This window comes from Clinocottus analis, unplaced genomic scaffold, assembly GCF_023055335.1.
Source record: "Clinocottus analis isolate CAN_PGR_092001 unplaced genomic scaffold, fCliAna1.0.p SCAF_14, whole genome shotgun sequence".
NCBI classification, from domain to species: Eukaryota; Metazoa; Chordata; class Actinopteri; order Perciformes; family Cottidae; genus Clinocottus; species Clinocottus analis.
In genome coordinates, this window is record NW_027175865.1 from 4,170,126 (window position 1) to 4,242,034 (window position 71,909).

The following is a 71,909-nucleotide window of genomic DNA, read 5'->3' on the forward strand; positions in this document are numbered from 1 at the left end:
CGGCAAAGTACATCAACCGAAGACGAGCAATCCGAGAGATATTCGCACGAATGCTTTGTGTCTCGACCCAGTATGGGCAATTTTGTTATCGCAGGTCGGCTTTGTGCGTTTGTTCACGCCGCGATTCAGCTTCCCGCACAGAGCGACCAACTTTTTGTAGCCCGCTGCTGTCATGCGGGATCGTGCGACTCATTCAGTATAACATGTGTGCACAACGGCGCTCTGAGGAGTGGGAGGCCGTGCACACTCGAGCACATGCACCGTCACACAGATTTGGATGTTTTGGACTCGAGAGGAATGTTGAAGTCCGGCCAGATTTTAAGACAGCTGTGTCTCCCCGAATCAGAGGTTTTCATGGACTGTCCATAACAAGGACTTGACCTTTGACCCAGAGCCTTTCAGCGCTGTGTTCCCTCTCTCTGCTCCTTCGTCTGGCCAAAACGATGAGGACGCATTCCTTCTTCGACTGCTCATTCTTGGAGTTCACGTTTGTTTTCTTGAGCAGAGGGTCGGGTGGGATCGCGACATGCTGTAGCCGATGTGAAGCCAACGATGGTAGGGGCGGTGAGTGTGACGGAGATACAGCGGTGGGTGAAAGCCCTCCAGGAGGGGAAATCTGAGCGGAGCTTTTTCGACGTCTTTGCAGAATCCCACGTCCTTTTTTCCTAAAATACTGAAGTTTAAAGCCTCAGAATGAGAAATGCATCTCATTCACCGATGTCTGTTGAGTCAGCGTCGGGTGAGGCTGAAGACCACAAAGTTTGAAATTGAGCTCTTTATCTCTGCTCGAGGCCACATTAGCCGCTAATAGCATTAAACACTCAAATCTCCAGTTGCATTGTGGGTATTGTGTGGGCATTGGGTTTTGGCAAGGAAAGAGAATGTATGTGATAAAAAATTTGAATACCTTCTTTTTTTTAAACTGTCCCTTTTGCCTCCAACAATGGTATAGGAGTAAACGCTTAATAAGTAGAGACTCTTTTCTCAGTTCTGGTTGACCTGGCGACACCTTTGGTTACCGGTGGTAATGCAAAGAAGTCCCACAGTTGCCGACGACACATTTAATCAATTCTTGGGAAAAGAAGTGTACCTTACTTTTATGGCCGTTATGGAAAGCTGCTGCCTTTTTGGAAATCACGAATGCGCCCAAATTGTATTTGTGCTTCCTCTGACACAAATACCACCTGAATACTGCGCCATTACGCCACTGACATGGCAAAACTGCCACAAAGAGAAGTATAACGATTGCAAGTGCAGCACATGGCTAAGACAGAACGAAGATCTCACTTGCCATGACGATGGTTTCCTGTTCCCACAAGAGACACAATAGCAGTTGAGAATTAGACCATAAAAACACCCAGAAACGTCCCTCCTCCGTGTCAACTTGTGATGTAGCACCTGCCATAGTACAGTATAGAGGGGAGTGAAGTTGTTTCTCAAGTTTTTTGTGTGTGTCAACACACAGGCAAAAAAAAAAAAAGCCAGGTCAACCACATGAGCCAGCAGTCAGCAGCGCCTGTAAACCGATCCTCAGAGTCTAAGCACATCCTCTGTGCTGGGGTCCCTTTTCTGCCAGGCTCTGACACACAAACACACACTCGTCCGTGCACACACACTCGCATTCCTCTGCAGGCTCTGCGAGGGGCAGGCGCAGAGTGTGTTGAAAAGCTTGGAGCTTGTTCTTCGAAGTGAGCGTCTCTCTCTCTCTCGCTCTCTCTCTCTCACTCTCGCCCAGTCGTTAAGTCAGAGCGCAGAGGAGGACTCCAATGCAGAGAGACCAGGGGAGGTCTGACGCCACCATCCCAGCGCTGCACCAATTCTAGATGCACAGATCGATAAATGCGCGCACCCAATCCGGCTTTTCCATCCGCTGCGGGAGCGTACGGATTTGTAACCAAGCTGTCACACTGCCAGACATGTGTACAACTTTTCCCCGCTGAGGCAAGAACTTAAAAAGGGGGCTCTGCAGATGCAGCATGGTCCACTGTAAGGATGGATGACACAGGCTAACAATGCACCTCGCCACTTTTCTGACCCAGCTCTAAAAAAAGGGAACAAATAGCCAAACGAAGAAGGACCTGCAGAAGAGACAAGAACCCGATTCGCCTGCAGCTTTGACCCCCAGGCTCCTACCATGCGGTGGTACAACTTCAGCCGCCACTTGTTCTCCCTGGCAGCACTTCTGGTGATTGTGAGCTGCGGAGGAGGGGAGCAGCGCAGAGGGACGGATAGCAGCAGCAGCAGCAGCAGCAGCACAGGTGGCAGCAGCAGCAGCAGTAGCAGCAGCAGCAGTTCTGGAGGAAGTAGTAACCGGCGCCTTCACAAGATCCAGCATGGCCAGTGCACCTATACGTTCATCCTGCCCGAGGGCGATGGAGCCAGAGGGGGCTCGTGCAGGGAGGCGAAAGCCGGCGGCCCGCAGCACAGCGGCAACTCGCTCCAGAGAGACGCGCCGCCGCCGGAGCCCGAGTTCCCCAGCCAGAAGATCCAGCAGCTCGAGCACATTATGGAGAATTATACCCAGTGGCTACAGAAGGTAAGGTGGTGTGGGGCGGGGGGCAAACAAAAGCGACCGACAATCGTCAAAAAGGAAACGAAAATTCAACTGCTTTATCGTCACATCTTCGTAATGACGGATCTAAACAGGAATGCGGTTTCAGTTTTTGTTAAGCATGTTTGTAACAACCCGACAATAGACCGGAGCCGGGCTCTTCAGAAGTGGTCGCGCCGGCATATGTTTGTTGAGATATTTGTGTTCCCGTGGGCGTGTGTGGTCTCCGCAGAGTGTCAGTTTGTGGCTTCACAAGAAAACTTGTTTTGGTTTCTGGGACGAGGCTCTCAGACTAAAAACGGGGGCCGCGTTGGTGTTTTCTCCTCGCTGACACGTTGTTTGTCAGAAGGAAAGTTTTACGCGCTTTAGAGGTTGAGTTTTTTTCTTTCTCTTGTCTGGATGATGCTCTGTCCTTGATCTCATAAAAACCTGTCAGAGGCTGTATTTCTTTATTCCTGATCATATGTCATAACACAGCTTCAGTCAAACAACAAAATGGTATCTCGAAGACAGAGGTTCATTTGAACCCTGCTGTTATGTAACTGTGTACATTATCTGGGACAAACTTTTTGTTCTGGATGTCTCACAGCTGTCTGATTTATTTATTTATTTTGGAGGGGAGTTTTTTTTTGCCTCCACAGACCGTCTGGTACCGCCGCATCTCCTCTCGTCTGTCGCTCCGTATCCGTTATGTTCTCCTTTCCATCGCTCTATTTTTTATTTGATTCTTTTCCCGAGTAAAATACCCTTTGAGTAAATTTCACAGATGTCCGTTGGAGTTGCGCAGAGCGCCGGCCACAGAGCAGAGGTAGTTATGTGTCAGTCACCCCATGCTCTCCAGTGGGCTGTCTCTTTAATGGCAGGAAGTCAGAGGGAGTCCCTGGAGACGCTTAGAGGAAAAGACAGAGAAAGAGAACGCTCACTCTATTTATTCAAGTCAAGGACATGTGAGTGTAACTTGAAAATCCAGACTCCCATATAATAAAAAAAGAAATAAAAAAAAAACAACCTCAAACCCGTTTCATTTTTCTATTCCTTTTTTTTTTTTGTTGCTGTCATAAAGTAACTCCCGTTTAATGACTCTCGAACGACCGAATCGCAACGTATTTATAGATGCGGAGGTGTTTGCTTTGTTCAAATAAGGCTTCGTTGTAATGTTAATGAGCTGCGAATCATCGCGAGGCCGTCACTGATATGGCTTGGCAGGCACTCTGCTTTTCTAAGCTTTGAGACTTTGTGTCTCCAACGAGAGCGAGACTATCTCGCTGAAATGAATACATGAATCAAATAAACAAACTTCCCAGATTGGGCGAGGAACCGGCTCCTCCACGTCCAACAATGTTGTTCTCGAGGAAGATTAGCAGGTTCAATCTGATTAATTGCTGAAAGCTGATGGTTTATTTATTTTTTGTCCATTGTAGCAAACGCATGCGCAGATAACACGCGGGTGGATTTGATGGATTGCGGTGGGACCGGGGAATAAATCAACTTGACCTTCATCAATACCTCGAGTCTATAAGTTAGCAATCGGCGCACCCTCCCAAACGCGCCTGCTTTTCATTTGCCCTCGGTAAACCTTTCTCTCCTCAGGTCGGAGGAAATGGTCGTTCCTCATGCAATTACGAAGGCGTTGGTCACCGCGTGTTACAGCGAGATGGTGATTGAGTTTGTAATTTAGGGGCTACGGTGTTGGGAGACATTCAGATTACCTCTTTAAACCACAAAGCAGATAGAAACCCAAAAGACATTGCATGAGAGGTTTTTTTTGGAGTTTGCAGGGCAGAAGCAGAAAATATCTGCTGATAACAATATGTGTAATATCATGTTATCATTGGATTGTACATAATATAACAAACTTTATCTCATTGAGGGGAGGAACTCACTGCATATGCTGTATGGCGAGGTTATGGCTGAAGGAAGCTGCAAAAATATGCCCTTTTTCCCTTTTCAAAATGCTTTTTTATTGATGACTGTCAGCGCCAGTTCAATATTTGAAGTCTGTAAACCTGTGTGTGTTTCCGCATGGCTCCCAAAAGCGATCAATGTGTCAAGAAAGGCCAGGGGTGAAATAACACCGGCTTTATCTTTGCTCACTGGACCTCATCCGTCTGTGATAGTACAAGTGATACTATGAAAACACAACGGCGGCGTTGGTAGACTGAAGGTCTGACTAATGAGACCTCTCGAGTAACTCTCTCCTCAGACGTCTGCCATCGCCACCAGCCATGCCTCTTTCCTTGACGCTGTGGAGGCTTGCTGGACCGCAGACATTTTTCACTTGCAAAAAGGAAAATGATTTCATTTCCAATGTTGAATGCCTTCACAGAGCATGCGATATAGCAATAGTTAGAGGGTTGTATGGATAAAAAAATAGATATACCCTCCACGGGTCTGAAAATTAAGGTCACACATTGCCCAATTTTGAAAAATCCCCAAAAAGTGAGCAAGGGGCTGAAGGATAAAACCACGGCCACTTCCATAAGACGAAGGCCTCGATGAGGTGTCGGCGTCTGCAGTTGCTTGGAAAAGAGTGGTGTGCTGTGGGGCTCTGGATTTGGTGGATTTACTGATTATCAGACAACAAATTAGGCAAGAATTACGCAGGCAGTCCCTCCGCCCCTTCCTCCCAACGTTTAGGGACTACTTTACCGGGAGGAGAGTGTGCAGCAGCTTCAGAGACGGGCCGTCATGGCTGTTAGCAACTTGAATTCAGCCTGCACGAACCCACCCGCCCTGCATGTCCAAGAGTGTGTGAGCAAGGACCCAGCCCTCCTTCCCGCTCATTTTCTGTGACCAGAGTATGAAAACATGGTGGAATTTGGAGAGCTACTGTGAGCTAGCTATCTAGCGCTGAATTAGAAAAATTAAAGACCTTAATGCTTCATTTGCACACTCTTGCCCCAGTGTAGGACAGCAGAAAAGATCTTTCACTTCATGATGTACATTAGTCCCAAACAGTCTATCTCACGGTGGGCTGTGCAGGATTTTTTTTTTGAGCCATTTTGAACCATGAAATACTTTTGTTCTGTTTGTTGTATCATTAAATTTCCATCTTTAAAAAAAAAAAAAACACACGTTTAAGTGTGCAGTTACTCTTCAAATTCCCTGGATGCATGTTTTGTTTTGTTTTTCAAAAAATATTGGACGTACGTAATGAGTAGAAGATTAGCACAAGAAAATAATTGGCGTAGACAGTTCAGAGGAGACACTTAAACACACAGTGGTAATTCAGCCTAATTGCACTGCATGGGGGAATGGAGGGGGGGGCGGGGGGGTCGACATCAGGATGCAGTTAACATTTTTCATTGGACAGAAGATTAAGTGTCCTGGCCAGTCCTATCTTAATCTATCTTAATCACACCAGCGTTTTTTTGCTTCTTCTTTTTTTTCTTCCCGCTTGTTGCTCCAGCTTCTGATGAAAGACACTGGACGGAGGAGAGCGTTCCAGAAAGCACTACCGTGCCTCGGTGCTCAGTCCAGTGCGGGGGGTAGACATAGAGAGAGTGATGCAGCTAACAGCTGTTGGGGAAGCGTTTCAAGTCTGAGATCTTTCCTTCCTTAACCCGAGGTAGAGTATATGGGCCCTGATAACATTCCTGACCAGTCAAAGGTTACTTGTGTTTGTCCAAGAATTACCTCCCTGTCCGCCTGCAGGGCGAGGAGGCTTCACTGTCAGCGAGGAGATGCAGCGGCAAGACAAGCTACTTCACCACATGAAACAATACCAATTAAGCTTTAGACGTGGAGGATCTTTCTCGACCGCACACGGCGCTTTGGAAGATGAAGGCTTGAAATGACAGCAGAAAAAGAATCCATCAATACAGTGCGACTTTGGGCTGTTCCAGGAAAACGTTGGCAATCGTTGGCGAAATCAATCAAAAACAGTGTTCTTAGATTTGGCGAACAAAGATTACAACCCACATTTATGCACTAAGTCAGGTCAATTTTATTTATGGCAAATTTGCCTCAAGGGGCCTCAATCTCATTTAACAAATTGCGTTTTAAGTTGCCCAGTTTTTCTTGGCCACAATTGACTCACAATCACTTCCCTCCTTTTCTTTTTCTTTTTCATTCACCACGTGAAACCATCCAAACTACACATTGTACGTCACAGATCGCAAACGCAGCTCTGTTAGACCCAGATCGCACAGTGTTACAATCAATGAACGTAATATTTGTTCCCAGCCTAAAGACGCCTTTAGGCTGCTGGATTTAAAGTCTACATGCCCTCATTGCTCTCCTTTGGTCTTTTTGACTTTTGGAACAAACTGAAGTTGCAGCTCACGAATCGATGGCAGCAGTCAGCAAAGGGAAAGTAGTTTAATTGTGTTCCTGTTGAGAGGTAAATGATGAAATCAATGAACTTTGAAATATGTCTGTTTGAGATGAAAGAAGCCAGGAAACTTTTAGCTTCACAGGAGGAACTATACCTCCTGAAATTTACTGACCCAGGGCCAGCAAGAAGTCTGGCATATAACCCCAAGTACAGCTGTACCTTGTCATTTCTAACCTTGGTCATGGATTACATAAATGAGATCTATATAGTTGCTCCTGCATTGATGAGCTTAAGAGGTGTTACATGTGTTACCGTTAGAGCTAACTGTGTCCCCCAGGTCTTTCTACATCTTTCATTTTCAACGGTAGTCCCGATTCCGTACCTGATATTTAATATCGATAGCTATTTAAATGCCTTTTTCTCTCTACCGCGAGCAATATAAAGATTTCATACAAAACCCCTATTTTAATAAAAGCCAAACTTCTTAAATATCAAGTTTTCTTAGGATTTCTAGCTACTAGAGCTTTCCCGTAATATTGCTAAGTCTGTAATGTGCTAAATTGTCGAAATTAAACCTGAGCAATTAGGAATCGAACACCATGCAGCTTTCGGTAGTTTTTAGACACTTTCCATCACGACCAAAAGTAGTGTTGAGTTTTGAAACAAAGCTGAAGCCACAGGTAGTGAGTTTACTAATTGGTGTGGTGCGCTATTATTTTTAGCGCCTGTTACAAGGCTGCTGGGTTTCTGTTGAGCTGAAGGACAATGGGGATCACTCTCCAAGCGGGGAATGGATGGGTTACTCAAGATGAAAAGGAAAAGGTTGCATGGCTTCAGACGAAGCACATTTCGAGAATACCCTTTTTACTCCTCCAATACGTCAAGGCTGATGACCATTTGGCCAAGATAGCAGTTTAGCAAGCCAAATTGTGTTTCTGCTGCGGGGAGTGAAAGTAATAGATCATGTCATTTCCCTCCTGGTGGAGACAGTAGAAAGTGGTTGAGAGCAGTGTTTCTGGAGGAGGACGGCCTCAGCCAAACTAAGCTGTTGAACCAAGGGAGGGGTGTCTCATCCCTGTGAAATTCCCATCATTCTGCCTCTCGACGAACATCAACTGTGCTGCAATAACAGTGGTTTGAAAGGATAGAGCGACATGTGGGCAGCAGCTTGTTTCCCTTCCATACAGGGAGTTCATAAGCGAAAGGGTGAATATGTTTCTCTACTTAGTGCTATCAGAGGGCCACACAGCATGCCTGGGGATCCAAAGAGAAAGCTATCTATTTTAGGGGTGACTGCCTCTATGAGTGTTTATTTTCACCGATAAGTTGGGCCAAAACTAACATTCGGATGATGCTGAAAGGCTAAGAAATGCTCGGAGGAATAAAGAGCTCTTCCTTCCTGACCCCAAAAACTTGTAAAAAGGAAACTATGGAAATTGCTGAAGGACACTACAATAACAGCTTCCACAAAAAAAAAAGGTTGTCTCGGCCGTATATACTTGGCTAAAAGCGAAAAGGAAACGGAGCCCTCTGCGTAGGACGTCATGGGAATAGGAAAAGACATTACGGCCGTGACACAGTATTTCCACATGGACGTGAAAACGGAGCCCAACATTGTTAATGTGCCTGATTTTGAAGAAACGGGGTAATTAGTAGTTTTGTCACGCTCAATATGGCGAGCCACTTTGTTTTGAGGCCCCTCTTTTTTTTCCAGAAACCATATTTCAGTGCAGCCGGTGGCCCTAAACATGCTGGAAGTTTTGATATTGGGCAGGCAGGTTTTGTACACCTATATGTCTCTTTAAAGCTCAATAAACGAAGAAAGAAAATGTTTCTCCCCGTCTTGAATCCGTCTCGTTGGTTCTTTTTCCATCACTCAACGGAGTGAATCGCTCTCTGGTGGGCACTTTAGAGGGGATTTATTTTGTTTTAATTATAAGGTTATACATTTGGCTAAATGCGCGCAGGATTTATGATATCCCTTCTGAAAACATTGTTGCTTGAAAGCTTGTAGCTTGGCACCCACTGATGCCTCTGTGAAATATATAGAGAGCTTCCTCTGATGGTCTGTGTTTCCATGTGTGTTTCCATGCGCCCTCGAGTACACTCATCCCAGCAATGTTGCTAATTTCTCTTCATTTGGTTTCCGAAGGTTTTATGAATGCAGGTACTCAGCAGCGTGTCTCTCATGTAGGGAAGTGATATATTTTAGCTGCGTTGATTGTTTTGTTTTGTTTTTTGCAAAAAATGTGCGAAACATGCGATGAACCCAAAATTGACAGATCAGCATTTCTTTTCACTGGCTCCCTGCAACATGCATTATCGTTTCACATCTGTTTTTTAGTCTCCACCGACTCCAGAAGGAAATATCTGACTCTTATGCTGCGAAATGTTCAACTGCTAGTTGCTAATTTTCTCTGTTGTACGATTTCAGACTTTTGCATATTCCGATTTTCTTGATTTTCTTTCCTAACCCCCATTAACGTTTTGCAGTTAAGCTCCGTCACTGATTACTCTGAGGAGCTTGCATAGGAAATAACTACAATATACTGTATAAAGTGTCTGATTAAGTGAAGTAGTACCAAAGGTTTTCACGGTTGCTTCTCCCCGGCTTTTATTTTGGACTCGCTGTTGTGACAAATTGTAAACGTTACGCCAGGTCAAGAAATATCAGACTGAACCACCGTTTAAGCGTCTCGGCAGAACAGTAAAAAAAAAAGAAAGAATAAAAAGACACTGATGAGAGTCATGAGAGTGAACCACAACATTTCAGCTGCAGGCCTTAAACCCAAAACGAGCCGCAAGACGCTCAAAAAGAGCTGAGCGGAACGGCAGAGTCACCTGGTAATCATCTGTGGGTTCGTCATTACAAGCCTTGCACACACACACGTGGTCATTTGATCTATTCTTGATAGATATAAATTGATTATAACAGATTGCATGTATTGTGAATGTGAGTGCTCTGTAGTGGTATTGACTGTGGCATTTAAATATTTTCTTTTAAAATGAGTGGAACAAGAGCAAACGCTTTATTCTAAGGAATGAGTATCAATAATATTATTCCGGGCAGGCAAGTGGAAGTCGTCTGTACGGAGAGTGTAAGTTATGGTCTGTGAGGCTGCCAAAAAGGTTCACGGCTGTATCTCTGCCGCTGCTCAGGCTGAGCGACTGAGAGCCAAATATTAGATAGTAATAGGTTAGATGGAGCGAAACATTAGACATTATAGTCAATCTGAGCGTGCAGTTAGCAGGCGAGCATTGTGGCGTTATCGCGGCCTGCCGCAAATCACAACTGGGTTTGAACTTGTTTCGGTCCCAGAGCCGGCTGTTATCATCTCGGTTGTGTTTTTGTTTTATAATGACTCTCGATAAACAGAGCGGATGATAATATTACTCACCCGTATCTGCTGCTATTTATTTTCCTCCGGGCTTTCAGGTTCACGCAGGTTGTGAGCTGTAAATCAGGGTTTGATGAAGGTCGAGGGAACTGAAACGGTACGAAGCTCGAGAATTGGAGCCGCACGCAGCGGATACCGCGGGATGAACACACAGTGTGAATTTACTGTAACGTGTCAGGCGCTTTTCTTTTTTCTTCTGCTTCGCTTTCAGGGAAAGATAACAGAGAAAACATGCATGTCTTGTGTTGCCGGTTTCTGACAGGGAGCTGGAGAACAACCTGAATTCACCGCAAGTTGTAATGCTCTCTCACTACGTGTCTCGTTTCATGTTCATCAAATCTTGAAGTTCACCGTTAAGTTGTGCCGCACTCAACTTGTATCGCCATACGCTTTTTCCTGCTGAGTCCGAAGTGGGGAGAAACATTCCTGAGGCCTTCCCCGCATGCGGCCTCTGGGGTCGACTCTCCCCGCGGCGTCTCTTTCGCTCGCCCCCCACCCCGACAGATGTTGCTTTCTGAGTGGATGTCTTTGTCTGTCAGCGCCGGGGAGCCTTCCAGAGGACAGAACCGAATTCACCTTTTATTTATTTCATTTTTCGTTTTCAGCCCCCGCGGATTTGGTGTTGCTACGATTTCAAATAGAAGGAAAACAACGAAAGGAATCGCGTTCGGCCGGTTGAGGGAGACGCTTGAATGTGAGAAGTTCGGCCTGCAGAATCAGCCCGAGTCGTGGAAAACTAATGACATGAAGCGAGTCAAGTCGAGAAAAAAAGAAAGAAAGAAGGAGACAGTGACAGGGTGCAAGATACTGGGTGAAAAATAAACCGCTCCGTTCCCCCACAATGGGGGCTAGATAGATGTTCAAATGACTAATGGTTGGCTCCACGATTTTTGTTTAGTTCTTGTGGCGATGGGATAAGAGCCACTCGTTCTTAAAGCCTCCGTGTCCCATTACCTCACTTATTTATTTAATCTTTTTTTTCCTTTCTTTTTTCGTTCTGTGGTGTGGGTGAGAGAGGAGAGTTAGTGGGTGAACATCGTGGGATGTATTAGCTTGCAACGTAAGGCAAACACATCATTATGGGAGACAGTCTGGAACTAAGCACAACGGTCCCGTCTCTGCTTTCCGTGGGCGGTTTTTAACAATTTGGGGTGCTAGGTCTCGGTTTATCGGTCAATTTAAAAGCTTTCATAGAGAAGCAAGCAAAATACGGGGACATCGGGTTTTTCTATCTGCAGAGCAGCCATGAGTCTCGCGATAATTTCTCTATATAAAGTCTCTTTATCTTTCTCTCTGTGCACCAGATTGATGCATTTCACTTTAATATGTAACTTACAAAATGTAGGGCGAATATTCCAAAGATGTTTCCCTGTACAGAAATGTTTGCTTTCGTTTTTCTTTTCCTTCAACCCCTAATTATATAGATTAGCAGGAATGTAGTAACTGATAGCATTGCTCTGTTTTTTTTTGTATGTGAAAGTGCAATAACAAAATTAAATTAAGCAATTATTGCGTTTCAACGTTTGCTAATGATTGTGCAGACGTAGCCTGAAGTGCTAAATGAAGTGGGGGAGGGGCTATAGCATGGGCACACACTCCTACAGGCACGTGTACGCCCACAGATCTGAGTGTACGTTCTGAAAACACACTCCTGCGCCTGCCTCGTCCGGGCCCCGCGCCAGGCTTCTCACATTCAGCACCGGGGCCGGAGTTGGCTCGGAGACCCCGGATTGTGACACGGTGAAAGTGTGTTATGTGTCCCCTCCGCTGTGTTAAAAAACAACACCCTTCCAAACATATTACAGAGCATGTCAAAGGTCCTCATAAAAACCAATTTGCAATGCTTGACCTTGTTTCGTCCTTCGTCCTCTGGGCTTGCCGCGCTTTTGGTGGCCGGCCCCAGTCGGTGATGTCACAGCAGGTGATCAGCTGATGGAAAACACCTGCTGCGCTCTGGACGCTGCATGCTTTGATGAAGATTCGGACTGTTGGGATACACACACTTGTTGCCCGTTACCAATTTCGGTGCCTGGAACAGAGGGTTCAGCTGATATTATATTTACCTTTTCTATTCAAAATCAATATTCCCCACTGAGTGGAAACCAACTCCTAAATCCGATATTATGAGGCTGCAACGCGTCACTGAGTCTGGGCCGCACGAGTGACCTTAAATCTAAAAGAAATGGTTCTGACTTAAACTTCCTTGACTTGTCTTCAGGTTTCCGTTTTAAAAGCAATCCATCTTGATATTTGACACCTTTGGCATCCGCTGCCTTGCTCGTTGGCACGCTTAACGCTCTAAATGGCGGGACCGCTTCAACAGATCGGTAGCTTGTTGACCTGAAGCAATGTCATGAAATGTTCGCCTCGACTGCCACATCAGTCAGACGAGGATGCGACGTCAGGACACTAATTCTCAAAGCTCAAACTCTTTGTGTGAGGCGAACGGCTGGCTGAATTTCATCTGATCCTCGCGTTGCTCACTATTGATTTCTAACAGCGATGGAAAACCGTAAATCCCGTAAAGTATTCCGACAGTTATCGCTCCTCCAAAGCACAAGTGTGTCACGGTAGCCGGTAGACTCGTCCTGATCGGGCTGACGTTGACCCCACAGGAAGTCTCTTTTAAATCTGTCATTGATCGAACAGATGGATGTGCTTTTTTTGGGGGGTCTGTGTTTACAACCGGCTCTCGGTGTTTATTTAAATTGACTTGTTTGCAGAGGTTCCGCTTTGGAGAGGCCGACCCTCCGGAGGCCTGTGTGTTTGTGGATTTCTGCATGTGTGCGTCACTCTTAATGTCCCTTCCTGCACGCGTGGTCGTGCATGACATCGTTTGACGTGCACACGGGTCTGTAGTTTGATGAAATGACCTCCAGCCTAACTGATGCCCTGTTGAAGGTTCAAATAAGATGTTACTTAGTCCGGCTGGGAAGAGCTCGTCACATTTTGACTGTAGCATGCATCTGATGCACGTTTCAAACCGATGAACAATGTCAGAAACGGACTTCCTGTCTTCAGTTATGTCCTCACTCAACAGTGAGTGTCCCTACACATTTTTGCTTGATTCATTCCCCCTTTTTTTCATTCAACGGACAAACCACGTTTTCACATTTTCGCAGCGGTCCACGTCGTTCTCCTCCACGCTTTTTAGCCGACATGGCTGAGAAGTCCTAAGACGTATCTAAAAAATAAAAAAAAACCGGAAACATCTAAAACACCATGAAAACTGAGAAAAGAGCATCGGATTGGAGTCAATAGATTCAACCACTACGTCCGCAATATTTCTCGCCCCTGAAGTACACGGGACTAACTGGATGAGGTCAGTTGTCCGTTGGTGTTTGGTGGAGATGTGCTTTGTTCATGAGAACGGTTTATGCGGTGGAGGTCTGTGAGATGTGCGAGGATGTTTTGCTCTGTTGTGTTGACATAACGATCCCCAGTTTGGTTGCGCTCGGTTTTGATCATTTGAGCCGTCCTCTGCTTTTTACTGTGTTTACTCACTCATCTGGTGCACTTCAGCCTAACGGACGTAAAAATAAATACACAGAAACCTGGGCGCGGGGAAACAGGCCAGCGATTACACATCCTGCGTGCTTTTTCTTCCCTTCTGCGTTATGTCGAATGATGCCGTAAATCTCCCGACAAACGTACGTTTGCCGCGCTCGTTCCAACTGATTTCAGTTGCATGACTCACAAATATATTCACCCGGCGGCTTTTCTAGGAAAAGCTGTATCGCAGCAGACTATAAAGACACACAAACGTGCGTGTTACCAGCGTTTGAATCCATCATCGGCTGAAGGCCAGACAGCAGCAACTGTTTCTAATGCCACGGCGGCGGCTGAAAAGTGTCTGTGAGCTGCGCTTTATCACTAACAGCAGCATCTACTTTTCCTCCTCTCCTCCAGCCGTGGTGAACCCCGGGTCAGGCTGAAACGGCTCCATCTGGAGATGTTAGTCTGGCTACCGCACCTCGTCTTCCCGCTCATCTCCTCTTGTTTACATTGAGTGTCGCTTCTGCATCACTTAGGGAGAAATGTAGGCCTCGACACACACTTCATGCTGCCTTAATGCACCAGCATCCACACTTAAGGGTGCCCCATGTCTCCACCATGATAAATAGCGTGGTGTAGGTTGGCCACTCGCAAAAGCAACAGTGTGAGAGTGGAAAATGGCTTGGCGTGAGTAACATTATCTGGACCAGATAGCGATAGCGCCAATCCGTCTTTAGAGATAGAAGCAACGCAAAGCAGAGATCGGGGGGCAGGACTCAGGGAGATGGATAGATAACGCAGAGCGGCAGAGTCGGTGAGGAAATGTACTGCGCGGCTGCGGTTGCCGTCCACCGTGGTGATTGTAACCCTGGACGGCTGCAGCGGTGGTTTGTACGCTCCGGAGGCCTCGCTTAATGGGATGTTGGGATGAAAGATAAACAAGGCTGTGACGTTGAAGGAAACAGCCCCTGTCATTAAACGCCCATTCGTTTTGATTAGAAGAGACACCCAGCTTGATAGATAGTGGTGCTGGCAAGCACAACTGAAGCAGGTTTTTTTTTTTCCTGAAATGTTGCCCGGCTCGAAAGGTTTTTAATACGCAACAGTGATGTTTCTGTCGATGGCTGGGCTTGAAACAAAACATGTCTTTTTGCATCTCCCGCTGCAGCTTCTTGGCAGAGGAATCCCCCGCTGCGATGTTGAGAGGGTACACTGGAATGCTATCTCGAATATTTGGACGTGAACGCCCTCCGTGGGATGGCGGGTTTGCGGTATCCCACCTTCAGTAAAAATGGGCAGACTGACATGGCCTGTTGTAATGTATTAAAGCCATCATAAGGGACTTTCCTGCCCCCGGTGTGTCCCAGAGGACAGGTTCCCATGCAGGACAACACTGCGTCACAATACCCACAGTCTGCCCCTCTGCTGGTGCTCGCTGTTCAAGAGATGAATGAGCAGGTCCCAGTTTGTTTGCTTGTTTGGGTTTCGTACACATTCCCATGCCTTGGGTGAATGCAAGTACTTCCTCTCCCATACGGCCAGATACGCATAATTAATTGAATTAATTTTTGGGTCCACTTTGACATCAGAGAGCAGAGAGATTGTAACCGGAGGATTTGTGAAAATATACATTCATGCTTAAATTGAACCCCACTGTATTTATTTCCCTTCTAACGTGGAACGAAAGCCACGAGAAGGCGAGACGATTGCATCTGCTTAAGGTTTAAGTCCAACTTGACAGAAATATATGATTTAGTACAGCGTTTGAAGGTCAATGGGCTCCTTAAGTACTTTTCTAGGAGGGTTACTGCTCCGTCCAAGGGGGCCAATAAACAACAGTGTGTAAAGCTGTACGTCCAGTGGCTGCTACGCAATAATATCAAAAGGATACCATATTTTGGGTTCAGCATCTTACTGTACAGACATTACTAATTTTGTTCTTGACGAGGCCAGCACTAATTTGAGGATGTGATACATTGAGACGTGCATTGGAGTCATTGACAGGTGACATCGTAATTGAACAGTTGGCCCAAATGCAGATCCACTTCCTCTACAAAACATCACAGTCTCTGCTATTCCTTTTGTTCATGACAAGCCATTTGAAAGCTACACACATCAGATCTAATTGATCCTGCTGACAGCTCCCAGTCTCACCTTTAGCTGCAGACTTTATCGACCGTATGAATGGAGTCACTGAGAGGGTTTGAAAAGCAGTCAAATCGTTCTTTTCAAACATCAAAAGTGGCATTTCATGCTTCATAAAAATGAAATACATTATTTGGCCGAGTAGACTTGACACAAGCTCAAGTTGCAACATGTTTCTTTTTTTTTTGTTGGGCTAACTCACAAAATATGTCTTGATGAAGCTTATAAAGTCTAAAAAAGTGACGCAAGCTAACGTTTTTCTTCTGCCCTTGATTTTAATGGGGAAAATTAGGTGCAAGGGTGTTGGAGGTTTTCTTTACGGGGATACTGTCGCAGTGACCTTGGCTTAAAGCCTATACAATATATTTTAGTGCTTTCTTGCATGCTTTTTTAAAACCTTTTTTTCCTCACTATCATGCATTTCTCTTGAGGGATTTGAAAGAAACGTCCACATACGTCCATGTCTTGAGCACTATGTTCACTGGAGTGATAAAGGACTCAAGTTCGAGGCAAAGCGAGCTGTCCGTCTCTTAATTTTGACGCTGGGAAAAAGTTCATTCTTTCCATGACTTTTGAGATGACTTGGCTTTTATCGTACGTATCAGAGACGTATGGAAGACGTCCTCTGATTGGTCTCGCTCTGAGGCTTGGAGTTCATCACTGAAGGTATGTCTGGTAGACAAAACACTGTCAGAAAACGTGAATTCAAAAAGTCCTCGAGCGAAAAGCCACATTCAAGTGGTGGGATTTCCTTTGGTGATGATACGTTAGTCTTCGTTTAGGACCAGGCTTAGCCCAAAATACCGAATTTGTGTCCGAGGGAAAAACTGCTGGTCATAACATTCAAAAGCTAACTGCCATTTTCATGTTTTGAAATATGCCATTTATTTTTCCAAAGAGGACTAAAACAGAAACTGAACATCAAGTCCCTCTTCAGTTCCCAGGGCTTTGATATTTTGGGATATTTGACCTCATCCCAATAAACATTGAAATCTCAAATTTCACTCAACTGGAGCCACATTTCTGCCAATTTGTGTTTCTCGATCGTGATTTAGCACCACGTTCTTTACATTTCAGTCCGACTGTCTTGAAATCCAGCCTTTGTTATGTCATTGTGGTTTTCTATTCTTGTAACTCAGTAAATTGGCCTTTTTCAAAGCTCTTTAGTAATTCGAGGAATTCAACACATCTAACTTCACTTTTTCCACTCTGTTTCCACCGTTTGTGGTTCAGCACTGGATAATGATGAACAAGGCCACGCAGGTTGCGCGTATTTGACAAAATTAAAATGGAAAATCGATCGGGCCGTAAACATTTGACCTCAAGTTAGGAATTCTGAAAAGTTTTTCCAGAGAAACAACCATGACAACTCTTGACAACTCAACTGCTGGCGCAATATTCTCACTTTCCTTCATTGTCTGCCCTGTTGACAAACCGTTGCGACCGAAAACCTTTGAAATGGTCGGCCTCTGATCCTGCCAAACGATTTTGGGCACCTCCGAGTAAGCGCAATGATTTAGACCAGTAATTTATACGGAGAAACGGTTGGTTTGTGTTTCAGGTTGTGTACACAAGGCTCATTATGTCCCTTGGAAATGCACCACCGAAAACACTATTGACGTCAACAAAACGCCATCTTGACAGAAAGACAAAAGGACAGAAAAGAAGAAAGAAAGATTTCAAAGGAGAGGAGAAAGGGGGGGAAGAGGTGGGGGGAGGCTGGCGAGGGGTTGGCGGTATAGCTGCGTTGTTTTTCAGATGGCAGTCAATCTTTCTGGCCGAGCGACGTCCAGATCAACAGTATTAAGGCAGAGCAACAGAGACGAGGCGGGGGCTGGACCACCCACCTCACTGCAGACCCCCGGTTTCTGATATTTGACCATTTGCTAAGCTACATCTCTCAATGTTGGCTTTCCAATCTTACACAGCACATATACTGTCTATAGGGATGAAGATGCCAGATTTACTATTGAAAATGTGGTTTTGATTCTGGAACAATGGGACCTTGATTTCAGATGGCGGTGGATAAAAAAAGCCTGTTTGTCTTCTAGCAACCATTGATTCAGCCAAATGTAAATAAAACTGAGGCTTCTATCATCTGCATCTCAGGATGCACCAATCTGACTTTTTGACTTTATGAGTTCATTTTCTTACAGGGAAGGCAACATCAGCCTTGACACATGCATTGCTTTCCTCCATTTGGTAAACCAAATACGACAAATAAATATGTCAATATGAATTTACTGTTCTGTTCATGTGCACCAGCAGTTGCAAGTAACCATAGAAATTGTTGGCGTAGCAACCGTGAAATACCTCCAAACATCATTTTTCATCGTATCTCCCTCAGCTATGAGGTCTACCATCATGCTGCTGACACATGACGAAACACAGACGTGTATTGACTTGATTGTGATATTAGATCCAGCTATTTGAGTCAGTATCGGCCCGTTATCAGGATCGGATCACTGCATTCTTAGCTGTGGCTGCCTCGCTATAAAAGCCAAGCTAATGGTCGCGATATGAGTTTGTCAAAAACACTATTCTCTGACATATAATAACTCAAATAATACATTGTGAATGCTGTATTCGAGAATGGGGCTTTCTTTAACAAAACTTGTAACCTCACAAACTAATCTTTAGTTGATATTATTGTCCAGTTAAGGGTTTACCCAATGAAGCAAATAGCAAAATACTTTTCTGAGCATTGTCTGGTCTGGAGTGCCTTGTAAAGATTGCTGAGCTACGATTGGAGATCTGCAATTTGGGAAAGATGTGAGGGGACTGAAAGGTCAGTTGATCAAACCTTTCATTTAATTTCACTAAGGCCTGGGCCACATCTGTTTGTTTGTTAAATTGTCTGTCTCTCTTTCTCTCTCTCCATTCCTATAAGAGGAGAAAAATGTGGCAGCGATTGAGTAAACGCCTGGGTGTTGACCACCGGGGCGAAGGTGACGGAGGTCAACCGTGAGTTCATCCTGAGTTGTTACTCACCTGATCTTGACAGAGTTTAAGACTTTGTGTCTTCAAACTTTGTCATGGTGGATTTAAAAGCAAACAGGCCCCTGACTGAGTCAGACATCTTTCTGAAATGTGCAAAGAGGTTGCCCATATCTGTTAATATACATTCTGGAGAGTGACAGGGCAGAGAGAAAGGGTAACACCTCCTAAAGCCCCGCAGGGTGAATTATAGGCCAAGGTCTCAAAGAGGAGTGTCAAATTCACGCTCCGTTGTCAGTGGGCGATAAGAAGGCGTGAGTGAATCTGCTGCCGTTCAGTCCAGGGTGGCTTGTTAAACTCCAGGAGGTGCTGATTTTGAGGATGGGTGGCGGCAGGTAACGGCCTCCCAGCGCCAGTCCAATAAAGTGGATCGAAATGGATTCAGGCCTGAGCGTAAAGGATGCATCCCAGAGTCCCAGGAACACCATCACGCCCTCCACCACCACCACCACCACCCCACAGCCCCAGACAGAGATAAGCAGAGATGTGACAGAGCTACAGCACTAAGTGTCTTATACAGTCCAGACCCGCTGTTTTCTGACTCTCACAGAGTCTCTCAGCTCCGCCGCTGTTTAGAAAGAGATCAAGACCCCCCCCTCTCAGAATGGCTAAATGGTAAATGTCAGAAAAGTGGTAAACATTTGCAGTAATCTGTTAAAATGAGAGCAGGGAGTAGCATCTTTTAAGGGATAATCCGGGTCTTGGCTCTCAAGAGATGGCAATTTAGCAGCTGCCCCGTGATGATGTGCAGAATGTGTCGGGGCATGTCAGCTTTGGGCCTCCCCCCATGAACACTTGTCCCTCTGCATGATGAACCGTCTCTTTGCTCTTAAAATTGGCATCCCGCTGCAGGTACACGCTTCACGTCGTGCAGCTTGTCATTTACGTTCTCGGCGTCCCGAGGCAGCTCGTTTAGTGGTTTAACAGCCGGTTGTACCTCATAAAGTGTCTAAGCGGACCAGTCTGTACGCGCAGTGCGCCGCATTTTGAGGGTGCAGTTAAGGTACTAATGGATCGCCATCGTCGTGATGGCAGGCAGCATCGTTGGCGATGTCGCAGGTGGTCCACACGAAGACAGACTGTGCCAAACACACCACCCTAAAACCTTTATGCCTCTGTGTAAAGTAGCACTTAGGGAAACATAAACGTGTGTTTATGTGGCTCTCACTTAGCAAACAGTGATTTTGTGAAACCAGAGGCTAGATTTAGTAGTTTCTAAAAGCAGACTGGTATTATTGCACCTTCTGGAATGTCCCCTATAAATAACCCCCCAAAAAATGATTTGATTCAAGTGGAGTTTCATTTATTTTTCTTTCTTTCCAAAGTGGGAAGTGTTCACACACTGAAGGGAATTGACAAGTTACGACTTTAGAAATTACAAAATGTCAAAGTGAGACTGTAACTTTTGAATGAAGAAATAACACATTCTTTCTTGAACAAATTAAAAGCTTAATTTGGAAGCAATAAAACAAAACATTCCTGTCTTTAGTACATTCTGGTTTTGCAGCTACAGCCTTATTTGGTCTGGTACGACCCGTGGCCCAAAATGGCTAATCTTGGCAAACTTTAGGTAAATATTTCTGTAGAACAAACATCAGTCAATTTACCGACTTCCCTTCACTGTCACGGTTTGTATTTAGGATTATATCAGACTGTTCCCTTCTGCTGTTCTTTATCATCCTTATGAGCTTACACCTGGCTGTAAAGTTAAAGATGACCCCATTATTTTGTTCTTTTTGTTTAACCCTGAGTTGGTGGGATGCACCTAGAGGCTTACCAAACCATCCAGATTTGAAGCCAGGTTTAGTGCTCTGAAGCCTGTTTCTCGTCAAATTTAAGCTCGTGAGAAGAATATCGAGTATCAGACTAAATTCCCACTCGGTTTTGTTATTTTTTTGTTTTTTTTATGAAGTCAAGTACACAAAAATACAGTGCAATTGTGATACGTTTAACATTCTTCTTTTCTCCCCAATCATTCAAGTCAACAGTATCATTCTTCTTGTAAACAAACTCCCTCCCCGACCAACAATAAATAAATAAAAATTTAAAAAAAAACTCTTAATTGAGGATAAAAAAATCGAAGGAACAAATATTTAAATTAATTAGGAATAAGTAAATAGACAATTATATAAAATTTTGAGAAGAAAAAAAATGCATTATGCATTTCAAGACATGAAATACAATATTTCATTGACTTTTTGACTGTAAATTGAAATTAGCCTACTTGGTTCCAGTTTCAGGTAAACTTTAAAAAAAAAAGAAGCTTAAGTTACAATATATACTGGAAAAAAAATCTGTCATCGGCATAATAACCTCATGTCTTCTTAAAAAAAAACACCACAACCTCTGCATTCTCATCACTCACTCGAATTTATTTCAACATTTGTTACCGCTGGTCGTCAGTGACGGGGAAAGAACAGCATTGAAATGGAGCCGAGGTTAGAAACCGGCAAGAAATAACCCCACACCCACAAAGACTTATTTTACGGCTTCCCGAGTGGTGATTTTACATGATTGGGCTTGTTTGCGTAATCTTGTTTCTCCTTGGTGCTTTCCATTTATGACCCCCACCAGATCCAGCCGCGAGTAAGCCGCATTCCCTACGACACAGACCATGAAGCGATCGCTGGGCTTGAGTTTCTGTCGGCCGTTTGTCCCTTCAGTACCTCCTCTCTCAAGGTGACTTACCCTGTGCAAAGCCAAGCCGTCCTCAGACTGTTGACACAATGGTCTCCGCTGATGGGTAAAAACCGCAGAGCAAAGCTGCTGCTGTAAGACGTATGAAGCAGGGAGCTTTATTGAACCTTGGCCTAAAACGGTGTAAAAAAAAAAACCCTACACCATCCACAGATTTGAGAGATGTTACATTTCTATATGGCCCAGAAAAACAACATTTCCAAACTCAGTCATATTCTGTGGTTCATTATCAGGCAATCCATCATTGCTTGAGCTTTGTGGATTCCAGACCCGCTGTTTTCTTTCCAATTCCTCGGGCCAGACTATTGGAGGTGATGTGGAAAGTGACACTTATATCAGCCTTGTGTAGTTCGCAGTTAGTGGAAGCAGTGTTATGCCTGAAATCCGGCCCGAAGGAAATGTTGCAGAACCCTTTAATAGTGTTGCCAAGCGAGGATATTACATTGAAAAGCTAATTCCTCTTGGCAGACCTGTGAACATGGCCCAGAGCTGTCTGTGTCTGTGGAAGAGCACAGAGATCCGTCTCTGTTCACATCGTTTAATAATCAATCCGCCTGGGATTGATCGAAATGTTGCAATCCATGTATTCCTCATGAAAGCAGCTTTCTTTCAGGTGAATCAGCAGGTGAATGTTGCAAGCCGTATCACCCGGACTGAGGACTATCATGAGAGCAATGGTACCGAGATGAGATGAGACTTGTGCTGTCACCGCCGGCTGCTTTTGAGGAAGTGTCTTGTGGTTCCCAACAAAACATTTTGGCCCCCGGTTGCAGTAGAGGACGGGGAACAGTTGCTAAGGACACCAACACATGTGATGTTGTGCTGTTTGACACTGATTTGTCTTGGCTGATGCGGTCCTGAAACATGGCTGTTACACACCATCGACGAGCCAAAGAAAAACGGAGAAACTCCCCACCGGCCGATTATTGGATCACCTCGGTCTGCGCTCCGGCATGTCGACACTTAATATCCAATCAGGGCAGTTATTTATAAAACAAAAGAATGTCAGGAGCCGCACTCAGACAAGTCCTTCTCTATTAAATCACTCACAACTCAACGTGATTGGATGATGCCTTTATTAGCGCTGCGAAACCTCCGAACAATCTACGCTTTTCTTGCAGTGTAATACTTGTGTTTTGTGGGGAAATATTCATTGCGAAAACTGTTACATGTAAATATGTTGACGTGTGAACTAATCGCACAAACAAAAGTCCCCATGTGCGTAAAGGCCTTTTGATGGGATTACCTAAATCTACCCCCATGAGCGCCAGTAAAGGAAAGGAAATGAAATTATAAAATGGTATAAAGAGTCTGAGCACAGATGGTCAAAGTGAATCCATACGAAGAATCGTATTCCAACATAAACCTCCATCTTTGTTTGGGCATTTGTTTGCGTTTGGAGATAAGGATGAAAGAGTTCTTTACAGACACGCTTCAGAGGATATCTGTTCATCTCTGCCTCTTCAATCCAAAGCTAACCACCCACATCTGGCTGTGACGAAGGCCATTCTTCACTTGAGCGCTATTCAAGTGATGGAAAGAAATTGGGTTTGTTTGTGGACTTCTTTAGATGTAGGCAACATAAGAAACCCTTTTTATCCCAGTGTGCAACAGCAGGAATCTTTATAATCTGGTCAAACAATGTTTTGTCTTGATTGAGGTACTTTTTAAGGCATCCTTAAAACAGCAGCTTATGTGCTTCAGAGACATCGATCGAGGCATTAAGGTGCCATCATTATATGTTTTCTATATTTTAGCATTTACATCAATGGGGCAAACATATGTATATTATGTCCTGTTTTGTATGTCTGTGATCTCTAATCTGTTTTGTATTGTTGTTTTTGGTGCAGATTGAGAACTACATCAAAGAGAGCATGAAGACAGAGATGGCTCAGCTGCAGCAGAGCGCCGTCCACAACCACACAGCAGCCATGTTGGAAATGGGCACCAACCTCCTCTCTCAGACGGCTGAACAGACGCGCAAGCTGACTAACGTTGAGACGCAGGTAAGACCTCGAAAAAAGCACTCGCACTAATGGTCATGTCCCATTCAACTCTTTCTTTACATCTATCATGTGCACACACACACACACACACACTGAGATGATCCATCTCATGCACCATTAACTCAACTATGCCATGTTCAACTGGCCATGTTCAACTGCCTCAAAAAGGTTACAGAGCAGCGGCCAAAGACAATACCCACGCTGTATAAATGGAGATCCCTTTTGGCTCAGGTTCATTTGAGTGTTTATATGGAGGAGTTTGAGGAGGAGTTGACGGAAAGTTTTGAAGTGAGTGGCGGGTCATTGTAGCTACAGCACTAAAAAGATAACTGTTTGCAAAGTAAAAAAGAAAAGAAAAGATAATCATAGCAGAGATGAATATCTCCTAAGTATTACCATGTGTTGGGCGAACACTGTGGACCAAATGAAAACAAAGTTGATGGTTTATATTTGAACTCCAGTGTCTAGAAAGCCTTCCTTTTTCTTTTTTTTTTGGTCTCTCGTAAAAGTTTGTTGCACATGTGCATGATATTAGCTCGTAATACCATAACTAAAATAGAATATAAAGAACCATAACATAATCTATTGTGTATGTATGGATATGTGTGTTTCTTATCATGGCAGGTTCTGAATCAGACTTCCAGGCTTGAGATCCAGCTGCTGGAAAATTCTCTCTCCACTAACAAGTTGGAGAAAGAGTTAATGGTGCAGACCAATGAGATCAGCAAGCTGCATGACAAGAACGGGTAAACACACACACACACACACACACAGCAAACATAGAAGTAAATAAAGATGATGCATCGGCAGACTGAAAGCCAGTCTGGATCGCTGTTCTCTGCCAGGATTGCGTGACCAAAATCAAAAGCTTGCTACCAGCTCTCCTATTCTGTCCATTAGTCTGTTGTATATACAATATCCATTATAGGAAGCTGGGCTTTCCATGTTGGACCTCTGCGCATTTGTTGCAAAATCAAGCAGTTAAAATGTGGCTTTCGCCCTCCAAATCTTGTTACTGTGATTGGCGCTTCGGGATTATCCGAGATGATGTAGTGTTTTTAAAAGGGTTGGGTCCACATCTCCCGTTGCAGTGTCCGTAGAGGCTCCATGCAGTCGCAGTCTCCGGTGGTTCTGACTCTCTACTTATTCTCGAGGCTTACTTCCAAAGATTTCCGAGGGCAATTCCCCAAAGCTTCAGCAATTATGACATTATTCCATCTTGTATGTGTCGCCTGTACATTTTGTTCATCGCAGAGGGAAATATATGTGATCAGTTGATGAATTTCATGTCAGACGATATCGTCTTTCAGACTTCAGACATGTACTGTGGTGATTCTCACGTACTGGAGGGGGTTTACTTATTTACCTCGGAGGAGTCTGCAAAGTGCACGATGAGGCGTGTGTTTATATTGTGAGGGAGAACACGTAGCAACCAAACCCGCAGGCATCATTATTTGTAGTTATGCGTTGTTCTTGTATTTATATGCGCTCTCTGGGAAATAGCATATGATATCGGTTGGTTCCTCCCAGTGTCCGTGACAAAGTAAAGGCAGGAAGTAGAAATGTCAAAGGTGGAAGAATTTCACAAATTCAGCTTCAGTCTGTTAACCCCTATTTATAATGCTGTAAAAAAAATGAAGAGATGCATGTTACATAATCAGTAAGTCACTGGTATTATCATAAAACAAAACAATATTCAATCCATTTGAATCTGCTAAAACAAACCTCATTCCAGAGGATTTGGATGCCCCGAAGGACCTCAGTGATTAGCAACTTCTCCGTCCTCCGTGACAAACTCGTCTTCCCTTTTCCGTCCTTTCCCACTCAGCGTGCTGGAGCAGAAGATGCTAGAAATGGAGACGCGACACCGCGAGGAGCTGGAGACGCTGAAGCAGGAGAAGGGGAATCTCCACAGCCTGGTGGGGAGGCAGAGCGGCGTCATCGGGGAGCTGGAGGCCCAGCTGAACCGCGCCTCGGGGAACAGCACGGCCCTGCAGAGGCAGCAGCAAGAGATGATGGACACCGTCCACAACCTGCTCAACCTCTGCTCCAAAGATGGAGGTACGTGAACTGGATTTTAAAGTCTCAAAAGCTGAGAGGTTCGGAGCTTATCGTAGCAAAATGTGAACGTCCTCGCACGCTACAGCTGTCAAGCGTGGACACGTCCTGGAAGCTGTGCGGTGCGGCGGCAGGAGAAGAAAGACACAACCTATTGGAGGTGTCACAAATCAAATCAAGACGCCTGATCAGCGAGATTAGCCACTGAGAAATGTTTGAGCCCAGCAGTCGACGGATTAATACTTGGAATGGTTTAAGATGAGGACGGTTTTGATATTTTGTTAAACTGAGTGGACAAGAAGAAATCAATAGCAGAGGAATGTGTGCGGTTTGACCCCACTTGGTTCTGCCCACAGCACCGCCTTTCAAAGCCATTTCTCCCCAGCGTAATGTGCAAGAAAGCAGTGCGCGAATGCAACTATTCACACATAAATGATCCTGCTGTCAGTGTTGTCTGGTCTGGCTTCAGTGAGCCCCCCTGAACCAACGCAAACTAACGACCCTTACCCAGAAATATGACGAGTGACCTTTGCCAGACCACAAAACGCAGAGCAAAACTCGCGGCACTCGACTTGTTTTGGATCATACTTCCTTCCTCTGATAAAATGTAAGAGCTACATCCTCTTCTATTTTACAAGCCTCTTGAATATGGCAAAACAAGTTCTATAACCCCCCCACCCCATGCCGAGAGACGCAGGGATGCACTGGCGATTAAACCCTGCATCATTGAGAGCAGCGTGAAGAAAGAAACACGGTTCTTATTGTAACCCGGCTCGCTCCTGTTAAAGAGGTTTGGTGCCGCTCGTAAACCAGCATGATGCTCTTTCTTTTTGTTTCAAATATCACTTTTCGCACTCAACTTCAGAAAAGTCTTTTGCGCGCAGCTTCAATGAAACGTCGAGCACGACTGGTTATGAAGTAATAGGATTATCGTATTCCTCCGAGTCCCTCGCTGCTGTTAAATACGAAACCGAGGGATTTCCCTTTTGGCCCGACGTTTGACCCGCCGGCAGCGCAACCCCTCTTGTTCGGTCAAACGCGGTGAACTCCTTTACCCCCTTCCTCGGCCGTTTGAACGCCGAACACTTGATCCTGACATTGGCCTTAAATCCCATTGGTCACGGGAGATTTGACAAGAATGTCTGTGTCAGTGGGGGTTGGAGGGGTATTGGATGCCACTTCATTTCCATTTGTGGATTTCCGGCAGAGACGCCGCGAGACCCCCATAGTGCTCCTTTGAGGTTTCCCATCAGACGGGAAACAACAAGAACGTGACGGGATGTGGGAGTCTCGAGCTGCTGACGAGAGCACATGATAACGCATGCTTCTTAATTATCAGGCTGCTCCCTTTTCGTCATTTTAATGCTGCAATATGGGAAAAAGGTCACGGGTGGCCTCTGCTCGCTATCCGCCTGTTTAGTCCGGATTTGTGTGTGTGTCACATTTAATTACCAGAGAGTCGCTTGAGACCACTTTGGTCTGGCTGGTCGTCATGTATCATCTTCATTTTTCAAGCGTGTCCGCATGCAACACTACTGACTGGCTTTTGTAATTTGCCAAGTGTGATTACACTCTTTGTATTTTATGCTTTTCTAGCCTCTATTTTGACACCGTTCCTGCCATTTCCAGTGTCAGCGGGGTCAGTCGAGAAGGGATGGGAAGGGGGCGGGGGAGGTGCCGATGTGCGTGATTGGTGGCTGTCTTAATGAGAGGGGATAGAAATGGAACGTGGCCGCCATCGCTGCTCTGTGGTTGGTCTTTTCCTCTTCCGTGAAGACTGAGGCGGACGTGCAGGGAGTAGGAGGGTGGAGGTGGGGGGTGGGGGTCAGAGGTCTCCGCTTTCTTCACCCCAGCCCGAATAAGTCAAGCTGTAATAGCTCCTGGGGGACGTCCCGTCCGGAGAAGGCGATGGAGTCGGTAGGCCTCAACGATCATGTGACGCACTGCTGCTGTTTTTGGGCAGACGCAGTAGATCTTTCTTCTTCTTCTTCTTCTTCTTCTTCTTCTTCTTCTTCTTCTTCTTCTTCTTCCTCCATGTTCAGGGCAGGGCTTTTGTTTGTTTGAGAAATGGATGAGTGTTTTTGTTTGAGGAACGGGGTTAGCATGTGATGCCATGGAGTGGCGTCGGCTGGCGTTAGTCGCTGTTTTGAAAACTGAGCCCGAGCATTTCCGCTAAAGCAGGGATTAAAATCATCTTGGACTTTGCTTTGGGGAAGATTACCGATGCTTACAAGAAGAGGTTTTAACACTAAATCTCCATGAACTTTCTCCCCCCCACCCCCCTCCAGCTGTCCATGTATGGATATTCCTTCAAATTAAGGCTCCCGGTGTGTTTTAAGCCATTTCAGTGCAAACTCAAGGTCGAAGAGACGTTTTTTGATGTGGCCAGATGCGAGAGCGCGGCTCTTGTTTAGCTTGTAATCATTACCCAAACCTCATTAGGGCGCAATGAGCCACATACCGTTATTATCGGTAATTGACATCAGCTTTGGAACACTCGTTTTTAAATTTCTGGCTGCTAAATATGATTTTGTTTTACAGTGTTCTATTATCCCCCTTAATGAATGACATTCATCATTTTTACAGCCGCTTACTCAGTAAGAGCCAAACAAAGTGGAATTATTTCAGGGGCCCACTCAAAACCTCCAAAAAATAATAACACTTGAGGGTTGTAGTGCCTCAACAAGACAGTTTGGTAAACCACTTAATTTAAACATATCCTTTTACGATCCAGACCAAATCTTTGACTGCTGCACATGATTATTTTTATGCTTCAGCGACCAGCAGAATGAGTTGACACTTATTGTTGCAGAGACCCAGTAAAGTGTGCGGTTATAGCGAGTCACCTCGGTGACCTTCCTAAAACCTTTATTTTCGCAGCAGGAACTCGACTAGTTTTATTATATGTTGCGTTTGCACACATGTCTCTTGAAAACCCTTAAAATGGAGCAATGTGTTGGAGAGCCATTTAATAAGGCAAGTAGATAGCATCACCGTTGGTTAGAAATGTATCTGTTGGCTTCGCCGATTGCATTTTAAAAGAACCACATTGGACTCGGTGTTGGACTATATCAATATTTCTAGAAGGTCTTTTCATCTTATGATTCCGACAAAATGCATTCGCTCATGCAAAGTAGTTGCACGTGTTATAATTCTTGTGAGACGGAGCTGTATATCGTCAGGACAGGTGCAAGCAAGTTGAATTTCGGTGTTATTTCACTGTATTTTACAGTGCTTTGCATCCTCCGTATACGAATACGCCAGAGAAATGCGCTGGATCTCGGACTGGAATCACTTAAACTCTCGGAGGCATTTGGAGACTGATTATAGTCACATGGGAGCAGTGATGTCTGCGGCAGTCCATTTAGCTCCGCCGCTCGCTCCCCTCGATCCGAGCACTTGGGCTCATTTGGCAAGGGCACTGATTTATGCAAACACCCGAGCCCTGCCGGTCCTTTCACATGAACCCCCTGCTGCACACGAGTCCCCGCTGAACCACTAAATATTTTTCTGTAAATAAATATTGGGACATAAATAATATTTGCAGAGCTGGGCAGCACGCTGTTTCGAGGGGAGCCGCTCCTGCACTTGAGCGCCGCGTCCCCGTCCCGGCGGGCGGTCTTCTTCCGCCGAGGGAGATGTCCAAGGCGATGGTGAGGTGATAGTGCACACTGTTATGGATCGAATACCAGAGCGCTCCTCTCTGTCAATAACCATCCCCCTCCTACTCCCCCCGGCCTCTAAAATGTGGCCCGCTGTCCGCCGGCTTGGGGTAAATTACCGCCTGACAGGGCCGCTCTTTGTTGTATTAGAGTCCGGGGCGCGAGGGCCCACTCTGTCAACCTGTCACAGCAGGAGATTCTTGTCGCTGACACTCAATACTTTGTCAAAACGCTCGGATAGAACACCCAAATAAGCGCCTTGCTTCCAGCGGGATGCTCCGCGCTCGGGATGCAGGGAGGAGGGAGGTGGGGGGGGGGATCAAAGCGGAGGCTGAGGCTCGCTGACACGTTGTGCTTTTCCCTGACATCTTCTTTTCCCAACTCTTCCAACAACAGAAACAACGGTGTGAAAATTGAGATCAACGCCTCATTTGGGGGGGGAGGAAGGGAGGGGGATGGGCGAGGGGGGAATCGGAAGGAATTTCCATCAATATAACAAGGTCTTGGAAGGTAAATATAAACCACTTGTTATAACAGGAACTGGAAATTTATAGCTTGTAGTATTTTGTCCTTAGCCCCTTGCTTGGTTTCAAAATAGTGCCGCCATAATTATCTGCAGATGGAAATGGATGCAGCTGGTCCGTCAAAGAGCGAGGCCTTTCTGTCGGAGCCGGAGGGGGGGGGGGGATCATCCTGTCGATGAACCGCTTCTCTTGCTAACAAGTCGCCCTCAGATGGTATCTGGCCGTTACGAGATACTCGCAGTGAGGCCTCACCGACCAGCTTCTGCCTGAGACTCCTTTTATGTTCTCCCCTCTGAGATGTACAGATGTGAAATGAGATAAATTGACCCGATGTTCGCAATCTGTGATTTAATAAACTCTTAGAGATCTATGATTCCCGTACTTGTCTGACACACAGGGTTGCATGGACGGTTATGGTTTTTAATAGCACAGTTTTGGTCCAAAGGCTATTTTTGTGTCTCTATCTTGTATATAACGTGTGTATTTGATCCCTTGATTTCTGAATGTTCACAGAATGTTTTAAGAGCTTTAGCATCCTGTCAGTCTCAGGGTAAAATTGCTCGCGTCGTGTTTCCGACAGACAGCTGGCATAGGTGGCAACAAAATCTCTCGTCTGAGAGTGGCATTGATCTTCTCATCTTATGCTTCGGCAAGAAGGTCAATAAGCTTTATTCCCAAAATGTCAAACTGTTCCTTTGAAGCAACGGCCGTAGAGTCTCCGTATCATGACAATTCAAAATCAAAAGCAACACCCAGTGTGCTTGATTTGTATCTGCAGAACTTGACTCTGTTTCCGTGATTTCTTTCGTACCCGCAGTCGTGCCGAATAGCACGAAGGACGAGGAGAAGAAGTTCCGCGACTGCGCCGACCTCCACCAGGCTGGCTTCCATAAGAGCGGCGTCTACACCATCCAGATCAACCCCCAGGAGACCAAAAAGGTTTGGAAGCCGCAATATCTCACAACTGCACCGTAAATGTGAAAATGTCTGCCTCTTTGTCACCTCCAGGTTGCTCGTTCACAGTGGGTTTACAGGGCCTCCTGAACGCTGAAAATACACTTAGCAGCTTTGTGAGCGCAGGTTGAGGGAGGGGGAGGAGGAGGGGCGTTGAAACTGGACACGGAGCTGATCACGATGGTGACAATTGTGCAAGTGTGTGTGTGTGTGTTCTCAACCTCTCCACTGTGCTTACATAAGCTTGATTGATGGGAGCGATGATGTCGGCACGAGGTTTGCGTGTGCAGATTTTTTTCGCTAAAGCGCGCGGAAATTTGATTTCCACTCAGTGGGAATGGCTGCAGGGGAAAGCTGTACCGCCAATTTGCCACCGATGGTAACAGATCCGTGATTGGACTTGCGTTCGCCATAAACAAATGCAATGTCCGTTGAGAGACGCAGACAAAACCGACGGGAAAGTGTTTGATTCTGAACCAACTTTCATTCCATTTGTTGTGCAACAAACATGAGAAATCGAACATGATACGGTAACGATGCGGCTTCCAAGTGTTCGTGCACATCCGGGCCCAAGCGTCCCAGCTTCAAACCTCCGGGTTGGAGGTCCTCGCTGCCGCTAACTGGATGGCATTCACTATCCGAGTGGAAGCTCGTTAGTCTAGTCTTCACGCCAGACAGTTCAGTCGAGTTATTTCAACACCTGCTGAGTTATTTTCAGCTCCCACACTCTCAGCATTGTGTTCGTCCCACATTACATTTGTCCGAGTCGGTACATAAGTAAGTTTATGCATGCATGCCATGAATGATGAGCTCGTCTCGGGGAAAAGGACTCTGTCAAGGGCACTTCCTTAATTGTACCCAGGCCGCGCTCGTGTGTGTTCAGCTGTGTGGGCTGGCTGAGGTGAGAGACCTTCTCCACTCCGCCCTGGGGTCTCCTCAAAACAAAAGAGCAACAGCGCAGACAGAGCAACAGCCCCCTGCGTTATCGGCTTACGCACAATCGGGTCCAAGGTTAAGGGCCACGTTACACCGAGGACCTCCACTTTGATCCGACAGCAACGGGGCCGCATGATGAGGAACATCTCCGGGGAGCTGGTGTGGGATAAGGAGACGCTGATTAAGTTTGAGGAGGACACAGATACGTTGCATTCCCGAAGATGATTCATTAGGGAAAGCTGGGAAAAGGAGTGTCCGAAAACCAAATAATTGCCCGAGTGACCCTTCATTGTTTGTGAATGCCGCTGAGTCCCGTTGGCTTCAGCTCGACCTATGAGTGCTGTCGTTGTTCCAGTGCCTTTAAATGCATTCGTTCCCACCCTTAACTGCTCTCCCGTTGCAATTGTGTAGGTGTATTGCAACATGGAAACAGCCGGCGGTGGATGGACGGTCATCCAGCGCCGAGAAGACGGCAGCGTGGACTTCCAGAGAACGTGGAAGGAGTACAAGATGGTGAGACGAGACACACACCACACACGCACACACACACTTGTCTGGTATGCAGACACTCGTGTCTCTTAGTACTGAACAACTGACCTCTTTCTAAATATCTCATATCTATTCAAATTAAGACAGAGGTGGTCCTTTTAGGCACAAGGCAGGGTCAACACAGACAGAAATCGGGATGAAAACACTCAAATTTACGTTATGAAACTGTACAATGAGCAAAACATCCTGTTTCCTAACTGCACTACGAATGATGACAAATAGCGTGGGGTTTTTTTTTGGCCTTGGAACACCCTGAACACTAAGAGGCAGAAACCAGCAATCCAGATGTCATTCCTCCTCAGCAATAACCCCTCCTCCACCCCGCCGTTGTTGTGCCGGCAATATTGTCTCGGGTGTCTGAGACTCGCTCCGCTCCTCATGACATGCTGTTATTCTTCCTCTTTTCCGACAGGAAATTATTACCTAAAATCTGCAAACAAATACATTTGTTTAGTCTCCGTAGCGCTGCGCCAGGTGTGTCATCTGTTTGTCATCAGGGAGAAATCTCTGCGTATTTGCATTGAGGGTGTTAACATTTCAGAACCGAGGCGGTGGATTGTATTGTATTATTGCTGGCAGTTGCGTTGCTTGTGTTTGCTCTGGCAATCACCTGTGTATACCTTCCACGAGCTGTGAGTTTATTATCAAAGGGACTGTGTTCCTTCCATCCCCTGTAATCTGCTTTGTGTTTCCCGTTTTATTACTTCCCCTCGTCTGCTCCGCTGCTCTTGATGTTCAAACTTCCAGTGAGCTGGAAAAGGACTTCTGAGTTTGTGGGATGGTACAAGCAGAGAAACCCCAAATTAGATTGAAGAAAAAGACTTAACTGTGACTGAACACTTGTAAAAGGTTTGAATGGTGAAAAAAAGAACGAATAGATCATGACAGATCAAGACAATAAAGATATGCAAGGTCTATAAAGAAAGAACCAACTGCACCGGCGCAGTATCTCCCTCTCCACTTCCAAACAAAGACGTCTTGACTTTCACTGTCGAGACGGCGCAGAAAGATAACAAAAACGAAGGATTTAATAATCTTGTGCAGCGCGTGTCCTGCAACAGACACAAACGTACCACGGGATGGTGGAGACAATGAGTCGGATGTGGAAACCCTCGAGCTCTTGAACAGGTGTCAGAAAGAGTGAGGAGTGCATCGCGGTACCCGAGGGCACGCTCACGGACCTTGGCCGACATCGACAGCGCTGATCCAATAGCTTAGCGGTACCGGTCCTCTCCTTGACAACCCCGAAGATGATCGATGGTGTTTGATTTGTGTTATTCCCTTTTCTCATTCTGGGACCCCCCGAGGCTCGCACTCACAGATTTAATGTACTTGGAGGATTCGTAAATCTTTCAGTAACCAATGACGTGTTGTTCCTGCGTGGGACCACGGAGAGACGCTTGGCAACGGGGATCTTAGGACCATCTGATTTTTATAATCACATTACCAGGAGACCACACGTCACAGGGCACCTCGCAAATCATATTCACAACTCACGCGTCCTTCTTATCAGCATGTGAAAATGGTGGTCGCAGCGCAGCGCTTTCAAGCACCTCGGGGGGTCCTGGTGCAGTTTCCAGGGGCAAAGTTGAAGCTCGTGTAGTTTTACTTGTGAATCCGCAGTCAGCAGTAATCTGACCACCAGCCTGAAGACAGAGGGTGAGAGAGAGGACGGAAGAGGCCGTCTACAAAATAATCAAGTATTGGGATGATGAAAGGATGCCGATACATCGATAGTATTAATACTGCATCAAGTGAATACACTATCAAATACGCAAAATACCTTGGTTCTGACTTTCGGGTGTGAAAAGGCTTATCTCTGTGAATAGATATCTGCATATGAACCTGTCGGCACAGGGGAAAATATTTTTTTCTGTCGGAAGCGTTCTGCTTGACTATTTGTGTTTGAGCAGGCTTTGGCAGGTGAACACAGCAAAATGGTTTCATTGGCTGAAACGCAATCTCTGAATCCACGGGCTATTAATCTTCTTTTTCTTTTTTTAAATGTTAATCGGAAGACGAAGCCTTGCCACAGATATGTCGGACTAGATTGCTAATGGTTTCAAAGATGGCGAACAGGCCCAACATGTACTAAGCTGTTTATATAGTCAGCTAAAAGTAGGAATACACACTTCACACAATGGATGCTGTGCCACTCTTAAGTGGCATGAATGCAAACTTGAACAACCTAAAAAATGATTGATTCAGATGTGTTGTATTTCAACACATTGGTATAGTTGAATATCATGTACGACATTCTTAAGAACATGAAGGCTGGCGCTGATAAAAGGTGCTAAAGAGCTCAGATGGAAGACGTTAAGAAGCACTGTTGTGAAGGATTGGACTCTCAGTATTTCTAGTTTATCTTTGCATGTGCAGCAGTCCCTGACGTTTACTGTGCTCAATGTTTACAGCTACTTTTCTCCCCGACAAAGAGCTTTTAGCAAGTGGAACTGAAATATAAACTAAGCGCTCGGTCCAACACTGTGACGAACCATCCCCTCATTGCTCCTGAGCTGAGTGATACTGATCAGGTTTGCGTGTGAGGGATCGCGAGGTACCGGATCCACAATGAAGGAACACAACAATCACGAAGCTCCACGGGGCTCCAAGCCCTTTTTTTCCAGCCAGGATTCTTGAAATAAACCGCACTCACAGTAGGTGGCTTTGGACCGAGCTGGAAGACATTCAGGAAGGAGCATCTCTCCAGGAGTGAGATCAATTCTGGAGAAAGAGTTAGAGCGAAAAGGGAAAAGCAGTAATGGGCCCCAGTCACTTTCTCTTCCACCCACTCGGCAGGACATGCCTAAGGCTCGAGGAATGCCCCATATTTACTTTCCCTCCTTCCCATTCCTCATCACCACACACGCTCAGCGCAAACACAGACTTCTCCCTGACTTTGCCTCCTCGGCCCCCTCTCTTCCGATCTTTTAATGGAGCGGTTCAGACTGTCCTGTCAGACCTGTAATGTCATCCAGCTTCACAATACTCCCCCTCTGCAATCCACCGCTCTTTGCCGCTTGTCAGAAGCACTTTGCCTGTGACCGGGAGCCACTCTGATCAAATACAAACTCTTGCATGCAGCATATATATTTTAGGAAAGGAGTCTTGGAGTACTAATGAGTTTAGCATGTGTGACTCGAGAGGAAGACATGGAATGGAAAAAGGTGTGCGTCTATTTCAGCTGGTACCAATTTAAACACTTTTATAGATAGGTAAGTCTATCCACGTGGAGAACCAAGCCAAAAGCCAGATTAAGAAACCTGCGTAAAAGTACATTAATAGACAGTGTGAGTAATGTGTGTGGCTTATTCTGGAGAAACGGAAAATAATGCCCGGATGCTATGAGTAATAACTCAGAATAACTTCAATCCATCCACAATCCTCTAGTGTTGAGATGTTATCATTTAAGTAGCAATGAGTAATATCTCGTCCATGATTTATAAAGGGGATTTCCAGCACTGTTTCCACACTGATTGTTGGGCTCCTCTTCCTTTCACTGCAGGGTTTCGGCACCCTGCCTGCAGAGCACTGGTTGGGGAACGAGTATGTTTACCAGTTTACCAGCCAGAGGCAGTATGCCCTCCGCGTGGAACTGACGGACTGGGACGGACACCAGGCCTTCTCGCTATACGACCGCTTCCAAATCGGCGGTGAGAAACAAAACTACAGGTAAGACGGCGGATACGAAGCTACTGGCAGACATGGATGGGGATCAAGTTTTTTCTTTGTTTCTTTCAGGCCAAGGAATACACTCAAGACGGCGAGATTTGTCCATCCTTATGGCAGCTTTTTGACATGATATATATATATATATATATATATAAAATCTGGTTTGAATTTATATCTGCACCACATGTTACAATGAGACAGACGTCAGGCTGAAATTTGAATAAATGAGTGAATCCATATATAATTGAACTAACCTGTTAAAGGCACCGTTGGTTGGTCTGCCACCACTTTGGTTCACACTAAAATATCTCCCCCGCTATTGGTTGAATTTGCCATGATGTTTGGTACAAACATTTATCCTCATGAATTATAATAACCTTGGTGATTACTTTTATCAAGTCTTCAATATACCACCGTTGCAGAGAGGAAAGGAATTACATAAGAACGCATTACTTTAATGGAAAGTCATTACAAACACGGCTAACACGATCTGGTTATGCAACTCTGTGGCGAGGCTTTTATCATCGCGAAATTCCTTCCAAACCAAATCTATCGCATGTCGTCGTCTGCTCATTCCCCTTGATTGACGCTTTGTCCCTGCATGTTGCGGGGGATGAAGTTTTCTGTTTTCTTTTGTGGGGGTTAGTGATAACAGGACTCAAACCATGGCAGCTGCTTGGCCCTCTGAGATGTGGAAAACTACTGCAAATTCCACAGAGTTCCGAGCAACTGCTGGCTTCTCGGGAGAAGGTCTGACACCTCCAATCCTGCAGTTTTCACTGGATGACTGCTTCTCTCCGATAAGGAGGTCCTTTTAGTTGCAAAATGTCTTGCGTCCAGTTTTGAATGACGAAATGAAAGGAGTGAGATTCTGCGGCTTGAGAGCCTTTTGCCTCAACCCGTCCAGTCCTCGCACAAAAGTGTTTCCCCACAGTGGAGGTGATGGGGGGGCCGGAGGGGTAAGGCTCGTTGCCACATCCAATTTTTCAGAATTGTCATGTGATGACAGGGGTTTCACTTTACAAGGTTTCCGTCCTGGGCAGCTCGTGTACCTGGACTGGGCTCTGTGGTTTTCTCTGAGGACCAGGAAAATGGATTTCAATCAAGCGGAGGAGAGATCAAGTTGTTTTTTTGTTTTGAATTTAACGCAGAGTTGAGGTTTTGTGTGAAAGGACGAAGGGAAATCATCTCTTCTTACTTGTACCTTTGGTCTGTACTTGTGGCCCTGGCTTGAATGTGAAGGCCCTTACCTCAGGCTTGTGTAGGGAATATAAGGTCCAGTATCTAACCTCAACACGCACCTAGATGTATCTTCCCTTGTGTGAATCTCTTCAATGCACATCCACATTTATATCTGCTTTTAAATCCTCCCAACTGGGGTTTTCACACATATTTCTAGCATCTCATGCTTGACCGTGTGTTCTTTTCAATTAGGGTAAACTAAAGTTGATGTCCATCTGCGGCTCGCAGACGGGCATCCCTCGCTGTGGCAGCGTGCTTTTCATGCCGGCTCATGCCGCTCAGGACTCCAATCGACACGCTGATCTCTAGAAATACATTTGCTCTTAAAAAATAGTTGTGGTATGATAATCACAACAGTGTTCCTCTGAAACACCGGCCAAAACAAACCAGATGGTTGGGCCCAAAACAAACCGACGCTGCCATATTTTCTGCTTTGGCACCTGTCTGCTTCTAAGTGTTCTCCGAATTGCATTTGGTGCTCTGAGACATCAGAGATAGCTGTACGCGATATGCCTTTCAGTTGGTTTTGGCTTCGTTTCAGTCGTACGTGGTGGCTTACTGGAACACAGTCTGCGTCAGCAAGAGTCAGACAAACATTCGTAAAGACCTCATTTGGTGTCGTAAATCTGCCTCTTGCTCTCTGTCTCGCGCACACACACACACACACACACACACACACACACACACACACACACACACACACACACACACACACACACAGGCTGTAAGGAGGAAAGCACTTTAACAAGACAAACAGACCACTTGGAAAGCAGGTATAATAATTGAATAGTCCGAGTACATTTATCATGAACAATATTGAGATTTGCCAAGAAAAGTTTGTCGCGCTGCCAGCTTCTTGGTTTCATCTATATGTGAAACGGAAATGACTTCAGAGAGCGTGGGGGGTTGCAATTATTCCTTTGTGAAATATAAGGTCCTAATCCTTCATAAATGAAGTATTTCTTACTGAATAAATGCATTTATTATCAGTGTGCATTAAGTAGGAACCTGCTATTCAATTGTATTCAGTCATCTAATTCTTGTTGGCTTCATCTGGCATCATAAAACTGTTCAATCAGCTCAGAAATAATCACACGATTGACATTTTTTATCATATTTTCTAAGTGTAATTTCAATACTTTGATTTCGTTTGGTTGATTCTTTTTATTTTAATTGCAATAACAGGAACCCTTTGAGATTATTATAATAATATCTCAATAATAGAGATAAATTAGTTTTTAAGAAAGCTCGGGCTTTGTCAAATTTGATGACCATTGATTACTATTTAATTCCATTATATAGACCAAACAAATAATCTATTATTAGAAAAAATAATAATACAGTGCAGAACAATGAATAATGGAGAAAATATAACCTTTTTGCTTTACTGTAAACTTTGCCAAACACTTATTTATGCATCTCTGGATCCAATACTTTGACGTGTGTTCCTCAGGACAGTTTGGATAACAGAAAAACACACATTCCACCCTGAAAACACACTATCTATCATATCATACGTGCACAACATGCATTCATTTTGCAGAACTTCTCTTCGAAGTAGAGCATTGGAGCCGGAGCGAGGCAGAGAGGCATACATCAATTCAAGAGCAGCCAAATAAAAGAAGAAATATACACTGGCTACATCTGCACAGTGTAAACTGACATCAGTAATGTTGTTTTAAAATTGAACGAACAAATCTTATGGACAACACTGAGGGATGAATCTGGGTTGACCAGCACTTCAAAGTTCCCACTGAACCACAACCTCATAATATTGTGAAATGAGCTCTTGGGTCTTTTTCTTCCTTGTAACTGGGGTCGCCATAATTGCAAAGGTTACTATCTTTATAAACAACACAAATGCCCTATCATCAAACCTAATTTGGGTGCTGTGACGCAGCATGGGTCTCAGAAAAGAAAATAATAAAACCACGTATAATTTCAAGACCTACACATATTGTTTTAATGATAACCATCAGATCAACACGTTCAGTTAATCACCCTCATCCATCAACGTTTCTTTGCTGCAAAAATGGGCTTCGTGCTGCTTATCAATGTGAATAGGAAAGGGGAAAGTAAAAGTCAACCTTTTATGAAGACAATAACAAAGAGACACAAGAGCTAATTAGAGAAAATGCAAATGGTATGAAAAGATAAATTATGGCACAGTATGAAGAAAATTGCATGTTGCACAAAACTGAATAATGTAACAAGAACAGACAGATCAACAAACTGGACTGAATGATACACAATGCTGGCAGACATAAACAGTTTCATGCAGATAAACAGTGATTACTGAGAACAGTCTTTAAGTTACAGATTTAAAGGTTGTTATTGTTACAAAAATAACAAGTTTTAACACAGGCTTTGTCGATAAATACCAATGATTTTTATGTCCCTAAGCTAGGAAAGATCATCTGAACTTTTCTTACGCAATACTGTGGCGTATATTGTAATTATTTCCAGTAACAAACCGTAGAGTAGTTGAATGAGCAGATGTAAAGAAGTAGCGTCTGCATGAAGATGTATCTGAAAATCATGGATCCAAAGACAATAATTGGTAGGAAAGTCAAAAATAACCAGGATACTCAAAGTAAGTGCATGCAAATGATCTGAATGTTGGCTAACCTCCAGTGGGTTACAGACGGTAACCGGACTAGAGCTCTTATAGCTGTAGAGTAAAAGTTAAAGTCTTGATCTGAAAGGGGCAATTAAAGTGGCATTTTGTGCAATTGTTCTTATAATTAATGGTCACAGTTGTGTCAAGAGTTTGCCCTAAACTAAAACATCAATGTTGTTGCAGTATGGGAGAAATTATATCCAAAGTGTTTCATGTCCCACTCAAGAGAAAAAGAAAATAGAGAAAGAGAATAAAAATTCAGAAGAGTTTGACTCCTCATGCAAAATAATTTGAAGGCAGAGAGCATAAGATACTTCTATATTTTAAACATCCAAGTAAAATACATCAAAATGTTTTCGTGTTGAAACCTTTTTGTGAGGTGGACTCAAGCCTCAATTCATATATTTTCCAATATGCAACATTTTTGACGTTTCTAAAAATCCTTTGCTTAACTATTTATGATCCAAAGCAAAAACTATGGACATGGTCGTCCATATTCTTTCTAGGATTAAGGATCTTAAGTGAACTACTTCACAGAGGGGGAGTGTGTGAGTATGTTTAATGCATCTTAAAGCACTAATGCACAGAGCATGGTGTGATGTAGTGAAGTAGCCTGGGCACCAGATAGACGTTGAATATATGCACAGACACAAGTTGAGGTTAGTATGGAAATATAGTGTTTTGTACGTACTGTAAAAGCCCTCCTGCTGTAAGAAAAATACATATATGTTTATTTTTGAACGATCCATTACATCTTTATTCAATATCCTCCCTTGTTAGGACAGCCAAGTTCTTAAATTTAGTGATTTCTCCACATGGTAATGGCCCAATTTGGAATCAGATCCCATTGAGATGTGTTTTCATGCGAGGATTTAGTAAAGAAATTGGCAGCGATTTGGTTTCCAAAACATGGGGACTACTCTATTTTCCAAGACTCACACTGAGCTTATCTGAGATATCTCAGGTCTTGCCTTGAACAGCATCCCGAGAGCTTCAGGTTCCACAGTTTCCATTGATACTGAGATGAAGCACCAAAGCTACTGGCTGCAACACTTGTGTAGGACATAAAAAAAGGATCAGCAGAACAGTGTGTAAGAAATGAAGAACTTGTTGTGTATTTAAAGTGTATCTCAAATCAAAGTTGGAATGTTTTTTTTGTGTGTCTCTCTTTTTGCCTTTTGGAATTAAACAAAAGAAAACACAATAAATTATGATGGAATAAAATGAAATTAAATCACTGATGACACCTGAAACAATCCCAACTCAAGGTTCCACCTATCACTCTTTTCCAGAGCTTTCAACCACACCGCATTGCCTTCATCTGTGGATATACATCTTCATGACAACCAAAAGAAACTCAATCCCGCTGATGAAGTCCTGCAACACGGTTGAGAGCTCTGGAAAAAGCTATCGCGTGAAGTATAGTTGTGCCAAATTTCCACGTCGAGATCGAATGCTTACCTGGACAAACATTTGAATGTCAAGGTTCTGTTTATTGTCATTGTACAACACAGGATTGCACAATGAAATGCAGTTGGTAGTACTATTTTCCTACATAAGAAAAAGCTAAATATTATAAGGTGAAGGATGAATTTAGAAGTCTCACAGCCGAAAGGAAGAAGCCTGGAAGTGCGGCAGCTGATACCGTCTGTAACGCTTTCCAGACGGCGGCAGCGTGAAGACACTGTGGCCGGGGCTGGTATTGTCTTTTAATATTCTATATTCTCATCAATATCACTGATGCTGGGTTGATGCCAACCGATAATGTTCAGGACGTTCTTTTAATTACTCGCTGTAGAGTCCACCGGCCGTGAGCCGAATAGATACATCCAGCGTTGCAATTTGCAATATCTTTTTTCATGAACACAAGAGCGAAAGAAGACGACTGTGCTATCCAAAGCATTCAGAAACTTCATCCATACACCATGGCCAGTTATTCAAATGCCGAAAAACACTGGAAATATATTGTACTAACCTCCAGTTCCATCAAACAGTATCAGCAGTGTGGACCTGGATGTCTCCCAGCGGTAGGAGAGCAGTCCAACGGGTCTAAGCCAGCCAGACACCTCTGTGGCCTTGCAGTAGGAACCCTTTCGGTCGTGGTGATTAACCTCTGAAGGGCCAATCGGACTGCAGTTCAGGAGGCTAACGACTGCCAGGTGTGCACCAGCACGCGCTGGACCCTCAGCTGAACGGCTTGTTTGGCTTTACGGGTGGACATGAAAGAAAGCAAAGCAGCCTCAGCTTGACGGTGTCAGTCAAAAAGATCAAAAGTGACATATTTTCTGTCTCGGTGAAAAGATTTGCGGCACCGTACGGCGATCGCTCGCACCATCGCTGTGTTTTTGTATTTCTGTCGTTTTCTCGAAAGAATCCCTCTTGAACTTTGTGCACATACATTCTGTTAGACACATTGTTTTATGTTTTTTTCCCCTCAAACTCACCAGAGACATTCTTTCAAAAAGTCGCTGTATGACAGCAATATCCTCTGCTCAGAGTAACACAGTGTGTTGTGAAATGGGAAGTGTCAGATAAAAGCAAGACTGTGAACAAGCGGCACGTTAGCCGATATGAGGCCCCGAGCCGATCCCAGCCGGCTGAGCTGTAATCCAACACATCTTTCCTCTGTGAGGAGGACCACCTCCAAGGAGTCCTCCATCAAGCACTGCTCTGCTTTCAATTAAGTGCATATAAAAAATTACTCTCAAGTAAAACCATTTAATATACATAATAGATAAGACATGGAATGCGACCCCAAACATAAATAAACACGGCTAATTACAAGGTTTTTCACTGAAAGAAAAGTGTGACAGTGTAAAATGTTTTAATGATTTCGATAGCGATGATGTGTTTGAGATACAGCGCGATAGAATCAGTCATCGTAGCCTAGATTTATTTGGACGTGCTCTCGCATAAACATATCAGAGTCCACTGAATCCTCACTTGACCCCGCAATTCATTTCTCACGTATACAGTTTGCAGCTGTGATACTCCAGAGCATACAATCATTAGGGAAGCTGAAACTGAATCTGCATCAAAGGGTCGCCCCATGCTATTTTGTCATGCAAATAGTTTTAGTTTTATTTAATTTTAAAGGTATCTCTATTGAAAACATTTGCCGCCATCTCTAATATATTTGAGGGTATATGGAGTTTCATTTTTAGTGCTTTGAAAACATTCGGCTTGCTGTGTGTTGTGGCTGGTCTCGCCCCACCGTTGCTGCAGTAAGAAAGTAAATAGGGGTTGGGCTCGTTCCTCATGATGTGTAATGAGTTACTTTAAAAGTATTATATAAATTAACTATTTACTTTTATCAAAAATAATACAATCTCTGCAAAAACTAACCTTTTAATGTGGTTAAAGCAGGAAAGTCCGTAAATCGGCGTACATTGGTTTATCAACGTGGCTGATTCTATCAGTATCAGTTGTCTTCAGCTGCTTTATACTGGATGGAAAGCTTCTCCTTCAGCTCATGAAATAGCTGCCACATCTGAAGGTAGCAGCACATACATTTTGATAAATCTACAGGAGTGCAGAGCCGCTGCGCATTTGCTTTGTTCGCCTTCATTAAATCGTCTGAAAATGACACCCAGCTGCTAAAGTATGAACCACACAGACATCTAACACTTCTGGGTTGGCAGCGCAGTTCGAGGTGCTTCTTCTTCTCTTATGCGTCCAGGGTTAGCAGCCGTAAAAGTCCCACAATCCTTTAGTGAGTCCACCCTAGTGTTGTTTTTCTGATGGGGGTTGAGGTGGGGAGTCTCTTTTATGACTCCAGTAAACCTTCAAGTTAAAAGGTGACTGGGGTGCAATTTGTGATCAACAGAAGTTTTAGCACGGATGTCTCAAAAGCTCAGCATGACAAGACTCCACCAGCGGTAAATTGGATGTTTTTTGGTAGTTTTTTTTCTAATTTGGCTGAACTGATCTTATTACTGGCATGCACCGCTGCTATTTTAACTTTCTAAGCATTTCGAAAGACCACAAGCAAGCCGGCATCCTCGGTGGCTATGAGAATAGTTAGATGGCTGGACACCAACCTCCCTCTCAGGAGTTGTCATCGAGCAAAACCGAAGGATCCCCCTCACAGCTCACTGGGCCACATTATAAGGTTACTTTAACAGGAAGGCTCAGATTTGAAGCCATTGCCCGTTAAGTTCCTGGTGTCCGTCCCCTGATCCATTTCAGGAACATGATTTACCGCACGCCGTCTGTGTTGCTCTCATTCTTACAGATAGGCCTCAGGAAAAATGTCTCTTCCTCTTAAGTTCATTACTTGGCCCATCTTCACATTTACCCCACTTATCACTTGTGAGTGTGTAATGGATCCCGACTGCAGATGTCGGTCGAGTTGGGGGGGGGGGGGAGATCGTCGGTCTGCGTAAATATGCAGCGCGGCCGGTAAACACAGCCGCGGACTATTTAAAGCTGCCCGTCAAAGTGTCATGCTGAAAATCCCTCCTGATGATGTGCCTTGGCAAGTCGTCAGCACGCCAGAGATCGCTAGAGCTTTGGAAGAAAAAACACGAAGAGCGAGCGGAATCTGTTCTCCATCAGAGCGGTAGCAGACCCCCATCCTCGACAAGACATGTTTTATTCCTCAGGATCCGGACTTAGCCCGATGGAAGTCATGCTTCCCCTAAGTGAGGCGTTGCGAGTTTACTCTGAACTGGAAAACATCTCCAGAGACATCTGTTGCCCAGCAGACACCGCGGTCGATACCTGGACGTGCTGTACGCATTTACTCGCACACCCAAGTGCTCGTACTCGCAGGCCCTCGGCCAAACTTGCTGTATCCAGCGGTCGTTTGGTGTCACTGATGAGACACATGACTCACCTCTTGCATTGTGGGATTACACACATCGTTTCTGGCTTAGTGAATGCCTCCACGGGTGACCTGCAGTCACACTATTTTTACTCAACTGTACAAATCAGTCATTTGCACAACTGCTGTCCAAATACAGAAGTCCTTTTCCCCGTTAAATGACTTTCTTTCCCGGGGAGTCTCTTTCTTTGAGGTACTCGTGATGTTTTCAGAGCTGCAGGCTTCACACGAGGAGTCGTTTAACGTCTCCAGAAAACATGACATATTTTTGGTAGGTGAGGTTCGCTACACACCCCGTGGTCCCACTGTTATAACTCAGGAAAACAAGAGACTGAATTGAGCTCAATCGGAGCGGCGGCCCTTCCTCTTTGGACGCGCGATCGCTTCCATTGGGAGGCGGGAAAAGAAAGTGAGCGTGAGAGAAACAAAAGACGTTAGGGGAAAGAAGAAAAAAGTGTGTGATGCAGCAGACGGGATGAAGGAACTGTCCGATTTACAGCGGGACACGCCCTGGAGAAATCTGCTGTGCAAATTGAATGCGAGTGAAGAGATGGCTAGACTGTGTACTTAATCACAAAAAGGCAAGACAGAGAGACATATTGCTTCCTGGGATACTAAAGACGTGAGAGTGTGTCCTACCTGCCCCGCCGTGGACGGATGGAATGTTAAACAGGTTGCTTATTGCTTTTCGACTGTGTGTAGCTGTTAAAGGTCAGTATTAGGGGAGTAAATTAATGTACTGTGGACCCGCGGATGGAAATGTGATTCCCAGACATTCCTTACACGACACAGCTCTTTCCTCCCTCTCTCTCTCTCTCTGTCTCTCTCGCTCTCTCTCACACTTTCCATCTGTAATTCTTTCATATGCTCTCTCCGTCTCTCTCTCATTTTTTTTTATTTGATCTTCTCCCCACCCTGTTAATGTTGTGCCAGGTGCTCTACATGTACTCAATCACAGATAAAAAAAAAGAAGAAATATCTCTCGGGAGACATTTCTTGCAGCATGTTATGTCTTCTCGCTGTCTTTATTGCTTACACTGCTCACTCCTCACCCCTTCTCATACCGCCGACCTTGATATGTTTTTATGTCCTGACTCCCTCCCTCCTCTTCCTCATGTATTTCAGACTGTTCCTGAAAAGCCACAGTGGGACTGCCGGCAGACAGAGCAGTCTAGTAATCCACGGAGCAGACTTCAGCACCAAGGACATGGACAACGACAACTGCATGTGCAAATGTGCCCTCATGCTCACTGGTGGTAAGTGTAGCCAAGTGCTTTATGAGGACATCATTCATCCAGAGCAAAGCTGGACCACCTGTATATTAGTACCTCCCGGTATGACTACATACGGCAAGTACAGTGGAATCCGGATATTTTACGGCTGCTGTAAAACTGCTCTAATTTATTTAGTTTTTGGCCACTTGGGGAGCAGTAGAACTAGCCGTTAACACAGATTGACATATTATCAGCTTATAAAGTTAGCATAGGTGTGAGCAAACATTTGCTTGTTTACCAGCAGACACGAAGAAGAGGCAAGAATGCATTTGGCCTATGTCACCTTATGAACGTACGTTCATTATGATATTATTGTACATTTAGCACCGGTTTTGGTCTCCACCAAGTCCTGAGGGAAATATCTGGAACAGATATAAGCCTATATTACTATTTACAGAACACTCCATAGCACAAGCCAGGCACCGGGATAAAGAGACTGAGGGCTGTTAAAAAGTCTTTTTCATGAAATAAAAGACATAGCTTTTACTATGCAGTAGCCTCAGAAAGGTCCAATAACCACAACCGCATAAGGCTACTGTTTAAAGAATCAAAGAATACATTTATAATCAATCAATTCATATCAATCAAATAAGAACATAGCACTGTTTGAATCTATGAAAGATGGAATAATTTGCCTTCCTTTCACATTTCTTTCACATAAGTTTATGTGACCAAAAGGTCTTATCGTCTAAGACCTTGTGTTACTTGAAAGGAACATCGGCCCTCTTTTCAGCAACGTCGTCTTCATCTCAGGTCTCGGCAGTTAACTTGGGAAACACAATGTCATTAATACCAATATAAACCTTGGGTAAAACTACAAAATAAAGATGCAATGATCCGGTAATACACTTCGGCATTTCTGTCTCTTTGGCACCAGCGAGACAAAAACAATGGCACGATTTAATCATTCCCTAAAGCAATTTTCTCTGATTGGCATTGTGACGAACATCCCACAATGTTCATTGCCTGGTCATTAGTTCAGGTCGTTATGATCGCAATGGGCTAACATGGCCACTTATACATCTATCTGCACCTATTAGGGCTATGTTCCCCCTTCCCAGTTGCTCCGCGGTTTGGAAACAAACACATTATAAAAAAAAAAAATCTCTGGGCGCGGCACCAAGTGTCAGTGAGATTTAACATGACTCCGCTTCTCCTGCTGTGTAAGTGGAGCCCGGTGACCCTCGCTGTCACCCCATGGCAGCGCTACGGCGGTGGAACCCTGACCTGGTACTAATCAAGCATTTCAAAGTGCAGATTTAAGATCAGCATTACCTCTTAGGTCATTGTGAATGCATTGAGTTGAAGGGAACTGGCATCTGATCACCAATCAACACCCTTACTCTGCTTGATTCATGGCCTGCCTATAGCCAGGCCACAAAGCAGAGGCATGACAACATGTAGCCTGAGTCGAGGCTGGTCCGAACCCAGCACCGTGCCGCGGTATGTACGGTATATCTTTTGATTTATTCCCCTATGTTTATAAGAGCGGGGCTGACATCAAGTGATGTAAGTGTCTGGAATATGCAAGAGGAAAAATACTTCTCTGCTACATTTATGAGGACAGCGTGCCGTGTTAAGAAGACGCAGGAGGGCCTACATACTGTAATGTATATATTTACACAACACCAGAACGTACAGTAGGGATAAAGTACCGACGGTAGGAGGAAGGGGGGATCTCTCTATCAAACTGCACTAGACTCTCTTTTTTTTTCCCCAAAAGAAGACATCTTGTTTTGAGAAGTCAGTAGAGATATCTGTCATGGAAACAGAGAGGATACTGGTCATAAATCCTAAAAGATTGCTGCTGTGCACACTGAATGTTTATGGGCGTGACGGCGGTTGTGTGGTCTGCACTTTATCAACGAGCAAGGGGTGGCAAGCAGGAGACACTCGCTGTGTTCTGCTCCGTCGGTTAAGAGGGTTACAAAAAAAACTGCCTCAATAAAATAAACCAGCAGGTTGCACAACACGCTTTGGGGATGTTACCACTAAACCGCATCCCTTCATTGTGTCAACGACAGGACATTACTACTAGCTTTTTTATTGTCTCTGTCAAGTATGTTTTCATTCTATTCAGGGCTGGTGTCATAAACTATGTTGTGTTTACTGTTTGAGAGGATTAAGCGGCTCGCAGACATTTAGTTTCCTATTTAAAGCTTCTTCAATGTTTTTTTGGCCACTTGAGGGCAGCGGAAACGAGCTGCAAACACAACACGTGTCCAAACCTGTTGCTTATTTTATACTGCGGATAGGCGTCTCGTAAATTTAGGACAAATATTCACTCTCCTTTTAGCTCTGTTTTGGTTTCCACCACCTCTTGAGGGAAATATCTCCTCTTCAGCGGCTAAATGCTCCACTATAATTATCAGGTTGGTCTGTCTGACGTTTGGTGTTGGCCAGGTATAGCATACAGAGGATTAGCATGCCTCCGCGGCGGCGGCGACAGGTGTGACAGGAGGCATTTTTTTCCTATTTTGGGGTTGTGCGTCCATTTGTCCGTCCATTACATGCTCGTGAACACGATATCTCAGTCAAGCATGGAGGGAATTTCTTGAAAATTGGCACAAACATTCATCTAGACTTTAAGATGAGGTGATAAGAATTTCAAGATCAAGCCCACTAAAAACTGTTTTGACCATAACTCGCAAATTAATTTGCATATTTTGACAATTTCACACAAATAAAACCAGAATAAATCGCTAAAAGACCCTGAAATGTCCTGTGGAGCTGAGGGAAACCGCACAGTTGGGTGACAATGTCCCCCAATCTCACATAAAGCAACCACGTCAACATTTCACATAATCATTCAATCGATCATTGATTTATAAATATCGACTGTAGCAGCTTTAGCCTTTCAACACTTTCCATCTATTAAGATGTCAGGTGCAGTGTCTCCTCTGAAGCAGCTCCTCAGCTTGAGGACAATTGCCCAAAAAAGGCTTAAGAAATCATAGCAGAGCAAAAGTAGATTAAAATTTGGTTCCCAGTAGATACTGAAATTATAAGCAGCTGTGGAAATGTAAGAAGGTGTCCACCCATTTCCCCGTTACGTTGTGTACGTGTCTCAAGATGAAGCAGAAATCAATGGGAAATTAATAGCTTGTGTAATCCACGTCAACCACAAGGGCAGAACATTGCTCCTGATTACTGACAGCTCTCGTGAAATGTGAAATGTCAGCCTGTCGGCCGCAGTGGTATTAAGGTCTCATCGGAGGGAGAAGAGGAGCTGCCATTCCTCCCCGCGTGACTGACACATGCCATGCCTCACATAATGTTCTATATCGGACCGTTCACAATGTGCGACGTGAATAAAAAGATTACCAGGATGGATTACATGTTGTGTTCAGAAAATAAATAACTGCTGATTCTGAAAGATACAGGCAGCCAATGTGTGTGTTAAATTTTTAATACAACCGACCTCCAAGTCCAAGCACGTGTACCCTTCCTACCCGATATATCTCAGGGAAATCATGAAATGTGTCACCTTGGGAGAATACAAGTTTCCCATGTCATTCACCACCGCGGTGTCAAACTGCAGCTCGTGCACCCTTTGCTTTAAATAGAAAGGGGTACCGAAAAGTGTCCAGCAGCAGGTACCGGCATGCCATTGAACCCAGTGACAGTAACACATTGAGCAGATAGCAGTGCAATGGTGTCTGAAGCATTGCCATGGGAAGCTGTCAACCTTTACCAAGGACAAAACCGTCTGATAGAGGTGACTTCGTCAGCCCACTTGCTTAAAGCCTGGTTTCTTCTGCTAGGAGGCATCGATACTTTGCAACTAATATTTCACTTTCCTCTCTTTATAGGTTGGTGGTTTGATGCCTGTGGCCCGTCCAACCTTAACGGCATGTACTTCACCCAAGGACAACACATAGGGAAGTTGAACGGTATCAAGTGGCACTACTTCAAGGGTCCCAGCTACTCGCTACGAGCCACGGCCATGATGATCCGCCCGCTGGACTTCTCCTAGTCCTTTAAACTTTGAACTTCCAAAACGGGCGTGTAGCACAGGGACGCTCCCTATTTTATCCTCTTGTTTCATCTCATTTTCGCCGGCCCCCGGGAGTCATCCAATGAATCTTTTTTTATTATTCAATCTGGTTCCTCTCCAGAGCGGCGGCCATTGCTGCGTCCCCGCTGCCTCACAGCCCCCCCCCCCTCTCCTTCCCCTCCTCAGCGGTTCAGAAAACCAGCCATGCGAGAGAGGAGGACCGCCAGAGGAAGAGATGATTCACCTGAACTGTTTCTGTTCCCAAAGCAGATTCACAAACGTTGCGTTATTTAAGGACAAACGTGTTCAGTCGGCGTTATCTCCACACTTGCAATGTGTGCACATTCAAGAGCGCGCCACAACAGCTCTTCAAAAATTCAAGCACAATGTCAAACCATAACTTTTCCATTACCCTGGGGACCTGCGCTGTAACAATACAGAGGACTTGAACTCTTTTGAATGGAAAGCGGCAATGGCAGAGCAGCACGAACTCTTCATCTGCAGGACAGAACTTATCTGGAACGCTACAAGGAAACGATGCTTTTCTAATAAAATGTTGCTCGCAGAATGCAGCCCATAAATATTAACATTGTATTATATATTGTGAGGGGTGTGGGGGGGGAGGAGGGTTGTATTATTTTTTTGTTATCCCAACTGTATACAATAGCCACAGTGAGATGAAATTGTCTTTTGTACTATAAGTGTAACACACGCTCAGTTTTAAGGTGACCTTGGAAATTGAATCACAAAGGTCATTTACAGTATTTGCTGCCTTGACAGTGTGATTATTATTAGAGTTCAACATGTGAGGTTTTTATTGGGATAGATTCTGGACAGAGCCCATTTGCATTTGTTATTGGCTGAGAAACAAGTAGTACCTGCCAAGGTTCAGCTTGTGAGTGATCACCTTACCGCTGCTGAATATGAAAAACAAGGACATTAATACTGATTCCTATTATTAGTGATATATAACAATTACAGCCATGTGCACATGGGGAGAATACACATATGCATATACAAGTAATGCTGTGTATCTTTTAGAATACACAAAAAAAAACAGTATATTCTCGCGTGTGATGAAGTACCACATCACGATCCGTCCATATTTACAACGATCTAAATGCTTATATTAAGCTGATGTCCCACACAGGATGAGGTCAACATTCATATTACTGAATCGTATTTCTTACTCTAAAGGACATTATAAAAGCTCTTTAAGGGTAACCTCAGTATCTTTAAACCCTATTTTTTTCCATGTTTTTGTTTCTAAATGACGGATATGGACAACAATATTTGTATTTGGTCCAGTATTGAGGGAGACCGCTGCAGACAGCAGCCACTAAACACGCTGCAATGTAATCGATCAGGGCAGCTCCTCACCGTCAATGTATGTCCACTAGAAGTGCTTGTTTTTGCCACTGAAAGGCTCCGATTGTTGTTGTAAGTGTCTGACAACATTATGGAAAGAACTCCACACAGAAATAAAACCTTTTTCTTAACCTCTCGCTTGATCCGGTCTGTCTTTTAGCCCGGAAAAGACTCGTTTTAAATATTGCGTCACATTCGCATTCTTGAAATCGGATAAATATTCAGCCGTGACATTGAAAATCGTTTGGATAACACAAAGCTACACTTCCTGTACTCCAACCAGGCGGCAACCTCCGAGTCTGAACAGTGAAGCCAATGCGGGAAGTGCCTTCAACTTGCACTATCTCTATTGACCAGCAGGGGGCGACTCCTTTGAGTGCAAAAACAAGTCTGGTTGTTTAGAAGTCTATGAGAAAATAACCCATTTGATGCATTCCCTTAGTAAACATTGTAAACATGAGTTTATGGTCTCAATCTCTAGTTTCAAGTCTTCTTCAATACAGAATAATGTCAATTTAGTAAATAATGGGCTACCTTGTGATTGACAGGTCGCTACCACGGCATCGTGGGACTTGTCTGTGTTTTCGTCTTACAACTTTAACTTTAACTTTTCAATCTTCTCGAAAAATTATATTTAGCTTTCCCTTGTACTCCACTCTCTCGTGTTATTTCTGGTTGACCAATATGGCGACTGCCAAAAACCAATATGGTGACGGGCAAAGTGACGAACTCAAGGCTTCAAACTTCAAAAGTCACATGACACAAAACCAAACGGACCGGATCAAGGCAAAAGTGCAAACACGATCACAGCCAATCAGTGGCAAAAACAAGCACCTTTAGTGGACGTTTAGTGGACTTTAAGACTGGTCATAACCTCTCACCTTAAGGCAAAGACCAGATCATCAAGACAAGTTCCATCCAAAAGGTTTTTCACATACATCCACACGACACGTGAACCCAGGCTGTTTCTGTTTCTCATCAATGTACCTTTGGGGATAATGAAGAAAAAAACCCCCGCTGGAGTTGGATATGAAGCATGAAATTAATGATTCCACCAAGTGATCCGTTTGAATGCATATTTCATAACTCCCAGCTTTGTAACAACATAATCTCCTGTGGGGTATTAATAGAGGTACAAGTGGCGACAAGATAAAGCGTATCTGCAACTTGTAAAACTACAAATGACATGTTTATTAACGTACTAAAATGTAGAGGATTTAATGTGTGTGTCCGTAGAGCAGCTCTCCTGAGAAAAGCAACTCTTTTTTTTTCCTTTCTGTTTTTCCTCCACCAGAATTACAATGGTGTTTTGAAGTTGAGCCTAAAACATAGAAGTTAAGATAATAACCCTGGGGAAATGTGCCTTTGATAACTCTGCTTTTACCTCATTCCATTCCAGATTTTGCTGATTTATTTGAACATCTTTTTGTAACATGTGGTCAGTATTGTGTTGCTAGATTGAATAAAAAAGGGAAATGTTTTCAATCTGCGTCCAGGCTGCACTTTGTGTGCCAAAGTGATGATAGACAACGGTGTGAAGTCAGGGTTCCCAACCGTTGTCCTTCATTACGTCTTTCTTCAAGCAGACATGTTTAATAAAAAGAAAGCTACATTTCATGATGATATCTTCATCACCAGTTTAAATCCTCTGCTACAACGGCTACACTGTATGTCATGTGAAGTGAGCTTATCACTCGGAAAGACACAAGATAAATCACGCGGATACACAGACGTGCTTTCTTCCGCCCAAACCAGATGGCCCAGACGTTAAACTCCCTCTCTGGCCGGGCAAGCGGAGTGGCTTTTTGTCTCGAGTGGTGACTTGCTCGCTCGTGGCAAAGACAGATTGCAGAGGTGTCAAGCGATGCTGTCGGGACCCGTGGTGTCCTCATAGTTGACATTCCTGGGCCTAATCAGAGGTTAAACAAATTACTGCGGCCTCCAAAAGCACCGCGTGTCCCTCTGCGCCCGCACTGACCCGACACCCTCGCTGGAATGCGCTCTATACAGAGTCCGGAGCAGCGGGGCGTGAAGAGCGGCCGCACACGTTGGCGAACGCTGATGTGGGTCCTAAAGCTCTGTCCTCTGTTGGCGTGATGACAGGAGGTACCGAGAACCACTTCTAAAACCGGTGGAAGTTTTGTCTCCGGTGGACATTCAGGTGTCAGAGCAAAGTGCTGTCACCTACACACACACACACACACACACACACACACACAAACATATGGCCGGTTCCTTACATCCACCGCCAGGCTGCTCCCCTGAAAGCGGATCCTTTTCCTGTTAACCGAGGAAGAGCTGAGCGCTGGCGAGGCGATGGGACTCCCTGAGGGTCTGATCCGCACGCAGACGGACAGCGCTGGACCTCAACCAAATCAGATACGACAGAGCACAGTACCTGCAGTATGAAACGTCGGGGCCACTGAATCCCCTGAAGGGGCCACCTGCTCACATGGAAATTAATCCAAACATTGAGGATATGCCGAGAAAGGAAGCGGGAGTAAAAATAGAGCATGTGTCTGTAGCCCTTCATTTCACATCAGATTTAATCATGAAATGCCTTTAGAATGGGCTCCTAAGTCGAGTTTTAGTAATCCAGTACAACTAGATTTCCACAATCGCAAACGCCTGATTATATTACAAGTGAGCTGGTTGGATTTAAGCAGACAAAACGAAAAACGATCCCCTGTGGTAAGCAGAGTACACCACAAGATGATGAGAAAGGCAGTCAAACAAAAGTGAACAGCTAAAAATACATTCATTAGAGCCTTGATGTATTGTACGGGATTCAAATAAATAAGTAAAATTTGAGTATTATAGTTTTAAGGTCTCCGCTTAATGGTCTCTTTAACTCAAAATGGGACCATAATTTACTAAATGAACATCCTGCCGTATTGATGAAGACTTGAAACTCGCGATTGAGACAATAAAATGTTAACTCAAGTCAGAAGTCGGGTCATTTCCTCACAGACTTTTGTAGAATCAGACTTGTTTTTGTAACCAGAAGAGTCGCCCCCTGATGGCCATTAGAGAGAATGCAGGTTTAAGACGCTTCTGCACCGGCTTTGCTCTTCATAATCAGAGGTGGCCGCCTGTATAGCAGTGGGACTGGCTCTAAAAACCAAGATGGCAACGGTCGAAATGTCAAACCTGAGGTTTCTGAACCGCAGCCCCACAAACTAAAGCGTGACGTCAGATTGATTCTGTCCACTTATTACATGCGGTCTATGATCCAATGCCAAAGCAGCTAATTTAAACTGAAGGACTAGGCTTTCTTCCTGTTCAGCTAACGTGGTGTGCATCAGTTCAATGCCTTGCTTTTGTGAATGTAGTTTCATTATCTCGTCTTTTTAAATGTTGTTGTGTTTTTCTGACACTGTTAGAGACTTTAAATGCAGACGGCTTCAATCTTAAGCTGTGAGTTGCGCAGCTCTGCGAACGAAGAACAAAGCCTCGCGTTTTGGCCTGTGTTTAAGTTGAAGACTCGGGTCTTACATGTTTTTCATGCCATCGACAGCGCCAGCAACTAAAGAAATCATCAGTTCAGATTCGTAGCTGGCACAGTTATCGACCGCGGATAAAGCAAACATATTAAAAAACTGAAAGGACACTGGAGAATGAACTCATAAATTCATCAGGAGAGTCACCCTGAAGTCATTATATTCAAGCCGACATCAATGTGCGCAACTCCCCTTCATTGCAGCAGACTCTATATTCCCAAACCAACTGTGTGGTCTCTGCAGAACTATTAAGACTTGGCATCTCTGTAAGTTACACACTGAAGGAATCACATCATATGTGCTGAAGCCGTATATCAAACTGAAACATTATCAATGTCAAGTTAATGTATTTCGTAGATTTCAAAATCCTCAGGAACAAGTTCTCCGATATCGGATTTCTCGAGATGGACAAAGGCCAACTTTCATCTGCAAGTTTCTTGAGCTTTATTACAAGAATTAGTTGCCATCAAAGTAAAAGATATTCAGCCCAACTGTGGCGCGAAAAACTACGTTGGGTGGAACAATGCTGGTTTGAGTACAAACTCCTGCGGTTTAGCAAAATAAATAGAGTGGAATAAGAATGTAAACCTGAGTTGAGGTGAGGGACTCCCTCTTCTAGAAAAACTCAAAAGGAGCTGCATATGATTGATGGCCTGTGGGAGAGAGAACGACACTCGGTGTACACAGAGGGTGTGAAGCAGAGAGAGAGGCTGCGTGCCCAGGCAGGAGCCATTCAAACTGATAATAGCGTGATGAAAAGAGCTTAGAAGTGCCTTTCTCTTTTCGGATGTTAGTAAAAAGCCGAATCGGCTAATGCGGACCCCGGAGAGACTATAAATCATCTTACGACATCACGGGAAGATGAGGCTCAAGAGCATTTCCCTTTCTGTGTAATTCACAAATTCAAGCGTTTGATTTTCTTTCTATTCCTGTAACATGTTGGAAAATTGACAAAGTATTTTTCTTTTGAATGTCAGAATGCATGATGAATTGGATGTGTCCTATTTGAGGAGGGAGGGGGGGGGCTTCGATGCCAGAGACCCGTGTTGGTAACATTGTGAAGGTCCATGTAACGAGTGAGAAGTGTGTGGCCAATTATTGCTCCAGAGGCTGCTGCGGTCACAAGTAATGAAGTGCGATTGCTGACTGACGCCATGCGAGCCAAAAGCAACATGTTTTCACAAGATCTCTGGTAACGAGACCATGTGTCAAAGCAAATAGGCCAGATGTTTTGCTTACACGTTTAATATCTCTCAAATACAGTGATGCAGCATGCAAATCACCAGGCTTTGTAAAACAACAAAGCTGTCCTCATTTTCCCACAACCTACGATAAATGGTGCCAACAAGTGGCTAAATGTACGGTGCTGGGACCGTTTGTGCCGCTGGGTTGTTGGTTTTAGTCTGCTCTCTCTTATTTGAATTCATTTCTGATTGGATCATACCTCTGTGTTTTCTGCATCTTTTCTCATGTGACCTCTCTGCAGACAACCACGCTTGGCGTCGGCCATGACGTTGATGAACGTCGTGCTCTGTTCGGCCGCTCGTTTGAAGAGCGTTTGCACGACAGATAGCTCCGAATGCACCAGCAAGCCCAGTTATTTATCCAAACTGGTTTCATGCAGAGTATGAACAGGACACCAGTACATTCACTGACCTTTACAGATGACCCTTTTCATATTTTAAAGAGAAACAGTGTTTCAAATATTGTATTTTTAAGTAAAGCCCACTTTGTGCAAATTGCAATTAAAGAAACATTTTGTACAACTTTAATAAGAAACAACTTGTGGAAATAGCAATTGTACTTTTTTACTTGCTTTTTTAAAAATAGAGTACTGATATTAGGACTGGAATCTTGTTTTGCACATTATTTTGTGGCTCTATTTCCATATAACTAGGGTTACATTAAAAAGAAGAATGTTGTTGTCTCCTCAGTCCTGTTACCACATGGTGCGTTGTTGTCACGTGGCTGTATTTCCTGTTTTTGCTTATACTATGCTAAACACTAAAAACATAAACCATTGCTAATTTAAAAACCTTGTAAAAAAAAAAAAAGATAAGGAATGAAGTTTAATTTTTGAAAAATTCGCTAGACAACCTCTTCATAGTGGCAACTACCACTAATTAGCAAATTTTGGCGCATGCTAACCGGCTAAACTGTTGAGCTAGGTAAACCTTGTAGCTTCTGAACATCAGCGTGTTAGCGCTGTCACTGTGAGCGTGTTAGCATGCTGACGTTAGCGCAAAGCACCGCTGCGCCCATGCACAGAGCTGCTCTTACGGCTTTTTAAGGCCAGTTATCAGCGACGCAGAACGACGTCTTTAACATAAAACAGTGCCATTTAGGGCCACTACATCTGGAAGCACTTTCATCTTCTGAAATGCTCCTGTTTTATATTTTATTCCTCACTTGCCCTCGTCCTCTTCCTCGTGCAAAACATTCGTCGTGAAAAGCTGTCACATAAATCCCCACCAGCCTCTAATGACTGCGTCTGGCTCCAGCGGCGCTTTCAGTCATCCTGTCGGGCCCTCTGCAGGAGGGGGGGGGGACAAGGTTTTCCTCTCGGCCTCCTGGCCGTCCCCCGCTGACCCCTTGTATTAAGCTCGCTTTAATTTACTGTCCTTCCCATCTTTATTTGTCAGGGCCAAGTGGAACAGCCAAACAATAACATTCGGCCCCTTTCGGAAGGAAGTATTAGTGGACTACATAGTGGTTTACTTCTCCCGGGCCAGGACAGATTTGTGCGGCTGGCCTCTTTGTTGAGGTCAGCCTGGTGGAAAGGCAAGATCCCCTCTTTGGATCAGAACTGTACTTATTTCAGATGATCCGATCGTTAAAGATGTTATTGTTGATCGGCCCAGGAAATGAGGCGACGTTAAATCCATCAAACCGCGCAGACGAGGAGCGCAAAACATCCTTCAGACATCCCGGTGCGCAGCTGTTTCATTTACAAATTCGACAAATAAACCGGGGCTACCGCTACAAGCCAGATGACGGTTATGAATGTCTCCAACGCGCTGGGATGTTGATCGCATCGTTGCAACAACAGGATTCCAATTAGGTTGCGAGATCGCCCCCGAGCGCAATCGCAAATCGGCGTCGCACACGGGGGTCAGAGCAAGAGCTTTCGAGAGACCCTCACAGATGCACATTCCTGCGCAATTAATGTGCAACGGTGAGGCCGGCCAAATAAAACAACTTGGGGACGAGCGGTGGAGGGTAAACAAAGCAGCAGCAGCAGCAGCAGTGCAGATGGCGATAAGCAGGAGACACAGGTGCTTTCTCTCCGGGGTCGCACGTCCTCTTCGTTCACTGGGGTCGACCACACGGCCAGAGGAGACTTTAATTTGGGAAGCGCAGCGACTATACCCACCTGCAGCGGGCCTGTCTTCAGAGAAGCAGACAGGATGAAAACCAGATGAAGACATTGTCTTCACTGCTGTCGTAGCTAGACGTGGGCAGATGGTTAACGGCATTTTAATGCACGTAATCACTACTTTAAGGAGCCATGGATTCTGTGTTATTTGTTTATTTTTCAGCCAGGCTATTGATCTGAAAAGGTTCCATTTTTTGTACGACTTTTATTGTATTAAATCTGTTAAACGTCATTATTTTCAACAGTTTAAAAAGCAGTTAATTTATTGTATTTATTGTGCAATGTTAATATTTTATTGTTATTTTATGTGTGCCTTATTGTGATACATGTATTTATATTATATTTTTGTTAATTTGTCAAATCTATTTTTTTATTTCATGCTGTTTTACCACTATTACTGTATTACGGCTTTTAAATATATTATTGTTATATTTACAGTGATTTTTATTCTATTCTCCATTTGCTGAATTGTTTGTTTGTTTTTTAAAATCTTTGTCAAATCCTTTTTCACGTCCACACTGTTATGGGCTCGTCTGTGATCTGTGAGGCATTTTAAACTGCACGGACCTGTATGAAAGTCCATATACAAATACATTTTGATTGGTTCATTTTCACTTTGGTCCATTTTCAAATGCAGACAAAAACATTGTCAGGGTGAGATATTGGGTACTTTCATCAGTTTAACATGCTAACCTGTGGAGCACAGTGGACCTCACATGTGCTCTACAGCCGGACTGGTTTCATTAATAGGAAGATGTACTTGTTCATACTGGGTTTATTAAATAAAAAGCATTAAAACAGGGCGCCGAAGAGACCTCTTTGTGTCTTTTTTGAGGGTTACAGGGCTCCAACTATGAAATCATAGCAGCCTCTACTGGTAGACAGCCACCTTCACATCTATCTTACACATTTAAATCCACTCCAAAAATGGAATCTGACTTTCTGCCATTTCTGTCAAACTGTAACTCGACATAACAATGTAAATTAAAAAAGGAAGATTGACAACGTCTCTCAAGCTGTCACATGAACCGTGTGGGAGGAACGACGCACGATTTACCTTCGCCGAGAAATTCGTTGTGCTTCCACCGCCACCACAATTGCTCCAGGTCCCTTCAGATCTGCTGTCACGTTAAAAATACAAGCACGCAGCCGGAGGAGGTCATATCCAGCGATGCCTGGAAATGGTACATTTATGGAAAGCTCCAGGTGGTGCTCCGCAAAAGAAACAGGGTTTGAGGGGCTGTCTTGAATGAGATGGATTGACTGTGTGTCCTCAATGTGACTATTATTATTAATATAGAGCAGACTAGATCACAAAAAATGTTTGCAGGAGTGTCTCATGTGTATAGTTTGTATTGTAACTAAAAGGATGCTGATGAATTGTGTGATGTTGGAGTTGTTGAATACTATATACACTATAATATAGTTTTTATCCAATGTGAGGGTACAAGGACAGAGGATGTTGTACAGATTATAAAGCCCTCCGAAGCAAATTTGTGATTTTTTTTTTTTTTAAATCATGCTATAGAAGTTGCAGAAAGCGGTTCAATCCAGGTGTCCTACTTTCGTTCCAAAACGTGAAACCGCAATGAGCCTGCTTGTCCTTGTGGAGGCGCACTAACCCTCCTCTCAGGCGCAGAATGTGAAACTTTATACATCGCCAGGCCGAGTTGGTTTGAAGAGGCATCCTGTGCTGATGCTGGATGAGTCACTTCCACTCACCGTGACAGACTGCCAACAGCTGCAACTTCACGTCACGTGGGCGTGTATGTGTGTGTGTCCCAAGTCCTATTTATGACCATCCCTCCTCTGCAAACACACGTAAAACTACATCATGTACGTTTACATAAAAGGCCGCTCTTAAATCAGCACTAAACACCCCTGCCGTGGATCAGCTTAGCCAAGCATAAAGTCTTGATGTTGATCATGTCAGGATGCACACTGCTCTCTGCTCTCCTAAGTGAGTGGGTGACATTACTGCCAGCTGCATTGCGAGATTAAAACCCCTTCATGCGTAAGCAAGAGGTCCTCGTCTCCGCCGGGCCTCGTGTTCTGTCCTGGATGCTGAAAAGAATCCAGAAACACCTCTGATAAAGTGTTTCCTTGCATCTGTGATGCTCTCTTTTGACGTCTTGGCTGCATTTTCAGGTGAGAATACATTAAAGACAACCTCACAATATCAAATGGGATTGTATATTATTAGGTTGTCTTTAGTGTATACTCAGCTGGAAATAAGAATTGCGTTTTACATCGGCCACCATAGTTTTTCTAAACACTCACCTACACAGGTACAGCCACGTATGATGCATTCTTATAGATTAAAATAACTCAAATAAAATAGTTCAAATCAAATTGCATCTACGTCTGCACAACAGCTATCTCGGGTTTGCAAACCAACATATACCAACATGAGCCAGTTTGATCTAAGTATGGAAAGTTAAGTGTCTGATCTCACCCACCAAAGACAGCCTTAAGCAAACTGTGAGGACACCAGATCAGTGCATGATCTCCCAGTGCATAAGGTCATGCACTTTTGTAAGGGGGGTTTTAATAACGTGCAGGAAAACAGAAGTGGTTACAAACCGTATATTTGCCTTTGGCTTGAAGACCTTTGATATCTGGTAGAGCTAGAAAGGTTCCTAAGGTATGTCAAGTCTTTGACGACTTCCACGTCTTTGATGGTCTTTGCATCAGTGCATTTGCTGATGGAGCTCTGCACCCCTGCGGCCTGCTGCCTTGTTTGCCTCCAGTAACGAGCTCCGCACTCTGTGATGAAACGCGAGAGCGTTGGGGTTACCGGTGTCAGGGAAAGACGATCATGACGGTAGCCCCGGATGGCTCGAATTCTTTCCACCGTCATGTTGGGGCTTTGCTCGCCCTATTTTGATAGCGGAGCTGCGAGGGGGAGGGTGGGAAGGTAGCAGAGGGAGAAAATACAAATTTGAGAAGAGAGGAGATGGATATATTCAGGCTAATCTGACAGCTTTCGAGGACGATCGCTTAGCGGGATTAAATGTGCCTGAATTGACACATTAATACTCGTAAATATGTCTGAAAACCAGTCCGGCCAAAGGAAACCGTCCACCAACAAGAACATCAAGAAGCTCCGGGCAATTAGCATGGTGTGCAGCCTCGCGGGCAGCTGGCAGCAGTGGGTGTCGGAGAACGAGCAGAAGCAGGCCAGTGAACCCAGCGGCTGGGCTCCATTTTCGCTAGGAGGACCGACAGAGGAACAGACAAAGACCCGGGTCCCGAAGAAGCCTCCTCCTGCTCCGATCCAGCCAACAGAAGCTCCTCGAAAGCATGTGCTCAGTTCCGGAGAGACTCGAAAGGCCGCGACGCCCCGCGAGGAGACCGAAGATGCATCCAAGACTGAGGAGGACAAGACCTCAGATGAGTCGCCGTCTCGCATCAAGGTCAAGGAAGTGGTGAAGACGGTGACCAGCAGGGTTCACCCTGCTGGTCACCGTAGTGCTGGCATCGGGCTCCTGACCGAGAGGATCATCAACGAGTCCCTGCCATCGGGGGAGGAGATCGACAAGCTCCTGAGGAAGAAATGCTCGCCTACATGCCGCAGAAAGTGCTCCAACGTGGTATCGTCTCTGACCAAAAGCTGGAAGCAGGTGGAGAAGGAGCAGAAACTTGGAAAGGAGGGAGGCGGGGCAGGACTCACCTGTGGCGGTGATGAAGACGACTGCGGACATCCTGAGGCTACAGAGGAGAGACCGGACGTAGAGGCTGCTCAAACATGCTCTTTGAAAGAAGCAGAGCAGAACAACTTTGGAGGAGACTCTGAGTCAGAAGTGAGGATTAAAAGACCCTCGGTTCCAACGTGAGTACAGAATGGGTTTTAAAAGGCTTCATAGTGTCAGATGAAACAGCATATATATCCTTCATGTGATCTGCTACGTTTAAAGAGCTGTGTGGAGGCAGACCCTCAAACATATTCACCCGTTGAGTTTCAAACTTAACCCTTTTGAGAAACAGGATATCGAGACCAGTCATTTCATAGTAGAGGATCAATCTTGCTAAAACGATTGATAGTTGTGTAGAGAAAGGCCGTCTGATTTGATTTGGTTTTGGGGATGGGCACAAAGCCGGGACTGTAGATATATCTGTAATGACGCACACTTGGGAAAAATGGGAAGTCTTCCAGGAAGTAGCAGTTTCCACAGAAAACAGCATCAGATTTGGCGAGGTAGTATCATTGGTTGATTAGGTCGTGGGATAATAAACATTGCTCTTGTGATTCATGCCATTTAAGGCCCTAAAACAACTTTTCATGTTGGTCTCCTCTCAAACTCATTGACCCTGCATTGGCCCTTGCATGTGCATTGCGTAATAACTGGTATTTTATGCTCTATGTATCGTATGCTCCAAAGAAGTAGTGTTATTAGAAGTACTAGAAGTATTTCATACTATTGGGTCCAAAGTTACCAAGCGTGTGTTGTATATTTATGACATAATTGCCTCCCAGGTACAGAAAGGAAGCCGGGGATGCCAACAAGATCAACGCCCTGTCCAAAAAATACAGCGCTGTAGGAAACCTCAAGAGCCGCTGGCAGAGTTGGGCCTCCGAGCACACCGTGAACCAGAAACTGAACCCCTTCAGCGAATACTTCGACCACGATTACTCCATGTCCCTCCGCCTCCAAAAGGGCGAAGAGGGCTACGGACGCCCCAAGGAGGGTACCAAAACCGCGGAGCGGGCCAAGCGGGCCGAGCAACACATCCACCGCGAGATAGCCGACATGTGCTACGTCATCAGGATCATGGCGGATCCGGAGCCGGACGGAAAGACTCGCGTCACGTTCGGGCAGCTGTTCGACAGATACGTTCGCATCTCCGACAAGGTGGTGGGGATTCTGATGAGAGCCAGGAAACACGGGAAAGTGGCGTTCGAAGGGGAGATGCTGTGGCAAGGCCAGGATGATGGAGTGATCATTACTCTGCTGGTGTGAGGTTAACTCCCGGGTCGAATCCTCTTACAGCTACTCAGTTATTATCAAGCACGGCTATGGATTTAAAAGACTATTTGACCTGGGTCTACTCAGTGAATACTTGCAGAGGCAATGTGAAAAGAATATGGGAAGTCCAAAGCTCGGTGGATGAGCCGGTGTGGATTATCCAATGAATATTGTGCTGCTAATTTTGTAGATGTACAAAGACTTATTCTTTCTGCTGTGTGGATTTAACGAGTCGTAGCCGTCATGGACATGTTTTGAGAAATCTGCAATCTTCTGGCTGCTGAAGTTTCAATCCAGAGTCGAATCTCCTTTGCACTTTCTTTATGGCTTATGTTAATGAGAAACGTCTCGCCTATGTGTTAATGTACCAAATCAACACAGTGTAGCACAGTAATTCACACACGGATCGGGTTTCATTGCCCGAATACCTGCAGCTCAGCAGTCATTACACTGCACCGGGCAGAGCACTTTTAAATATCGTGGCCTTTAAGACCGAGCCTGTAATAATTCATGTGAAAGGCGGCTATGACTGTCTGGGGAGAGAAAGGAAAACTTTTCTTTTTACAATCCAGTAATTGAGAGAGAGCAGAATCCATCATCCAGAAAAAAAAAACCAGAGCAGATATTTGTAGTGTTTGACAAATAAGGCAATCTGAAGACGCCGTTTGGTTTTTAAACCATTTCAGCAGAAATATGCCATGTTGAGCCGTTCTGTGCTCCATAAGTATTCGGTTGCACGCTCATTAAAAAGCAATAACTCATCTATAGTATTCATGAAACAGAAGAAAATAGCAGGGGTCAACTAGTCGCTTTACACAATGCTACAATACAAGCAAGCTCTCCTTAAAAGTCTATAGCTTTTTAATTTAACCTTGGCTTGATACACATTCATTTTGACAACAATGTCCAAGCGTTCAGGAAGAGCCTGTACAGTTTGATTTGAAGGACAGTTTACATGTTGACACTGGATTATAAAGATTTGTTGTCATTTGTAACAATATACTCTATAAGTGACGGAGATGATACTATAAACTCCTGAAGCCAGACAGGCTCACTCTCTGCAGAGAAGAAGACATTTCCTCCTTTGTAGCCCGAAACGAATACAAAAACACAAATACAAACCACTGCAACAGAAGTGTTTCGGGTTGTTTAACTGACTTCTTCAAAGTTGACACAAATTGCACGGTGTGGTTATACAAGTTGTCACTTATTCACAGAAATATGACATTCTTTTCATTTCTGCACTTTTTTTCTCTCTATTTTTAGTCCGCTTGAACTCACGACTCATGACATTTCCCTCTTCAAAAACTCATTATGACGAGAAGGAAAAGGAAGCACACACCCACACACACCCACACACACACACTTACTGCACGTGATGCTTATCAAATGTAGTCAGACAAACCCCTCAGACAGGCTGAGCAGACCTTATTTAAAACAAAAGAGCGAGAACATGCCGTGGCTTCGCATACCTGACAGACACACCTGTTACGCACCACACAGAAGAAATGTGCTGGAAACAACAGTCAGACTTCCTGGTACCGTGACCCCACATCATCCGTCCATCACTGCAGGATATCAGTCGTGGAAATGTCGCAATCCAAAACCGTGACGCAGGCAGGTGAGCAGGCGGGGCCTTCCTCCCCGACCTGAGATATTCTATCCTGAACTAACAGACACACACTTCCTCCTTTGTGTTCACTTCGGTGCAATGAGCTCATGACCTGGGGTTTGCTGGCTTTGTGTGTCAGCAAAGTCTCCCAGGAGGGTAACAATGGTTTCACACGTGAAAAGATGGTTTACATTTACACTACAGGTTGAATTGACACACAAGAATGGGTGAGGCGTGAACTTGTAGAGCGAAGCATATATCCACCACTTGACATAAAATACTGTACTATGATGATAAATTAAAGTAGTTTGCTGTTAGAGTTATTTGGCGAAATAAAACTGTTAATGTGCATGCAAAAATGACCGTAATATTTACAGAAAGTCATCACAGTGCAGGGGTTCAACAAAACATGTGGATTAATCCTCTGGGGACCATGAAGACGGGAGAAACAGGAGGAGGGAAAACATGTACAGTATGTTCTCCCTGCATTCTGCTGCCTAATGCATTCAGGAAAAGTCATATTTGTCCATCCCTGGACCTTATTTATAGGAATATCTATGTGCTTGGTGATTTTCCATGAGGCTTGAGCGCGCGCAAACACACGGGGAGAGAGAGAGAGAGAGAGAGAGAGAGAGAGAGAGAGAGAGAGAGAGAGAGAGAGAGAGAGAGAGAGAGCTGACGGATCCCTTTAGAAAGCGCTGAGCCTACACTACCCAGCATCCTTTGAGGCGCAGCAGCAGCAGCGGCAGCAGCAGCAGCAGCAGCAGCAGCTGTGCGCTCCGGCTCGCCCGCAGCAAAAGTGATAACACGCCGAGCGAGGTGCAATGACAGGCAGCGTTGACTTCTCACATCTTCGCCTGGCTCCCTCTCGCGAGTGATGCGCACATCTGAGGAGTAGCGCGATGGCTGTCGAAGGTAAGGCGCTTCACTGCGCGTCCCCCCCCCCCCTCCTCTGCTGTTATGTTGCGTTAAGGTACCAGACATTAGTGGCAGTTGCCGCGATGTGAGCAGGTGTGCACGGGCTCGAACCCCGGACCCTGTGTCCGCCATGCGAGCCTCTGCTCGCCCCGCATCACGTACGGTGGGAAGGGGGGGGCGCCGTGACCGTGATTATGGCGCCACGGTCCACTCGTGCAAGCGCGCAGCCCTATTCTGGGTGAGAGCTTTCACCGTGTGCGTGCGCGCACGCGTGCGTGTGAGAGAGCATGCAGTGGTTAACAGGTCTGCGACCGAGGAGCGTCCGCTTCTCTTGCGTAATCATCTCTCTCTCTCTCTCTCTCTCTCTCTCTCTCTCTCTCTCTCTCTCTCTCTCTCTCTCTCTCTCTCTCCCGTCCAGCGTGGGTTAGTCCAAGCAGGTATGATTGGTATGAGGCTGTGTGGCACTCCTGCAGATCAAGTTTTTCTTCTCTCCATAGGACATGTCATCCACATTGACTTGAACCAGTCTTTCCTGTTCCTCTCCTTAATGTGGACTTGTCATGTTGTGTTTGTTGTTATTGTTGTTGTTCTACTGTGTGTTCATGTCTTTAAGGACCGCAGAAAGTAGAAGCCCTAACCCTAACCCGCTATAGACCCTAGAATCTAACATGTCAATCAGTGGAGCATTACTTTACTGGTGGACCCCTATGAAGCCACACAAGCTCCCAGAGATATCTCTAACTTTAACAACATCTTCCCTCTTTAGGCCTTTTCTTTTTTCAAGACATGTCCTGTGTGGCTTCTTCACGGTGTTGACAGCTGACCTGCAGCAGCGATGACACGACCGTCCCTCTGAGTTTAATTTGGAAGAAGAAGAAACTATGTTTTTTGTCATATTACATACATGGAACTTGGCACAACCACAGCAATTTATGATTAGTAGGTTGCTGAAAAGCACACCGGAGGTTCAGTGTCTTGCTCAAGGACACTTTGACATGCAAACTATGGGGAAACTGGCGATCGAACCGGCAACCTTACGATTTCAGGATGAGCACTCATCCCCATGAGCTACGGACACCTCTTCAGATTCCTCTTTCACAGCCGAAAAAGAAAATGGGAAGGCGGGTGCTGCAGACGCACACTATGTTCCCAGAGCTGAATGGTTGATCCTTTGTCCAGCTTCATCCTTTTCTTCATCTCTTTCTCTTCTATAGATTTTGTTCTGTACTGTATATCAAGGCTAACATTGATGAATGAACATTATAAGTTAGTATTTTAACCGCATCTCTTTGTTGTTAGATAAACCAGTTATGGAGGGACTTACTTTATCCTCTCTACAACCATAGGGTCCCATAAATTATGATCGGATTTTCATAATTTCCACAAACTACTATCGTAAAACAACCGATCGAGTGCAACGCATAGATGCCATTTTCGCGGGCGAACACAGTCATTGAAGCCATCGAAAGCCTCAGCAAACGCATGAAATGCAGGAACCGTGTGATTTGTGAGCTGAGCAGCTCAAGGAGCCGTCGCACATCTCGGGGCGCTTCATCGTGATTCACCGCTGAGCGAGATGAGTTATGAGGGTCCGTGTGCCTCCCCCCCCCCCAAAGCCGCTTTAGCTAATTCGCATGCCAGAATTAGGGAAGAGGGGAAATAAACTGCACTTCTCAACACACAAGGTCGGATCGGAGAGCGACCAAAACATCCTGCGCTGCTCCGTGGCCGAAATGCAACACTTTGAAACACTTCCTGGTTCAAGAGCCTTCAGCCTCCTCGAGAGAGAGAAACAAGTATCCCTGTACTTGACGCACTGTACTTAAATATAGTTCACAGGTACTTGTACTTTTTTGGAGTTTTTCAAGACTGTGCTAATTGTTTCCCTCCACATTAGGCCTTTTCAGATGTAGAAAGACATCGGCGCGTACAAGACACTCCCTTCGCAGAAACCCTTTGTCGCGTTTCAGATCTCGGTGATGAGAAACGGTTCCTTTCCGAAACCTCTCTGATGGTTTTATTTAATTAACTGTTTGTCGGTTGAAAAAGTACTTTCGATACTTCAAAGCTGGGGTGGGGGACTTTAAATAAGCGAGACCTGTTGAGTTACCGGCTAACGCTACTTCCCTTGGTTAGCTAGGTGCATCTGCAATTCACAATAACTTGTTTTGGTTAGTGAACGCTAAAAAACGCTGTGGTTGTCAAAAGGTTTCTCACTGCAGGATTGAGTACAATTTGAATGAAAAGACTCGTAATATAATGTATATACTTTGTTGTGTTGATACTTTAACACTTCTTTACTATCGTCCAGCTTCTTTTTTTTAAGGTAGCATGTCGAGTATCACCCTATTGTTGTTTTTTTCTCTCCTAAGATGGCATCTCCATTTCTTAATTTGCCACAGTTAACTGAAAAGTCCTGTTTCTATTTTTCTTCTTCTCAATGTTCCATTCTGCTCTAATTAAAACCTGCCGTGTTTATTTCTCTGCGCTACAAGCGAAGCTCTCCTCGTGGATTCGTCAAAGCGGGTCTTTCTAATTTAAGATGTGCCGCTCGAGAGGAATCGTAACGACTCTGCGGTGTCACCGTTTCCTGTTCCAGTGCTCCACCAACCTCTCAGACGAGAGAGAATATATAGGTCAGGTATTTAATAATTTATAACACATGAGAAGACAATAAGCTCTTTGAGAAACTCGCACTTTGAAGAGTAACTTCGTTGGGCACTTTCACTTTGCGGTTTTCCATTTGTGTGAGACGGCAACAAAAAAAATAATCTACAAGTTTCTGCAAAGCTCCTCAAATAGTCAGATTCATAGACTAAGGAACGGTCTAATGAGCTTGCCTATTGTGGAAAATTTCCCATGGCGGCCTTTAGTGCCAACGCTGCATTAATTAGCCGTTTGCTTATTTGAGCGAGCCTCTTTTTTTGTGCTTGGAAAATAAAAAAGAGCATATTCTTTTTGAAGTCCAGAGACTTGAAGAATGTGTTGCGCCAGCGTGTCAGAAAAAGGCATGACTCTCCCTGACATGTTTCTTTTACCTGCCAAAGGTCTGAACCAAGAGTCTTTGGGGGATTGTTGCATCATGTTGGACGGTAAAACTCTTGTTGGACGAATCAGATGACATCATCATTTGGTGGCTTGGCCAAACCCCCTCCTTACACGTCCATGTGTCACATGCAGCTACACACATAGCTTCTGTTTGAACTAAGTAGGCCCAAACACATACTTAACAAAGGCTCAAACGTAGCTCTGGATCGCTCCAGTCCTCGGCACAGTCGGAGATATTTATAGTCTCAAGTGCTGTTGCGTCATCGCAGCTACTATCGATGACTTAACGTCTGATGTTATATTTAGCTCTGTCCATATTGACTGAGGGCCGGCTTGTTCTACAAAAGACCGGGTTTGTACTCAGTGAAAAGTGTTTATGGCTGTACTGAGAGTAGTTGGCGGCCCACAAGACGCAACTTCAGACAGACATGTCCCTCATGGGAGGAATCCTGCTGCGCTCAGTTGTTCACATGAAAAGTGACAGAAGTGTCAAGAGGGGCGAAAAGAAAGCTGGGAATGGTCGTTCCAACGCCAGTTCTTGTATCAGACATTGCGATACATGCGCAGGGGGGGCGGAGTTGCTAGCCAATTCAAATTCAACCATAATCACAATTTCCCAGTCTTCATCATATATAAGTGGCCGTGGTCTCGCTGCAACATTGGCTCCTGAAGCAACACACAAAGTGCTATTTGTGGAGGTCCTTTACGGGGATTTATTTATGGGTACAAGCACTTTCGTGGTCGTATGGCGTGCGCGTCTTCACCACCCGTTCACCAGCGTGCAGTGTTAGTTTCAGTCGGCTTGTATCCTCTTTGTTATGTCGGGTTCGACTGGCTACAAAAGGCGACACGCCCCCGGGGCCATGATGAAGAGCTGGGTTTCGTATGAACACATGACCGAAGCATGGGTTTTAAAAATGCATGTAGATGCACGCGCGCGTCGGAAAAGAGCCGAGAACCGGATCCCGTATCAGTGTTTACCCCTGAGGCAGAGGTTGTCCATCGCGCTCCTCCTCTCCTGCCTCTCTGCGTCAAGCCTCCTTGATACGTCCTGCCCTGCTCTGCACGCCTGAGCACCCATTCAGAAAATCTCAAATCCGGCCCCGGGATCCGGCCCAGGAATAGAATTAGCAGAATAAACGTGTTTATTGGAGTCGGTGGAATAGGATTACATCTCAGTCAGGCTAATCAGCAGTTGTCACGGCGGAGGAAGGAGGGAGGGGGGGGGGGGGGGCATCTTCCCAACCTTACTCAGCAGGAGCGATGTTAAGATGACAGAAGATGCAGTAAATGTCATAGGAGAGTGGTGTTGTGTAATCATCCCTCGGGTGGACCCACGGCCATCTTTGATGCCCCGTACGTACTAAAGTGCTGCCGCCTGGAATTTAGAATGAGAGCGAAGCAGGAAATAGAAATAGAGGATACGATGAGGGTGGAGGTGAAAAATGTAGTAGTGTGCAGAAAGTTGTCCTGTAGCAATGTTCGCACTCACATATTAGGCGTATTTAGACTCTCATCAACAGACTTGGCCAGACTTCAAACTCTGGTTTTCCTCCAGTTGAACCACGATTGGTGGAAATGTCTCAAAAAGTCAATTTAAATTACTGAATTGACAGGAAGTCCTGGAAAGTGAAGGTTTTCGCTCTCCACCTGAGTGGCTTCTGCTGAGCTGACCTACATTTTTCGGATGTATAAAAGTTAGCTTATATAAGCAGAGCCCGGCCCGGCGGAGAAGATTGGTTTAATTTAGAAGCGGCGGCGTTTCAAATTGTCTTCTTTTTTTTCCACATCCCTGTCACGCCGGCACCTCTCACTCGCTGCGTTACAGCGCGTCACCTGTACCCTCGGGATGCTCGGGCTCGATTGACTCCAATCCTAAGCCATTTGCCTTTTCTTTCTTTCTTTTTCTTTTTTTCTCTTCTTTTTTGCACTTGGCACACACTGAGCCAGAATCGCTGCGATCAAAGAGGGAAAAGGGTGCAGATGTTCCACATTTAGATCCGATGAATATGCAGATCAGCGAAGGCAAAAAAAAAAAAAAAAGGATGCGAGGAGTGTGGAGTCGTGGTGCCTTTTGTTTCGTGCAAAAAGATCTGCGGCGCCCGACCTCCGTTCAGGACTATTTATTTTTTACTGGCTGACTGGGCTCTTGGGTGTGTGTGTGTGTGTGTGTGTGTGTGTGTGTGTGTGTGTGTGTGTGGCACCAAACAGGACAGAACAACATCTCGCCTACACGGTGTCTTTACCGGCCTTCGTGACGAACGAGCGCGAGGCCACTTAAACTCTGCAGGGGGGGGGGGGGGGGAGACCGACGTTGATGGTTTCATCGATCTCTTCACCGATTCAAAACTCGTCCAGAGCCTTCTGTACGCCTCTCTTCTCCTTTCACAAACAGCCACCTCTGAGCTTCTTTTTTCTTCTCGTGTGAGATGCCCCGCGACATTCGCGGCACCCCGCCGTGTGGAGTGCTGGAGCTTGCCGGCGCGTCGTGGCGCGGTCCCTGAAGACCACGAGGTTCTCCGGGCTTTGTTCCCGCTCGCTTATTGACGCCCGAGGCTCGTGTGTGGCGAGGCGTGTCGGGGGGGGGGGGGGGGGGGGGGGCTGCGGAGTGGCTGTGAAGGTGCTGCACGCAGTGCAAACAGTCATGCTTCAAACACACGTTGACTCGATGAGGAAATGCGGATGTTTGGCTCTTTGTATTGACTCCAGAAAAGAAAACATGCCTCCAGCTCGTTCATATATTGAGCGCGTCACCCGTGACGTCCGGACGACGCACATGCACGAGTCTGAGGGCAAAAGCAGAGTTTACTGCGTTGGTGGTCGAAGAAAACAAACCCAGGGTTGAGCAGCAGACGGGCAGCCAGAGCGGGGGGAAAAAGGGCAAAAGACAAGCAAAAGGTCACGACCAGTGAGGCGGGGGGCGAGGCGGCTGGACGCTCGGCTCTGGCAGGGGAAGGAGGGATGGATCCAAATTTTTGTTTGGACTCAACGATCAGCATGGACGTGATGATGCACGATATTATTTTATATTTCTCACCGTCTTTTAGAAAAAATCAAACTCTCTTCATGTTTCACCTGAAATGATTTGCTAAAATAATCTGTATTTTACCCTTTCAACTTTCCTTGATGCTGATACTGCAGTTGTTTTTGGCCCTGCGGTGCTCACATTGAGGTACTCGGGTGCGATCACGTTTATTTACGCTGTAAAAAAAACAACCTATATGACATTTAATCAGTGGCGG

The 71,909-nt window shown here is 44.9% G+C and overlaps 3 protein-coding genes and 1 long non-coding RNA gene across 4 annotated transcripts in view; all 4 read left to right on the forward strand.

Annotated features, from left to right (window-relative positions):
- The first annotated feature begins 1,748 nt into the window (after nt 1-1,748).
- On the forward strand, nt 1,749-50,432 carry angpt1 (angiopoietin 1). The gene is made up of 9 exons (XM_068575438.1): nt 1,749-2,536; nt 23,410-23,565; nt 24,190-24,311; nt 25,394-25,626; nt 30,627-30,748; nt 32,111-32,212; nt 35,754-35,920; nt 45,733-45,863; nt 49,694-50,432. The coding sequence occupies exons 1-9, from the start codon at nt 2,135-2,137 to the stop codon at nt 49,855-49,857; spliced, it is 1,599 nt and encodes a 532-aa protein (XP_068431539.1). The 5' UTR covers nt 1,749-2,134; the 3' UTR covers nt 49,858-50,432.
- On the forward strand, nt 5,709-6,803 carry LOC137785229 (uncharacterized). The gene is made up of 3 exons (XR_011077465.1): nt 5,709-5,774; nt 5,961-6,119; nt 6,206-6,803. It is a non-coding gene; the product is annotated as an uncharacterized lncRNA (long non-coding RNA).
- A 10,653-nt stretch (nt 50,433-61,085) lies between the features above and the next one.
- abrab (actin binding Rho activating protein b) lies at nt 61,086-63,850 on the forward strand. The gene is made up of 2 exons (XM_068576121.1): nt 61,086-61,954; nt 62,600-63,850. The coding sequence occupies exons 1-2, from the start codon at nt 61,170-61,172 to the stop codon at nt 63,081-63,083; spliced, it is 1,269 nt and encodes a 422-aa protein (XP_068432222.1). The 5' UTR covers nt 61,086-61,169; the 3' UTR covers nt 63,084-63,850.
- Nucleotides 63,851-65,500: 1,650 nt separating this feature from the next.
- samd12 (sterile alpha motif domain containing 12) overlaps nt 65,501-71,909 on the forward strand; it is an 85,432-nt gene continuing 79,023 nt past the window's right edge. Inside the window, exon 1 of the mRNA XM_068576420.1 lies at nt 65,501-65,616. Within this exon, the coding sequence (XP_068432521.1) occupies nt 65,604-65,616 (13 nt within the window). The 5' untranslated portion in view covers nt 65,501-65,603. The remainder of the gene's footprint in view (nt 65,617-71,909) is intronic.

Coding starts and splice junctions, on each gene's coding strand:
- angpt1 (XM_068575438.1), top strand. CDS start 2,135: ATGCGGTGGTACAACTTCAGCCGCCACTTGTTCTCCCTGGCAGCACTT. Junction 24,312..25,393: donor AAGCTGCATGACAAGAACGG/GTAAACACACAC, acceptor TTTCCCACTCAG/CGTGCTGGAGCAGAAGATGC. Junction 30,749..32,110: donor ACCCCCAGGAGACCAAAAAG/GTTTGGAAGCCG, acceptor GCAATTGTGTAG/GTGTATTGCAACATGGAAAC.
- abrab (XM_068576121.1), top strand. CDS start 61,170: ATGTCTGAAAACCAGTCCGGCCAAAGGAAACCGTCCACCAACAAGAAC. Junction 61,955..62,599: donor AAAAGACCCTCGGTTCCAAC/GTGAGTACAGAA, acceptor ATTGCCTCCCAG/GTACAGAAAGGAAGCCGGGG.